We start from the raw sequence: 57,537 nt of genomic DNA, 5'->3' as shown, positions 1-57,537 counted from the left end.
GCGTTGAGAGTTTTATCCGTGGAGTCAACGTGATACTTCCTCCAGTCTTCCCATATTCTTGAGCTGTGTGTTATGAAGAGAGACAGGAAATGTGAGCAGATGAAAATAAAAAGTAAATCATTTTAAAAACACATATCTAGACACACACAAATGCACCAACTCCTAGGTCACCCATGTGAAAAAATATCAGTCCACCAATCAATTAATCTAATCCAGTTAGAGACCAATTCCTGCCTCTCTTTGTAAATGTCCCAGTTGTCGGACTAATAAAGAATCATCTTCTCAATGTAAAGGTCCCTGAACAATTCTCAACAAACAATGCAGTACACTATGCTCAAACAAGGTCTGAAAATCTCAGAACTTTTTGAGTCTACGTCCTGTCGAAGTCCACAGGTCCTGCCACTGCAATGTTCAAAGACATTCAAACACTCTCCAATCTGACAAAAAAAAAAAACTATTTTGTTCGCCTTGAACTGGACATTGTGGTAAATCTGAACACACATTAGGTGTAAGATACCTTAAGAAATAACATTCATATTAATTTTCACAGAATCTTACATTTACGGCCTTTTCCAGAGCTTACAATCAGTAGGTACAGGGACAGTCCCCCCTGAAGCAACTTATGGTTAAATGTCTTTCTCAGGGACACAATGACAGTAAGTGGGATTTGAGCCTGGGTCTTCTAGTTCATTTACATTTACATTTACGTCATTTATCAGACGCCCATATCCAGAGCAACTTACAATCAGTAGTTACAGGGACAGTCCCCCTGGAGCCACTTTAGGGTTAAGTGTCTTGCTCAGGGACACAATGGTAGTAAGTGGGATTTGAACCTGGGTCTTCTGGTTCACAGGCAAGTGTGTTACCCACTAGGCTACTACCACCCACATCTTGAATAGTAGATTCAATAAAGTATAGAATTTAAACAAGAAAAAATAATTACACATCAATACAAAAACAATCACCCTCACACTGCCTTGACCATTTAAACCCATGTCCAGAGACTCACTGTCCCCTTCGTGTCTCTGTCAGCCTTCTTGCAGAGGCTGAGAAAAGCCCATCTCGCACCACATTCTATAGAAGGACCATTGAGAGCATTCTAACAAGCTGCATTACTGTCTGGTTTGGGAACTGCACCGCATTGGACCGCGAGACCCTTCAGCGGACAGTGAGCAAGGCTGAGAAGATCATTGGAGCCTCTCTTCCCTCCGTAACAGACATTTACCACACACAGCGCATCCGGAAAGCCACCAGCATTGTGAACGACTCTACACACCCCTCACATGCACTCTTCGCCCTCCTAACATCCGGAAAAAGGTACGAAGCATTCGGGCCCTCACTGCCAGGCTGGGCAACAGCTTCATCCCACAGGCCATCAGACACCTGGACACTCAGGAACTCTCCACTCCGGGCTGACACACAATCTACCTCAGTTATATTGAGTAATATGGTGGTGGTAGTAGTAATATAGGGTGGTAGTAGCCTAGTGGTTAACACACTCACATATGAACCAGAATACCCAGGTTCAAATCCCACTTACTACCATTGTGTCTCTGAGCAAGACACTTAACCCTGAGTTGCTCCAGGGGGGGACTGTCCCGGTGACTACTGATTGTAAGTCGCTCTGGGTACGGGCGCCTGATAAATGCTGTAAATGTAATATCTATTAATGCACTGGTCCTTTTTTCACAGTAGTATTATTTACTTCCGTACATGTATTATTCATTTCACTATTATTCATTTTTGTTAAATGTTACCCTTTACTCCTTGTGTCCCCTGTTTATGTAGTCCAGTTTGCCCGTGACATAAGGTCACTTTATGGCAGTACGTAACTTTGTTTAAATGTCACATGTAGAACGTTTCGTTCTGTATAACACGTATGTATCCGAAATGACAGTAAAGCTCGACTTCAACGTTGAATTAGCTTAATGCAACGAATCTAAGGACATTATAAAGTGATCCTCAGAGGTGGACGTTTACGAATTATCCAGCTAACTATAATAGCTTCTATGCTAGCGGTGCATAGGGACTAACTGGTCGTCATCATCAAAAGTCGGTTCATGTTCATATATCGTGACTGAAGGAAATAAAGAAAAGGGCGATACAGCCGGTAAATGAAACGGGGCTGACGGCGACAGCAATAACCCAAGATTTATCCACGTTACTTTCTGTAAAAAAAAAATTAATCTTGACAAAGAGACAATAACCTGAAAACATCACGTGAGGTGGTTGACTTATTATGAATATGGTGGCATCTCTCCATTCAAAATGTCATTTAAAAAATCGTTCAGTATTTAGTTCGCTGTTCAGTTCTTTTTCAGCACTTGACTTCTAGCACTGGTCTCATTTTTCTGAGGGCTAGAAAGCTTTCTCCACCTCACCTTGAAATATTTCCTGCAGAGTCATGATTTTACTGGTCTTGTAGCTCAATGGCTTTGACAGCTTGCACTGGAACTTGGTGAATTCACCATTTTCAACAACCTTTAACGTAGGAACAGCTTCTTCCTCTGGATTGTTTCCATTTTTCATTTTGAGCCATGAAACATTTTCATCAGCTGATCCACTACATTTCAGTGTACACTCAGTCGCCGAACAGTCTTTGCTTATTTCAGGAATAGTGGCATCGTCTGAAAACATAAATTACAAAAAAACAAACATGTTCAGATAACAATGAAACAATAAACAAATGTAAACTTGCAAATGTTGCCTAGATTTTGTCAGTTTAGTCAGTTAAAAATAACTACAAATAAAATGAACAGAAATGGTCCAGTTCACTCGTGAAAGGCCTATCGAAATGTCTGACTTTCAGAGAACAGTACACCTCGATCAGTCATAACATTATGACCATTATGTCCTGACCAGTTGAGGCATGGACACCAGACCTAGTATGCAAGTTCTGAGCTGGCGTCTCCATGGATCACACTTGTTTTTTCAGCACATCCCGCAGATGTTCTGTTGGACTGACATCTGATGTGTTTTCTGTTCCTCAAAGCATTCTTGAAACATTTTTTTCCATTGTGGCAAGGCGCATTATTCTGCTGCAATCAGTGAATCCCGTTTCCATGAAGTGGTGAATGTCATGTTCAGCAGCAGCAATGTTTAGGTAGGTGGTACGTCTCAAAGTAACAAACACACAAACGGGGGACCCAAGGATTCCCAGGATCACACTGCCTGCACTGGCTTATCTTGGAGTCTGCACTGCATCCTGGAGCCATGAGCCACTTTTCCCCAAGAAAAGTAAAGGATCATGTAAAAATGTGAATAATCAGGCCAGGACAGGTTCTTCCATGGCACCATGCTCTGGTTCTGATGGTCGATTGCATATTGAAGAAGCTATTATGGTGAACATGGGCCTGCATGGGTTCAGATTTCTTTTTTTAATTTTGTCAGCTTCAAGGAACATCAAATTCATGGACAAAATGTTCACTTTCTGCCTAATGCATTCCACCCAATGCAGACGCAACTAAAACAAGATGTTCTCATCATTATGGCTGATCAGTGTATACATTCCATGGGAAAACATGAACATACAGAAAAAAGGTTTTGTAAATGTGCTGCATTTATCACACCAGTGAATCCAAAATTTCTAATCATTTACGATCAGAATTTGAATTTACTTGGTCAAGTCTTGGTTTGGGCAATAACAATTTTTTTTTACTTTTTTTTTCAACTTTGGAACAGTTCATCAGAACTTTTAATTCAAATGTCTTCTAATGCATCTGGCAACCACATACAATAACCAGGCAGACTCACCTTTAACAATCAGATGGTATTTGTCCACTTTCAGTTGGCCATTTATTTCAACAGAATAATCCCCATCGTCACCAGAACTTAATCTGTAGATTGTCAGACTGCCAGTATTGTCATCCAACGTTGTGCGGCCTTGAAACCACCCGTAATAATCTGTCGGTAAGTCGGGACTATCTTTCTCAGCCACCTTTTTGGTACCCCATTTCCATAAAATGGTATTCGGTGGCGTTGAGAGTTTTATCCGTGGAGTCAACGTGATACTTCCTCCAGTCTTCCCATATTCTTGAGCTGTGTGTTATGAAGAGAGACAGGAAATGTGAGCAGATGAAAATAAAAAGTAAATCATTTTAAAAACACATATCTAGACACACACAAAAGCACCAACTCCTAGGTCACCCATGTGAAAAAATATCACTATATCAATCAATTAATCTAATCCAGTTAAAGACCAATTCCTGCCTCTCTTTGTAAATGTCCCAGTTGTCGGACTAATAAAGAATCATCTTCTCAATGTAAAGGTCCCTGAACAATTCTCAACAAACAATGCAGTACACTATGCTCAAACAAGGTCTGAAAATCTCAGAACTTTTTGAGTCTACGTCCTGTCGAAGTCCACAGGTCCTGCCTCTGAAATGTTCAAAGACATTCAAACACCCTCCAATCTGACTAAAATAAAACTATTTTGTTCGCCTTGAACTGGACATTGTGGTAAATCTGAACACACATTAGGTGTAAGATACCTTAAGAAATAACATTCATATTAATTTTCACAGAATCTTACATTTACGGCCTTTTCCAGAGCTTACAATCAGGTACAGGGACAGTCCCCGCTGAAGCAACTTATGGTTAAGTGTCTTTCTCAGGGACACAATGACAGTAAGTGGGATTTGAGCTTGGTTCTTTTGGTTCATTTACATTTACATTTACGGCATTTATCAGACGCCCTTATCTAGAGCGACTTACAATCAGTAGGTACAGGGACAGTCCCCCTGGAGCCACTTTAGGGTTAAGTGTCTTGCTCAGGGACACAAAGGTAGTAAGTGGGATTTGAACCTGGGTCTTCTGGTTCACAGGCGAGTGTGTTACCCACTAGGCTACTACCACCCACATCTTGAATAGTAGATTCAATAGAGTATAGAATTTAAACAAGAAAAAATAATTACAGATCAATACAAAAAACAATCACCCTCACACTGCCTTGACCATTTAAACCCATGTCCAGAGACTCACTGTCCCCTTCGTGTCTCTGTCAGCCTCCGGAAAGCCACTAGCATTGTGAACGACTCTACACACCCCTCACATGCACACTTCGCCCTCCTACCATCCAGAAAAAGGTACGACGCATTCGGACCCTCACTGCCAGGCTGGGCAACAGCTTCATCCCACAGGCCATCAGACACCTGGACACTCAGGAACTCTCCACTCCGGGCTGACACACACTCTACCTCGGTTATATTGAGTAATATGGTGGTGGTAGTAGTAATATAGGGTGGTAGTAGCCTAGTGGTTAACACACTCACATATGAACCAGAAGACCCAGGTTCAAATCCCACTTACTACCATTGTGTCTCTGAGCAAGACACTTAACCCACTTAAGTGTCTCCAGGGGGGGACTGTCCCGGTAACTACTGATTGTAAGTCGCTCTGGGTACGGGCGTCTGATAAATGCTGTAAATGTAATATCTATTAATGCACTGGTCCATATTTCACAGCAGTATTATTTACTTACATACATGTATTATTCCACCTTATGTAGTCCAGTTTGCCTATGACATAAGGTCACTTTATGGCAGTACGTAACTTTGTTTAAATGTCACATGTAGAACGTTTCATTCTGTATAACACGTATGTATCCAAAATGACAGTAAAGCTCGACTTCAACGTTGAATTAGCTTAATGAAAAGAATCTAAGGAGCTTGTAAAGTGATCCTCAGAGGTGGACGTTTACTAATTATCCAGCTAACTACATTAGCTTCTATGCTAGCGGTGCATAGGGACCAGTGGTGGAATGTAACGAAGTATTTGTACTTCGTTACTGTACTTAAGTACATTTTTACGTATCTGTACTTTACTTGAGTATAAATAATTATGCATACTTTTTATTTTACTCCATTACATTTTGCGGCAATTATCTGTACTTTCTACAATTTATGCCGTTACTCATTACATTTTTCAAAAACAATTTCCTCAACATATTGCATGAAAAAATAGTTGCCTATCGCGTTCTGGCGTTGTTTGCCTTTTCCTACCAGTCAGGCTTTATTAGCTCCAATGATGGCAGAGTGCGCGTCAGTTTGCAGCACGAGCTGCTAGAGCGGATTGATTTCAAGAAGACGAGACACTCAACATGGACCCAGAGCCTGCATCAACTGATCGTGAACACAAGCCCTGCAGCTCCGAATCACAAAGAAATCCTTGGCCGTATTTAAGAAATGTATTTGAGTACAAAGGAGCAAATTTCTTGCGATTTCTTTGCGTCCCATGCCTGCCTCAACATAAAGAATTGTTGGTATTTAAAAACTCCCCTTTGAAAAAACATATAGAGGTAAGCTATGCTATGGTATGCTATACTTTTGGGTATGTTATGACATGTTACGATACTATTATCTAGTGAAATGTATGTTGACATACAGAAATAGTATAAATAGTAATCACACCAGTGTAGCTTCATTATTTTATTAACACGGTGGTAGGATAAAACTGGTTTATTATCTCAGAGAATATAGCTTAATGTCTTTGCTAGTATAATGTCCAGCTCAGTGTTGTGCCAGTTCACACTGAACTAGTTCACATTCATTTTGAACCAAGTTCACAGCTCAAAAAATGAACTAGTTCACGTTCGTTCTTTAGTTTTTTTTTTCTTTTTTAACATTTTCAATACAATGTATCTTAATGGTATATTAGTGGGTAATACCTAGTAAATAACTTATCATCCACATAATTCTAAGGTACACACAGTATTGCAGAGTGCACGCACAATAAGCACACCAAACTTTCCAATACAAAAATACTGTATAATTGCTTGTAATTATTACGAGCAATGACATCAGTACAGGCATAAGTCAGTATATACAAAGCTTCTACAAAATGGCACACCCCAGATGTTGAGACAAACCATTGTGTGAATACTTTTACTTAAAAAATACTTGATGTAGCACTTCTATTTTTACTTGAGTACATATTTAGCAGGTTACTTGTACTTTTACTTAAGTACTAAGCTTCAGTACTTCCTCCACCACTGATAGGGACTAACTGGTTGTCATCATCAAAAAAACGGTTCATGTTCGTATATCGTGACTGAAGGAAATAAACAAAAAGGGCGAAACAGCCGGTAAATGAGACGGGGCTGTGGCTGCGACGCCAAATGGAAGAAATATGCGCCGCGAGCAACAGGGCGGTGGTAACCCCACTTACTACCGTCGTGTCCCGGAGCCAGACACTTAACCCTGAGTGTCTGCAGGGGGGACTGTCCCTGTAACTAATGACTGTCCTTCGCTCTGGATAAGGGCGTCTGATGAACGCTGTAAATGTAAATTCACCGCCGGTCGTTCGTGGATTCCTCGGTCGGACCGACTTCCAGTTACAAGTTTAACACATCGCGACGTGCGTAATTAAATGTAATATCGAACAAAGGCAAAAAGGCCGCGAACTATTTTCCTCACCTGAGCAGTGATGGACGAGCAAAACCGTCAACAGCACGACGACGCCGCCGCCTGTCATTTTTATTCACACGTTTGCCCTTGTGTGCGTTATAAAGCCCGTGTTGGTTCCCCCCTGCTTTCGCCGCTTGGTGAAAGTGAAAGCGAAACTTATATGAAGTGTTCCATATTTTTAGGGGCAGTGGTGGCCTAAGGAAGCGGCCCCGTGAGGTTGCCAGTTCGAATCCCGATCCGCCAAGGTGCCACTGAGGTGCCACTGAGCAAAGCACCGTCGCCACACACTGCTCCCCGGGCGCCTGTCATGGCTGCCCACTACTCACTCAGGGTGATGGGTTAAATGCAGAGGACAAATTTCACTGTGTGCACTGTGTGCTGTGCTGCTGTGTATCACATGTGACAATCACTTCACTTTTATTTTATATGGCTTGCACAGGGACGGTCTCTGCTGATCTGAGATCAGTGTATGAGCGTCGGCAGCAGTAGCCCCATGTCGGTCCTCACTTATCTGGGATCAGTATTGATGGGCGGTGCGTCACAAAAAAAATAGCAATGCAATACTGACATCTACTGGTCAGGATTTGCACCAACAGTGGGGGAGTACGCCCTCATTTATGGACATTCCTTTTTCATGAAAGGTCCACACATCCGATATAAAAATGACAAAACCACCTAAAGTGGAACCTTAAAGGTCCTCTATTATTAAAATGTATACTTTTTGCTTTTATATTGGTCTTAGTGAAAGACCAATACAACATTCCTGGTCGTGTACTGAAGGACTTTGCAGTGGAACTCACTGATGTCTTCACAGACATCTTTAACATCTCACTCTCCCAGGCTGTCGTCCCCACCTGCTACAAAGACACCACAATCATTCCGGTGCCAGAAAAGTCATCTCCTTCCTGCTTTAATGAGTGCTTTGAATGGCTAGTCATGAAGCACATTAAGTCTGTCCTTCCCCCCTCACTGGACCCCTTCCAGTTTGCATATCGACCCAACCGCTCAACCGATGATGCCATCTCCACTGCACTCCACTCAGCACTCACACATCTGGACAAAAAAGACTCATATGTCCGAATGCTGTTCATAGACTTCAGTTCAGCATTTAACACTATAATCCCACAACAGCTCACACAAAAACTGATCCAGCTGGGGCTCAACACCTCACTGTGTAACTGGCTGTTGGACTTCCTCACAGGAAGACCACAAGCGGTACGGGTTGGCAGTAGCACATCCAGCACCATCGTCCTTAACACGGGGGCTCCTCAGGGATGTGTGCTGAGCCCCCTTCTCTTCACTCTGCTGACCCATGACTGCACTCCGTCACGCTGCTCCAACCTCTTCATCAAGTTTGCGGATGCCACGACTGTGGTGGGACTCATTAATAACAGGGATGAGTCCAACTACAGAAGCGAGGTGAGCTGCCTGGCCACGTGGTGCGGAGACAACAGTCTCTCTCTGAATGTGGAGAAGACGAAAGAGATTGTTGTTGACTTCAGGAGAGGAAACACTCAGCATGCTCCTCTGACCATCAACGGTGCATCCGTGGAGAGAGTGAGCAGCACCAAGTTCCTGGGTGTGCACATTACTGAGGATCTCTCCTGGACAAATAACACCACTGCATTGGCCAAGAAAGCACAGCAGCGTCTCTACTTCCTCCGCAAACTTAGAAGAGCAAGAGCACCAGCCCCCATCATGTACACATTCTACCTGGGAACCATCGAGAGCATCCTGTCTAGCTGCATCACTGTGTGGTTTGGAGCCTGCAATGCGTCCTGCCAAAAAACTCTCCAACACATAGTCAGAGCAGCTGAGAGAATCATCGGTGTCCCTCTCCCCTCCCTCCAAGACATCTACAGCACACGCCTCACCAAGAAAGCCCTCGGCATAGCAGCTGATCCCACCCACCCAATGCAAACCTTCTTCAGCCTGCTGCCATCAGGGAGGAGACTGCGGAGTCTCCAGGCCAGGACCAGCAGACTGAAGGACAGCTTCACCCATCAGGCTGTCAGGAAACTCAACCCCCTCCCGGCTCTGCCCCCACTCCCCTCTTCTGCTCCACAAACTTTCTGAACCCTAACACACACAAACTGACCATGCACCAGTCACTCTGTGCAGCTTTGGTCTGCCAACTACCTCACTTGTCACTTTGTCACTTTAAACTTACCTCTGTTGCACTACATGGTTTTGCACTCTCCACCATGTGCCCTTATTTGTATATGGTGTTTTTAAAATTGTATATTGTGTTTTTTTAATTGTATTTATACCTTTGTATTCAATGTTACTGTTTTGTGTTTAATGTTACTTGTATGGGTCTGAGAGTAACGTAATTTCAATTCTCTGCATGTCCTGTACATGTGGCAGAATTGACAATAAAGCTGACTTTGACTTTGACTAGTGTACCCTAATAGTGCATCTGAAGTCTCTTTCTGAAATTCAGCCTTGGTGCAGAAATACAGCCACATTTAGCCAGTCCGACAATGAGATGTCCAGTTTCGGTGTCTGTAGCTTTAAATGCAAACGAGGAGGAGAGAGCTGGGATGTAAATGTAATATAAATGGGACGAGGTGTATTTCAAACATAAAAAAAAAAAAATAAAATTGGGTTTTTCTGGTTCTTCAGAGTGTTGCGTGATGGAACTAAAAAACACATTTGTGCTCATTTTCACATCCAATCATGTTTCGCACGTTTTCAATCCATGACGGTAGTTGAAGTTTTAGGGGAGGTGTGGCAAGTTCTCTGAGCGGACAAAGCATTAGAAACGGGGGTAACCTTTCGCATTATGACGTCATAATGGGACCGTCTGAGATGCAGCTCTTTGAACGGTGAAGCAGAATGACCAAAGCACTCTTAACATCTGTCACCATTTCTAGCCACTGCAGGAACATAGAGAGTTTAGGGGAACTCGTATTAATGTTAAATAATCCCACAAAGTGAAAAATTCATTATAAGGGACCTTTAATTGACATGACAACATTTGCGCAAATTTGTCTATTCAATGTCTGCAGCACATACCATTAAAAACCGGTGCTTAGACAAAAACTACAATTCCCAGCATCCCACAGCGCGACACAGGGACTACATACAAGAAATTACATTCGACACAGATCGAAAAAAACAGTTTAAAATAATATTACTGATCAGGCCTGTTGTAATTTGTAATGAGTGTGCTTCCATGTCCTGTTGGGTTATTAATTTTATTTTTTTGTTACAGATTTACTCGCATGGTTGGTAGTGCGCGCGCCGCTGATTCGCCCCACGTGGTCTTTGCTTTGACGCGCCGCCAGCGTCCATCTCGTCCGAGGATCCGCGCACCGAGACTCTCCGCCACTTTCCCGCTGAGCGCCAGGCGACGGGCAGCAGCTGGGTGGACCGGCCTTTCAACGAGCTTGGGACGAGGCGGGCAGACGCGGAACTTTTTAAACACGTGCCGCCATTTCTCATCATATCTGTACGTAGTTATTTCGTGTCCTGTGATTTTTGAGTTATTGGAACGATAACTGGATGCCTCATTAAGAATCATGGAGGTGATGGTGGGGGAAGCAGGTTTAATGAACCTACTTTAAACTTTCTTGGCCGGAATATTAGTGGTGCATGCATGCATAGTGACTGAGTGAGACCGTGAAGTTCTTAATTGAGTTCGGTGTGTCAGTTGATGTTCTTGTTCTTCACAGCAGGGTCACGTGAGTCACATGAACGAGTTATTAACTCCGTTAATCAGACCCCATCAGTACCTCCACTGTGCGTCCTGTCAGCGAGATACAGATAACAGCCAAAAAGAAGAAGAAAAAAGAAACGGATTGTGTCCTGATCAATAGAGACCAAGGGGTTCAGTTCTGCTTGTGATTCGTGTGGTAGTCAGGGCTCTTCTCTCTCTCTGACGTCCGATTCAAACAACCCTTCGTCCTCTGATAATGAGAAGCCAGTGATTTGGTTGCTGTTCCACCCATGGGTGACAGTTGCGTCACATTAGCATTTGGTGGAGCGTTGCGGTAAAGGTCAGCCGTGCCCATGCACTGGGTGCCAAGAAGGTCAATTTTTACACGCGGTTACTCACATGGCCATCAAGGTACCGTCCAAGGTGATGGGTTCGATGCAGAGGACACGTTTCGTTGTGCTGCTGGGTTCCACTTCACTGGTTGCTTGGTGTCCCTGGAAGCCTTGTATCCGGAATAAGAGGTGAAGTTGAATGTGCTGCTTTTCATGTGCCCAGTGAGCATGGCAGAGCGGGTGCTGGTGGTGGGCAGTGGGGGCAGGGAACACGCCCTGGCCTGGAAACTGGCCCAGTCACCGGACGTCCAGCAGGTTCTTGTGGCTCCTGGAAATGCTGGGACGGCCAGTGGTGAGAAGATCAGTAACTCTGGTAAGAACATATGATTTAACTTCTATTTAGTAACATTTATCACTAGTGAAAACTACACACTAGCAGCATAAGACGTGACTTATTGTCTTTTGAGCACATCTGAACTGATATTGTACGTTTGTTTCATTGCAATACCATTCACGTCCGATCAGAAAAGGAACCTCTGAAGAAATACTAATAATAATCATCATCATCATCATAAAGTGGTCCAGAATCATATATATCATCATTACTGCCACTGTAAGTGTTCTTTATGTCGCAACTTGACCAGTTTCTGTTCTTTATCTCTGCTTGCAGGGGTATCTGTGAGTAATCATTCCATTCTAGCTCAGTACTGCAAGGACCACAATGTTGGGCTAGTTGTGGTAGGACCAGAGGTGCCTCTGGCTGCGGGTGAGCACCCCATTCCGTCCCACTTTCTCTCTTTTTCTCCCACAATAAGACACAGCATTTCCCATATCGATATATATATATATATATATTTTTTTTATTGTGAATGTTTCCGCTGATGCTGTCACTTTTAGACTGTCTGGTCTGAAACCCGACAGTTTATGAACGCACAAAGCAAGATAACAACATTAACAGGATAAGTGTAGACTTATTCACGTCCTTTTAAGTTCTAGAGGCAGTGAAATGTAAATGTTGTGAAACATCATGTCTTTACAATATTCAGCACGATGATTGGTTTCTACTCCTGTGCTCCCTGCGTGGCAGACACGCATGCCACCAGTAATCGTATAATCACCCGGCTCTAGTTAGATTGTAAGGTTCTTGGTGAAGGGAATTCTGGTTCACAGAAATCTCCTGCAGCAATTTTCAACAGGCATTGCAGCGGTCAGCCGATGCCCTGACAACCTGGAGGACCCAATGTTTACATGAGAGATACTTTTTTGTACTTTAAACATAATTCTACAGCACATCACTTGCTAGAGAGTGTAAAAAGCTGTCTGGAAGTATTTCGGAAATCAGATGAATGGGAAAATTATGTAATGAAGCGATGAATGCTTTTTTTTTTTCTTTTTTCTTTTTTTCATTTGGATCAAAAACATCAATATACCTTTATCTCATTTATTTGTTGATTTCTTAGTGTAGTGTGTTTGTTTATGTATATATCTAATATATATATATATATATATATATATATATATATATATATATATATATATATATATATATATATATATCCTTTATATATACATAAGTATATATATAAGTATCCTTTATTTATTCAAAAAAATAATTAAATACATTCACACGTTTGTTTCTTTCTTCCCCTGTAGTATCGAAAATAGTATTCGTATCGGTATAGAGTTTGAAATTTCAGTATTGTGACAAGCCTCGAAAGGAATGCGAAATAACAGACTTTTTGAAAAGCGATGGCACTTTCCTAGTGGAATATGCAGGATCTCCCTCCCCTGCAGGTATTGTGGACGACCTGACTGCAGCAGGGGTCCGTTGTTTCGGTCCTTCGGCGAAGGCGTCTCAATTGGAGGCCAGTAAGAGCTTTTCGAAGAGCTTCATGGAGCGCCATGGTATTCCCACAGCCCGCTGGGCCTCCTTCACAGACCCGCAGCAGGCCTGCAGTTTCATCGTGGGGTAAGGAGGCTGCAGTTAAGAATAATTGTTGAATTGTAATGGAATGTAATGGCTGTGCCTCCGGGTTCAGGGCCAACTTCCCGGCTCTGGTGGTGAAGGCAAGTGGCCTAGCTGCAGGTAAAGGTGTGATTGTTGCTCAGAACAAAGAGGAGGCCTGCAGAGCAGTGGAGGAGATCATGAAGGTACGGATCTCCTGCTGGCCTTGGTCCGTTTGTCAGTGGTGTGTGTGGATGTTGACACCCTGGTCTGTCTCAGGATAAAGCCTTTGGCTCTGCAGGGGAGACAGTGGTGGTGGAGGAGCTGCTGGAGGGCGAGGAAGTGTCTGTAAGTGAAAAATTTTATTCCAAATTGCATTGCTGGTATTGAGGGTTTTTTTTCTTATTCATTTCTATTTATTGCTTGGATGTAGAATAGATATTTCTGTGGGCGTGTAAATGCACAGTCCGGCAGCGAGTGGATAAATAATGAACATTCTGCTGGTGCTGTAATGCACAATGAATCATGTAAATGTGGCTTATGTGACCTTTCCACACTCTGTTAGCTCTCATGCATGATGGTGTTATGCATACATACGCCATGTTTATTATTCAAATGCTCGCGATCTTCACTTCTGTCTGTCTCTCTTTCTTTATGTAGTGTTTGTGTTTTACTGATGGCACCACGGTGGCAGCCATGCCTCCCGCCCAGGACCACAAACGCCTGCAAGATGGAGACCAGGGACCCAACACAGGAGGCATGGGTGCATATTGCCCCACACCACAGGTACACATACACACACACACCCTCAAAAGCAACCACAGGGAGCGTGAGGTTTATACCACAGCCCATAAATAACCCCTGTGTGTGTGTGTTCAGGTGTCTCGTGAGCTGTTAGATCAGATAAAGGACGCTGTTCTGCAGAAGACCGTGGATGGGATGAGAGAGGAGGGCACCCCGTATGTGGGTGAGTGTATGTGCTTCTTTAGGAAGGGTCATGGTGACGTTGCCAGGTAACCGATTCCGTTCTCCCTGCTCAGGTGTGCTGTATGCCGGGCTGATGCTGACTCCTCAGGGGCCTAAAGTGCTGGAGTTCAACTGCCGCTTTGGGGACCCTGAGTGCCAGGTGAGGTCAAGCGGGGTGTACCCTCTGACGACTCGCCTACTGCCCTAGAATAATTTTCAAAGCTTAGATCAGTTTCTTTCTGAAGTTCTTGAGAGCTGTGTCTACAATCAGCTATCACTTCATTTGTCTCAGAACAACGTCCTAGATCCCAACCAGTCTGGCTTCAGAGCAGGTCGTTCTACCGAGACTGCTCTTTCTGAGAAGCTACATGCGGCCAGATCTGCATAACTCTCATCTGTTCTTATTTTCCTCGGCCTCTCTCTGCAGCATTTTATAGTAATCCACAAGCCTCTCCTGTCTATTCTGAAGAGACTTGTATTTTGGGGCTTAGCATGGCAATGTTTTGTTTTCTACCTTGATGAGTGGTGACATGGAAGGGATTCGTGTTTGCTGCACACAAATTCTCCACTGGAATCCCTCAGGGCTCAGTACTTGGTCCTCTCCTATTCTCCAACTACACAAGATCAGTTGGTCAGATCATTTCCTCACATACGTTATCTTACCACTGCTACCTATCACAAAAATGAGTTTGATTTACTTTTCTCACTGTTATTCCAGTCATGATAAGTAGGCGAGACCACTTTAAAAAGGGTTGCTTCTGTCTGTGACAGCTGAGCAAGTCAAGATTCCATCTGTTGCTACTTGAACTTCAGTTCATGAGCAGTGAGAACAAACCACACAACAGGTTTGATATTCTTATGACCAGCTGATTATGGATCATGGCCTGGTGAATCGAAAGGGTCAACCGGTGATGTACAATGCACTCAAGGAATTATAGCATGAGTGCAAAATCGGCTCTAAAATTGCAGTGGTTTAGAGGGAAATGAAATGTACGGCGAAATAAGCGGGTTTAAAACATACAAACAAACAAATCACCTGACGACGGTGGACAAGAATTACATTTAATCAAACATGCGAAGCACTTTTACCAATCACCGAAACAAATTTACAAGCGGTGAGTCATGTGGAAAGGTACTATAGATCTGGTTTGGTCGAGCTAAGGCCAAGAATTACAGCTCTACCCCCTATCATTCTAAAAAAGAAAAAGACCAATATGGAATAATCAAGGCGAATGCAAACATTGAAAAATGAGATCTAATATCACTTCATTTCAATCTAAATGACACATTCAAAAGTGTATGCAACCTCAAATATCAAGGGTTTAAACTACTGATCACTACTGATTAGGGCTGCAACAACACATCGATTAAATCAATAAAAAATGATTGCTAAAAGAGTTGGCAACAAATTTCATAATTGACTTGTTGACTAGCGGAGGTAGAAAGAAGATACAAGGCCATGTAGGCTATAATTCGCCTGCATTTTAACACATGGTTTCATGCTAAAAACACGCGTATTTATGAAAAAAGCGCCACTTTGAATGGCGTTTCTGACGCCATTTGCCTGATTCAGCCAGTGGAACCAGACAACAAGCAGTGGTATGCAGGTTTTTTTTTTTAATACACGTGCCAAAACAGACAACGGGTGACACCTGGTCAGAGCTTTCACACTGTGTTTCACCAAGGGTGATGGTTAAAAGCAGAGGACACATTTCGTTGTGTTTCACAATGACAATCACTTCACTTCTTAACTCTGCATCCCTGCCACATCAACATAATCTGAGCGGCTGTTTTCTGCCTCTAAGAAAATACAGAGCCTGAGCCAGGAGCAGGTGGACATGCTCACATTGATGCATTGCAATGTAGAAAGGGAAAGAGTGTGTGTCATTGTGAGAGTTTGTGAGTGCGTTTGTCTGCAAATGTGTGTGCATCTGCAGTGTAGTGTAGAGAACAAGTTCTGACATGCAAACAAATCCTGTAAATTATATATATTTTTTTATTTATTGTTCTGGCAGCTCAGGAGGCACTTTATTTGTTTTAAAAGTCTATATATTTGGCAGATGTAAAGCATACATGTGTGTTTTTTGTGTTAGTCCATTTTTATTTATTTTATTTATTTTTGTTCTTGAATAAAGAGTCGGAAATTAATGCTTTTCTTTTTTTTAATTCCGATTCTCTGATTAATAATAATAATAAAAAAGAAAAAATTGACAGATTAATCGATTATTAAAATAATCGTTGGTAGCAGCCCTACTGCTGATATTTAGGTTGCCAACACAGCCTTAACCATCACCAGAGGGACAATGTAAAGCAAAGTTGCTCCCCTGACCTCACGCAGGTCCTCCTGCCGCTGCTGAAGAGCGATCTCTATGAGGTTCTGAAGAACACTCTACAGGGCAACTTGGCTGCCAGCGCCCCCGTGTGGTTGGAGGGCAGCGCTGCAGTGACTGTGGTCATGGCCAGTCCAGGCTACCCTGGGGCGTACAAGAAGGGGATCGAGGTCACAGGTACATCAGCAGAGTTTAGAGAGCATGAGCCACTCAGTTAATTTAAAATATGTTCATCTATTTCCATTTTAAGTACATATTTCTGTAATTTGCCTTTTTGTCTCCCTCAGGCCTGTCTCAGGTGCAGGACATGGGACTACAGGTGTTCCATGCTGGCACCGCCCTGAAGGAGGGAGGTGGTGTGGTTAGCAGTGGGGGGCGTGTGCTGACAGTCACTGCTGTGATGCCGGACCTGGAGAGTGCCCTGCATAAAGCCAATCAGGGCGTGGCTGTGGTTGGCTTCCCAGAGGCCGTCTACCGGCGAGACATTGGCCATCGCGCCATTGCTTTTCTCACACGCTCCAGGTGTGTGTTGCACCAAGCTTGAGAAAAGCACACACACACACACACATTATCTGGTGTGCCCATTTATATCCACGTAACGTGGTTTCATAAGAAAGTTCTGTTCTTGTAACTTGGTTTCCTGAGATTCTACTGAGGTACTAAATTGCCTTGATGTCTTTAATTTTGGGGTGGAATTTGTGACTGTCAGTAGTGGCAGAATTCCTGAAACACCAAATTCTTAAAGGAGAATTTTTTTTATTTGTTACATGCTTGATGTGCTTGTTGTCCGCCCAAAAGTTACTGCATTTTTTTTTTTTTTTTTTAGCTCTTTCCATGTAATCCAGGGTCTCACTGTTCATGTAAGATGTAATAAATGTTCTTCCACTTTAAGCCTGACTTATCCGGGGTCTCTTCTTTAGCCTGGCTTCTTCTAACCAAACATTGAACACCACATAGCCAGGACTTATGATTCAGAATACTTGTGTCTTGTGTAGAAGTCTGACCTATAAGGACAGCGGTGTGGACATCGCCGCAGGAAACAGACTGGTGGACATGATCAAACCTCTGGCCCAAGCCACCTCCCGGTCAGGTAGTGTCGTCTTCTCCACCAAAAATGTTCAGATCATGTTTTCCACAGCCAAACAGAATATATATTTTTTTATTAGTAGTAACAATAATGGTGGTGGCCTAGTGGTTAAGGAAGCGGCCCCGTAATCAGAAGGTTGCTCCGCCAAGGTGCCACTGAGCAAAGCACCGTCCCCACACACTGCTCCCCGGGTGCCTATCATGGCTGCCCACTGCTCACTCAGGGTGATGGGTTAAATGCAGAGGACAAATTTCACTGTGTAACACCGTGTGCTGTGCTGCTGTGTATCACAATGACAATCACTTGACTTTATTATTATTATTATTATTATTATTAGAGACTTGTTATCAGCAGCAAAATGTTTCTGCTTGTTCTTGACCACTAGGGTGCAACGCTGAGCTGGGAGGGTTTGCGGGACTCTTTGACCTGAAGGCGGCAGGTTTCGTCGACCCCGTCTTGGTTTCAGGGACAGACGGTGTGGGGACCAAACTGAAGGTACTGTAACATATACAGCGAGCCCACAGTGTACAGTTTAGGGTATTTAATCTGTTGCTGTGTGTATTTTGTAGATTGCACAGGCCTGCGGACAGCATGGAACTCTGGGCCAGGACCTGGTCGCAATGTGCGTTAATGACGTGTTGGCCCAGGGGGCGGAGCCTCTCTTTTTCCTGGATTACTTCTCCTGTGGCAGGCTGGATGTGGGCGTGGCCTCTGCTGTGATTGGTGGGATTGCAGAGGCCTGTAAAATGGCAGGCTGTGCTCTGATGGGTGAGTTACGGGACTGAGTGTGTACAGTGTTCGTACCTCTGCAAGTGAACCTCATTAATTGGGCATTTGCAGGCGGGGAGACTGCGGAGATGCCAGGCGTGTATGCTGAGGGCGAGTATGACCTGGCGGGGTTCTGCGTGGGGGCAGTGGAGCGGGGGTCGCTGCTGCCCAGACTGGGGGACATTGACGAGGGGGACCTGCTGATCGGTGTGGCCTCCTCTGGGGTCCACAGCAACGGCTTCAGCCTGGTCCGCAAGATCCTGGAGCGGTCGGGACTACAGCTCGGCTCTCCAGCTCCTTTTGGGACCCCCGGGCAGACTGTGGGTAAGCGATTGTCATAATTAATTAAGACTGATGCAAAAAATGGTGGAATAATGCACTGCTGCTCTATAGAAGCTGATTCAGTACGACTGTTATGGTACAAATGGCACATGGAAGTTGCCTCTAGTGGGTAATACGAACCAGAAGTCACAGGTTCATTCATTCATGTTCATTTCATTAGGCCAAGCGTTACTGACGCCCACCAAGATCTACAGCCGGCTCCTGCAGCCAATCATGCGCAGCGGAATGGTGAAAGCCTACGCCCACATCACCGGGGGCGGGCTGCTGGAAAACATTCCACGGGTTCTGCCCAAGGAGCTGGCAGTTGACCTGGGTGAGCTGAGATCGATGAAGTGCCAATCAAATGTCTGTACACGTTCCAAGGGCTGAGAGCCCACTTTTGGGTGAAATCTATATCAAATAAAAGCTCTCGATCAGATCTTTCTACTGATCAAAGGATATGAAGAAATTCTTAATAATTTTGAAAAACTTTAAATCAACTCACTTCGATTGTACAGCTTGTATAAACACATAGATGTGCTGATGAACGGTGTGTGCACCGTGTAGATGCCTCCCGCTGGCGCATCCCCCCCGTCTTCTCGTGGCTGCAGGCTGAGGGCGGTCTCAGCGAGGAGGAGATGGGCCGCACATTCAACCTGGGTCTGGGTGCAGTTCTGGTGGTTGGACCTCAGGATGCCCAGAGGGTCCTGCGGCAGCTGCAGGCTGAGGTGGAGGCCTGGATCGTTGGATCAATTTCTCACAAACAGACGGGTGGGTTGGGTTAATTACGTTAAATAACCTTTTTTTAAGTTGTTCATGCACCTTTGTTTGCACTATTTGCAGTTCATTTTAAATGTGTGCGGGTTTTTCTTTTTTTTTTGTTGCCAGGTGCAGAGCCAGTGTCTATCCGGAATCTCTCTGTCAGTCTGCGGGCGGGGCCAGAGGCGTGTCCAGACACCAGCACTCTCCCAAACGGAAACTCCCGGTCAAATCATAATGCTCGCAAGCGCACGAGAGTAGGCGTGCTCATCTCGGGAACAGGTATTAACCAAGCACAGAGTAAAGTCATCCTAGCCATATACAGTCCAGTATACAGAAATACAAAACAAACATACTGCAATACAACAAACTAATAGGACACAGAGTTAGGTATATGTATATGAGGTAGGCATAACAAAGAAAAACACTCTGTATATTTTATATGGGATAAATATAAAGAATTCCTGAGAATGAGGTTGTCCATAAAGCAGCAGAGCCAGTGTTTCATTAATAATTGAACATGAATTTAATAAAGCAGGTCTAATACTGCAATTTCCACCTTGATGTGAAACTGTGCAGAGGTGGTAGTAGCCTGTTGGGTAAGACACGACTATGAACCAGGAGACCCAGGTTCAAATCCCACTTAATACCGTTGTGTCGCTGAGCAAGACACTTAACCCTGAGTGTCTCCGGGGGGGGGGCTGTCCCTGTAACTACTGATTGTAAGTCACTCTGGATAACGGTGTAAATGAACCAGAAGATCCTGAAGTCCCAGGTCTAAACCTCCATGTCACTACTGATAAATGCTGTAAATGTAAACATGGACCAGGTGTGGACATGTGTTTATGTTGCAGGGACTAATCTGCAAGCCTTGATGGAACAAGCGAAGAAGCCATCGAGTGCGGCCGAGGTTGTGGTGGTGATCTCCAACCGGCCCGGGGTGCTGGGCCTGAAAAGAGCTTCTCTGGCTGGTATACAGACACGGGTGAGTGTCAGTGGTACACCGAGTGTGGAGAGTGTTCACCTCCTAGGTGGTGGAATGAAGTTCCACAAGATGCTCGAACAGCTGAGTTACTGAAGATCCAAAAACACAAGCTAAAAACATTCCTTTTGGGAAACATTCTTTATATTTTAAAAAGAAAAAAAAGGTTTGGTTCTGAGTTATTAAGATAATGGTATTTACAGAGCGAACCAAAGGCTTTCAATGAATGGGTGCTAGTAGCATAGTGGGTGACCAACTCACCTGTGAACCAGAAGACCACAAAGTCCCAGGTTCAAATCCCACTTACTACCATTGTGTCCCTGAGCAAGACACTTAACCCTGAGTGTCTCCGGGGGGGGAGGGGCACTGTCCCTGTCCCTGCTGATTGTAAGTCGCTCTGGATAAGGGTGTCTGATAAATCCTGTGTATAGTAAGTGTACAGTACATCATTTGATTATTTTGCGATATCGCCCCCCAGAAAATCTTTTTGTAATCTTTGATAACGCTGTCTGTCAGGTGGTTGACCACAAGCTATACGGCAGCCGAGCCGAGTTTGACGCAACGATAGACCAGGTTCTAGAGGAGTTTGGCGTGGAGGTGGTGTGTCTTGCTGGATTTATGAGGATCCTCACTGGGACATTTGTGAAGAAGTGGAATGGTAAATCTTTTGTATTATATTATTTGAAAATTAATATATTAATAAATCATAGCCAAATTGTGTGTTAGCTTCGTGGCCCTGACACCTCCAAGGTTGGGAGTTTGAATCTTGGCTCGAGCTGTGTGTGTGCAGATTTTGCATGCTCTCCCCCTATTGGCTTCAGGTTCTCCAATTTCCGCCCCCAGGCATGCACATTTGGTGACTAAATTGGTGTATGAGTGAGTGATGCAGATGTCCACTTTGCTTCTATGCGTTTGCAGGGAAACTGCTGAACATCCACCCATCTCTGCTGCCCTCCTTTAAGGGCGTGAACGCGCAGCGGCAGGCGCTGCTGGCGAAGGTGAAGATCACAGGCTGCACCGTGCACTTTGTGGCTGTAAGTAGTGGTGGAGCAACACCTGGTCCAGAATCGTAAATAAAACGTATTGGAAGCCAACATTTGCTACTGCGCGCCTGCAGGAGGAGGTGGACGCCGGAGCCATCGTCGTGCAAGAGGCGGTGCCCGTGCTGGCGGACGACACGGAGGAGAGCCTGGCGGAGCGCATCAAGGGGGCGGAGCACCGCGCCTTCCCAGCAGCCCTTGAGCTCGTGGCAAGTGGAGCCGTGAAGCTCGGTGACGATGGCCAGGTCACCTGGAATGCATCTTAGGGCGTTAAATGAATTGGTTTCTACTGAACCTCTCGCTCCATAACACTTCTCCGGGCCCTGCTGAGATGGTGGGTGTGAACGAAATGCACGATACATTCCAGAATGCTCCTGTAGTGGATGGTACGCATGTTGTGACCAAACACGTTCTAAATAAATAAATAGTGTTGCCTTATGATGAACTGTTATTAAAATTTGCACTTTTCTCCCATGGTCACTGATGTATTGTGTTTCTTAACGATGAATAAAATTGATGAAAGAATTTACAGCCCTGGTATTTTATCAGACCCAGCCTTCTCGTGCAGTAGGAAAATGAATATTTGCATATGAATTCTTGCAGATATTGTAAAGGGTTTGTTTTATATACACAGAATGGTTCCACTTCTCTTACAAAATAAATACAGGAAAAGTCAGTATCTGTAAATCCTAATCCAGTCAGATCATTCCAATTCCTCTTCACTTCACACAAACGTCTTTGAGGTCACGTTCTCCCAAAACGCAGAACCGACAGCCTCTCTCTTCCTGCGCTCCGTGTTAGACATGGCTCCCCCCGCAGGCCAGACTCCGCCATCACCGTTACAATTTCATCTGAGGATGAAGGAGAAAAAAAAAGGAACACTTTGGAAAAATGGACAGTCTCTATGAACGATCAATCTCCTGAGAACAGGTGTGAGAATGTTCATAAAGTCCTCTCAGTGTTTTTGCAGGTTGAAGGAAGCTAAACTTTTTACATTTAATTAACAGCATTTATCAGACACCCGAGCGACTTACAATCAGTAGTGACAGGGACAGTCCCCCCCTGGAGACACTCAGGGTTAAGTTTCTTGCTCAGGGACACAATGGTAGTAAGTGGGATTTGATCCTCGGTCTTCTAGTTCATAGGCGAGTGTCTTACCCAGTAGGCTACTAGCACCCTTAAAGTTGTCAAATGTAAGACCCCGCATCACGGTGGCCAAAGTTTCTCAACAGACATTGTGGGGGCACATATGCCTTCTAAAATACAATATTATCGATATTATTTTTGCTTCCAAAATAATTTTAGCTTTTGTCCATTGGTGGTGGTGGCCTAGCGGTTAAGGAAGCGGCCCCATAATCAGAAGGTTGCTGGTTCGAATCCCGATCCGCCAAGGTGCCACTGAGCAAAAGGACCGTCCCCACACACTGCTCCCCGGGCGCCTGTCATGGCTGCACACTGCTCACTCTGGGTGATGGGTTAAATGCAGAGGACACATTTCACTGTGTGCACAGTGTGCTGTGCTACTGTGTATCACAAGTGACAATCACTTCACTTTGTTAACAGACTCACATTACCTGCACTGCTGCAAGCCACTAGGGGGCGACTGCAATATTTTCAGTTTGATGTATGTTGGTCATTTACAGTGGCGGCTTTTGATGTGGACCGGGACAGAAGAGAAGCAGAGTGTGAATCGGCACTTGTTTCTCTTCGGTTAGGCTATTATATTCTTCCTTGTTTCAAGGTGGCCTTCGTAATGACTGTCATGTTACATACTTCACCCCCATCTTAGCAGAATTTGGGACCCGCTGTCCGCGTTCTTTGTTGGATTAGCGCTCTCTCATTGTCAACCTTGGCAAGGCGTTGGAGCAGGACAGCACAGTTTTTATTTTGCTATTCCCCACTTGCGAGGAGGAAGGGCGCCCTCCATGTGCGAGGTGCAGCTGCTGCTTGCCGCAGAGCGAGTCGAGGCTGCTGCTAAGCCGTTTTTTAAGGATATTTAAGGCCTTAATTTTGGAAAATCGGATTTAAGGCTTTTTAAGGATCCACAGCCCTCGGGAAGCACAATCACAGTTCGCTTTGTCCTGCCTACCCGGTTTGTTTTCTGCCACCGTCACAAGATAAAACAAGCCCTGGTTGGACAGAAGCCGCGCCACCGTCGGGAAGAACCTGTCCATCACCTCCCGGCCCCGCCTTCCGCCTGCCCAGGATGCTTCTATGCCACGCCCACCTACCTGATGCAGACAGGGAGAAATGAATGTGTAACATTAGTATAAGGTTATTGGCGACTGGGAGATTCATTTTATCCTCACAGTACTGTCCAGAAACACTTCATCCAAGATGCAAGTCATTTTTGTTAATGCAACTTTTGATTTTTATGACACAATGACATGATGTATGCAGAGAAAGAGACTGTGTTTTCCTGTTGTTCTCTGAGTAGTAATACAATCGGAACTTACAACGCTACTTCCATACAGCAGCTTCCATGCGGACGGAGTGCAGAAGCCGAAGCTTTTTTCGTCGCGACCCACCTCCTCTATCCAAGCCCAGTTCTATTTATTCCTTATGCCTTCATCTTTATCTTCTGTGTACGGTTTGCGCCGCCATTATGGGGAAACACAAAACACATTCGCAGGTGGAACGAATGCTGGATCTGTATATGTTCGGCCAAAAGCAAAGGCCCGCCCCCTTCCCTGAACCTAAAGTGAAAGTGATTGTCATTGTGAAACACTGCAGAACAGCACACGGTGACACTACGTGTCCCCTCACCCTTGGTGAGCAGTGGGCAGCCATGACGGGCCCGGGGACGGGGCTTTGCTTCGAACCGGCAACCTTCAGATTACAGGTCCGATTCTTTATCCGCTAGGCTACCACTGCCCTGGACCTATAAGATAAACTGCAAGGTCACTGGATGATCCAAATTTTTTATTAATTCACTTATTTATTTATAATGATAAAATGAAATAACACACACTTTTGAATGATTACTGGTCTAGATAATCTGTACATATCAATATGACTATTTGTGTCTTCACCGCGACCTTCACCGCGGTCTTCACTGCGGCCGTTAAAATTTGGGGGTTTAAGCACTTGTGTCTATGTATGTGCATAGACACAAGTGTGTTTGTGGATTCTGTTGTGTATTGTGCTGTTCTGACTGTTGTGTCGCGGATTCACGTTTATGTACAGGCGGGTGCGTGCACACACACACACACACACACACATTCTGGAGCACACAGTGGCGGGTAAACATGCTACTTTCACATACATACACAAGAACTGACAAGAACTGGATGAATATAACTGTTTTTTTTTTTTTAAAGACAACCCAAAACCTACATGCTGCGCGGCATCGTAGTGTATCCTGAGGAAGGGGTGGCAAAGGAGTGCGCCCCCCATTCCAGGACTCCTTTTGAAGAGTTCACCTTCGCTAGAGGTGGGGCGTTATCCTTATTAGTAATTATCTGTTTTTAGAGGGGTGAGGTAAGTAGTTTAAATAGTTGGAATTATCAGAAATGCTTTATACAGTACAGGCCAAAGGTTTGGACACACCTTCTCATTCAATGTGTTTTCTTTATTTTCATGACCATTTACGTTGGTAGATTCTCACTGAAGGCATCAAAACTATGAATGAACACATGTGGAGTTATGTACTTCACAAAAAAGGTGAAATAACTGAAAACATGTTTTATATTCTAGTTTCTTTGCTCTGATTCCTGCTTTGCACACTCTTGGCATTCTCTCGATGAGCTTCAAGAGGTTGTCACCTGAAATGGTTTTCCAACAGTCTTGAAGGAGTTCCCAGAGGTGTTTAGCACTTGTTGGTTTGCCCCTTTGCCTTCACTCTGCGATCCAGCTCACCCCAAAAATCTGGATTGGGTTCAGGTCCGGTGACTGTGGAGGTCAGGTCTCCACTTTTTGTTAAGTACATAACTCCACATGTGTTCATTCATAGTTTTGATGCCTTCAGTGAGAATCTACCAACGTAAATGGTCATGAAGATAAAGAAAACACATTTGAATAAGAAGGTGTGTCCAAACTATTGGCCTGTACTGTATGTCTGAAGGAATCTGCATGTACAATGATTTGTTAATGTTCATGTGAAAAGCTCCCCCTCGTGCAAACCTGAGGTATGGGATGTCCCAATTAAGGGTGGGGCTTAATAACCGGTGGTTACAGCCGGTGGCTGAAGTAGATATTATATATTATTTTTCTCCAATGGCTGTGACCACCCGTGGGAACAATAAACTTTTTTTCCTGAGTTTCACCATTAATAATGGTCTACACAATTATTACCACTTTAACTTTTTCATCTGTATGAATTTGTGTTTCACACTTTTAGATCGTCCCTCCCTAAACTATTTCAGTTACTGTTGGGAAAATAAAAAAAATATTGTTTGGACAGTCCGGACCGCCATCATACTGCAGACATTTCAAATCACACCGTTTTAGAAATGTAGGGAAAAATATGAAATTATTGCATGCTGTGTGATTAACCTCCTCTGATGGCGTGACGACATACGGTGGGTTGAACAGAAGAACGTCCACCTCTCCACTCAGCCTTGGCAGCAGAGACTCCACCTGCCCCGCACAAACACAGAAAGACATTTACATTTGACACTATTTATCCGATGTACTTATCCAGAGCTCCCTACAGTCAGTAGTTACAGGGACAGTCCCCCCCGGAGCAACTCAGGGTTAAGTGTCTTGCTCAGGGTGACAATAGTAGTAAGTGGGGTTTGAACCTGGGTCTTCTGGTTCATAGGCGAGTGTGTTACACACTAGGTGTTAACAGGTTTGGGGTCCTTGAGGAAGTGAGATTCTGTGCTCTGTGTGTGTGTGTGTGTGTGTGTGTGTGTCTCTCACCAGGTCTGTGATGACGGGCTGCAGGCAGACTCGGTTACGCTCAGAAGTTTGTACGGCGCACTCTGCAGCAGCAGGATTCACGTCAGTACAGCTGAAACACACACACACACACACACACACACACACACACACACACACACACACACACACACGGTCCTATTACAAATACAGAATACACATCACAGACAAACAATTAAGTCAAACTGACGCCATTTTCCATGTTTCATGACACTTATACTACGGTAGATACGTTTTGTCCTGCATCCACAGAACTTTGACAATCTGCATCTGCCACAAGGTGCATCTAGGACACATACATACACACACACACACTCACAGATACAGAGATCCAGGGCCGGTCACAGACGCGAGGAAGGCAGACACCACTCCCGAACCACACCCGACCTCTAAACACACGGACGGCCTGCAGACCACACACAGAGATCACGTTCAGAAGGGTCAAAGGTGATGCGCAGGCCTGAAACAAAACCCAAATAAAGTCCCATTTCACCTTCAACTAGTTTCCCCATTTCATGCATGTCCTGTGTAATTCTACAAATTCAAAAAGCAAAGAAAATAGATCTCAGCTAATCCGTATATTACACATAATTGGGATATTTTAGGTCACTATCAGTAACAACAAATGCCTTATAAGATCAACCCCCCCAGTCGGATTTACAGAGCTGATGTGAGGGGTGGTTGGGTCTGATGGGTGCTCGAGAGTGAGAAGACCAGATGACAGGATGACAGGTGTCACCCAATTGGCTACAGCAGCCCACCAACTTCTTTCAGAGCTACGCATGAAACAAATGCCAGTTAGTGGTGGCCACAACCAACGTACGAGGTGGGACCTTTCACGCAGTCCTTCTCTCAATTATGTCAAAGTCCACTTTATTGTCATCTCACCATATAAAAGTACACAGAGAGAGCTTTGGAGAACCACAGCGTGCAAAATAATGGAGACACTTCACAACATAAGTCTCCTGGAACCTGTTTTCAGGGCCTAAGATCTCATCTCACTGTAAGAGAGCCCTCGTCTTCTCATCCCACTGGCTCCGGCACCTTTACCTGAGCTGCTGCAGCCTATCAGCATCCTTCTCCAAAGCATCCATCAGGAGGAAGGTGTCCTCCGCCGGCTCGTAGACCTCGGAGAAGGTGCCGCGCCCGGCGTGGCTGCACAGCGGTGTGGGATACATCTCGCCTTCAGGTCAGAAGGTCAGGTCATCATTTTCCACCGCCTGGGGGAAGAGTGAAAGCCGCCACTCAACTTTTACAATCATGTCTTTGCCGAAGGAAAAGACTGTCTGACTTCTGCAAAACCCCAAAAACCGACCAGATCCTGTTTGAAACTACTGTAAAACACGTTGGCACAGAAGAGCCCACAGTCCTGTTAAAATCACATAAAGCCTGAGGCCGGGCGAACAAAAAAAAACAAAGGAATTACAAGAAAATCAGCGTGGGTGACGTTTACGGCGCCTTTAACGAACTCTGTAAAACTGGAAGGGCCCTGATGTGGCACAGAGTGGGTTGACTCGGCCCGCGGCCAGACACCGAGGAGCCCTTCACAATGCCCCTGCATCTTCTGCCATCAGGCACAGTCAAATGAGAACTTCTCTCGTTCAAGGCAGCCACAGTCAAAGGCCGGCACGGAGCCCAACGTGTAAAATGCGTTTTATTCGCAGTCCAGGGGTGCCTTTCCCAAAGCTCCCGTTACTTTGGGAAAACTTACCTGAACGAACCCAAACTAAGCAATATTCCCCCCAGCTTTCCCTCGCTTTCATCAGTCTCTTAACTCCCGTCTCTGGATTTCTGTAGGGTGAGACCGCTGGTGCCTCCTGACTGTAAAAGGCCCTTTTTTATGGCAATATGTGGTTTTAAAACGACACAAGAACTATTTCCCACCAGCCTTATAAAGAAAATGTACAACTGTTTGTATCACGCATATATTTTATGCATACTTTCATAACGTCAGTTTTCAGTCCAGAGAGTGCAACGACCTTTGCTGTGTGTGTGTGTGTGTGTGTGTGTGTGTGTGTGTGTGTGTGTGTGTGTGTGTTATATACCACCTTGCCACACTGACTGAAGCGTGATGGAGCGTCCACCCCACGGATGCTCCACAAAGTAACCAAAGCGATTAATAATCAAAAGACCGAACACGTGACCCGTATCGATATTCCCTTCGTTTAGTAGAGAGATTCACCTCTCGAGATGACATAGGCGAAGCTTGTTCGGAAACAGCGCGCGTGTTCTTCGACTGGGTTACTTCCGCGTCCGGTCAGAGTCCGATGCATTGTGGGAGTTGGTGTTTCCCTCCCTGGACCGAACTGGAGCCTCGGACTGGTGGTGCGCACTGCAGTTCTTTTAGATGTGCTGAATCTTTAGAAACTGTTCATTAAAAAGATTCGTTCGAATCACCGAATCGTTCAGTGCATGGAGGAGCATGTGGGCCCGACAAACACCTTTGTACAAAACTAAACTCGTTTACAAATCATGATGTTTTAAGCGCCCTGTTCTGTATAATTCACACCAAACACAACTACTACTTAATCTGCTCCAATGAAGGTAATACAAAGTCATTATTCTCATTGTAAAAGAACACTATCCATCTTATCTGCACTCATTTGCATTCTGTTACTCAAATTACCTTGAATTAAACAGTGAAAATCTAAAACTGAGATCCTACTTATTGATAAAGTATTTGATATTTATAACAGTTCCGTCTCCCCTTCTCAGCAGGTTAAGAGTCTGGGTGTCATCCTCAAGGGTACTCTTACTTACAATCTCATATTTACATTAAATTTACGGCATTTATCAGATGCCCTTATCCATTTACATTTACATTTACTGCATTTATCAGACGCCCTTATCCAGAGCGACTTACAATCAGTAGTTACAGGGACAGTCCCCCAGGAGCAACTTGCTCAGGGAGCAAGACACTTAACTTGTAGTAAGTGGGATTTGAACCTGGGTATTCTGGTTCATAGGAAAGTGTGTTACCCACTAGGCTACTACCACCCTATCCAAAGCGACTTACAATTAGTAGTTACGGGACAGTGGGTTAAGTGTCTTGCTCGGGGACACAATGGAAGTAAGTGGGATTTGAACCTGGGTCTTCTGGTTCATTGGCGAGTGTGTTACCCACTAGGCATATCAATAACATTACCCGGTCTGCATAAGATAAGATAAGATAAACCTTTATTAGTCCCACAAGTGGGAAATTGCACTTGTCACGGCAGAAAGTGGACAGAAGCAGAAGGTAAAAGCATCACAAAAAATAACATAAATATGTATCTGTATATATGTACAAATTTACAGTCAACTTCGAAATATCAATCTCCTCCATCCATCAATCCCTCCCTCACTCACCGTACAAGCTCACTCTCGTCGCATCACTGCCAGTCTGACATTTTAGGTTTGTTTATCTCTAAACTAAATCTGTTAAAAAAGGACGGAACAATAATTCAGGAGAGTGTAGTTCACCGAGCAATTCGGTAACTCCATCCCTCAACTGAACTGAGAATCAAACGAATCAAATGAGATAGTGATTCGAATCTGAACATTCTTTCAAAAGATTCGTTCACGAACGACACAACACTCAGACTTGTTGAGACCTGGATTGGTGACAAACCTTTACAAGCTTTAATAATGTTTATGGAGGTCCGTGTGCGTGTCACTGAGGCTCTATTCGTGCGAGTTGGGTGTTTTCATCTTGTAAAATCGCACGCGACGGGATTATGCCTAATTTACGACGCTTCGTGGATGCAGCAAAGCCGACAAGCACGTCCGATCACGAATGCATTTAGGAGATTCAAGTTCAGACTTAATACACCATCCTCATCAAAACATGTGACATGTATTACAACCACAGATCACCTGTAATATTATGTACGCTGATCTGACCACTGATGGATGATGCAAATATTGATAATAGCACTCTAGCGTCTTAGAGTGGGAATAGGAAATATTCTGAATAGGATATTTTGTTCTTCCCTTGTGAAGCAGAAATGGTGAAGGATTTTGGTGACTCTGACAAAAGCTGACTTGTCATGGCTAGATGGCTGGCCTGCAGTGATTAAAGTGTCATTGTGAATCACAGCATGCACAGCACACAGCACAAACTTTGCAAATTCTCCAGAATTGGGCTGAAGCAGAATTTTTTTTTACATTTGTGGAGGCACCACCTTGCAACTTAACAAATCTATTCAATCAAATCAATGTCCCTTATCCAGAGCGACTTACAATCAGTATTTACAGAGACTCAGGGTTAAGTGTCCTGCTCAGGGATTGAGATACAGTCTCAGTTTTTAAATCTAAACTGAAAACACATCTGTTCACTCTGGCCTTCTGTTAATGCTGCTAATGTTGCTGAAGTTAAAATCCCAGACACAGAGTCAATTATTACTGTAAGTCCACTGGTCAAGCATGGACAGAGTTCAATTGGCCTTAGTTAGGCTGTCCTTAGTTAGGGTACCTGGCCACTGTTACACTAACGTACAACCATGACCACGCATTTCTGTACATGTTGTACACGTTGTCTGCCGCTGCTTCTGTTAGTTCTCTCGGAGGCACTGAATCGTGCTCCCAGACCACCTCCAGAGTCCAATGATGAGAACACCAGAGGGTGTGGACATGGACTGCTGGCCCCACTGTGACCCGGGTCACACTGACCCAAAAAATGTGCTCATGATCCTAAGCATTATCAGCATGGACAATCATAAAAAATGGACTTCCTTTATACACATTACTCTTGTCAACCCAGTGTTAACAGTAATTCTGGGTTGATGCCCATTGCACACTCTTGATTTTCTTGTCACATTTGACACACCACAGCACATTGAAATGTGGTGTCTGCATTTGAACAATCCCTTTAGTGAATGGGCAGCCATGAAAGGTGGGGGCAGTGTGTGGGGCCAGTACTTTGCTCAATGGGACCTCAGTGGCACCTTGGCAGTTCGGGATTCGAACCGGCAACCAATCCGCCTCCTTACCCACTAGGTCACCACTGCCCTTGACACCCTTGATCCGTTTGTTTTTTTCCCAAGTGATTTTTCTAGGGAGTTGTTGCCCAGAGAGGGTCTAAGTATGAGGGGTGTCACCTGTAGTGGCTTTAAAGCCCATTGAGACATAGTGTCTGTGGTTTTGAGCTATACAAAAATAAATTGCTGTTGTTGACACAACATGGGTGGTAGTAGCCTAGTGGATAACACACTCACCTATGAACCAGAAGACCCAGGTTCAAATCCCACTTACTACCATTGTGTCCCTGAGCAAGACACTTAACCCTAAGTGTCTCCAGGGGGAGACTGTCCCTGTAACTACTGATTGTAAGTCGCTCTGGATAAAGGCATCTGATAAATGCTGTAAATGTTGACACAGAGGTAGTAAGTGGTTCATAGGCAGGTAGACTGTAAAACCCCCCCTATTGCTGATGGCTTAGGTACATTCAGAGGTCTTGTGGAGTCCATACCTCAATGATAGCGGCCACATTTCATGCAGGAAAATAAAGGACGCTTATCATAGTGGGATTGTAAATGAGCCATTGATGCAGATCTTCCCATTTACCCATCAGGAACGGCATCCAGTGTAATACATTTGCCATGTTGACTGTGTGGACAACCAGAACAAATGATCTGCAGTGGCAACCCTCAATGGGAGCAGCTGAAGGGAGAAAAAGAAGAAAAAGACAATAGTGCTGTCTTGCCACAAGTGCTAAATCAGATCTTAAACCATGGTAATATGGTCATGAAATATTGCCAACTTTTGATTTGAAACTTCCCATTCATTTCCAGACTCCACCCTCCACTAATAGACTCTGCTTCTGATTGGCTCAGATCCTGCATGTTTTCACCAATCATGTGCTAGCCAATCGAAATCAGTTCAAATTTAACTGTCAAAATCGGAAAGTTTCTGTATTTTAAGAGACTAGCTAGGACCTTTCAGGCAGCAAAACAGAGACATACTGATGGAGGGGAAATAATGCTGATCTGTGCGAGCGATTTAGAATGGCTGTAGCAAGCATGTCTAGAATGGTATAAAAATAAAAAGCTTACATCCAGGCCAGACAGGGGAGGGCTGGGTTCCTTTCTGCCACAAGATAAATGTTTTGTTTTATTATGGAAGTCAGAAAAAAAATTGCATTCAGGTTCAGTTCTCAGCATGGCTTGGCTCAAATACCCAAACGATGAGTTTGCTGAGGTGGCCACCCGGTCCTGTAGACATACTTCAGATTAGGCCAGGTGTCCACAAAAGCTCCTCTTATCTGTAGTCTCCACGAGGCGTGAGATCTAGCAGTCCCGAAACGTGTCTGCAGGGCTCCTGCGTGGACAAATAAAGTGATGTAGACAGGCCAGCAGGGTGTGTGATGGTGCAGACACTGCGGAAGGCCTCTGCCTGCCCAGAACGAGCTGTTTTACTCATTAACATCTGTACTGGCTCTGGATTATAGACACGAGAGGGAACCGTAAAAACGAGAGCCTATAAAAACATCATTTTTTTCTTTCTTTCTTTCTTTCTTTCTTTCTTTCTTTCTTTCTTTCTTTCTTTCTTTCTTTCTTTCTTTCTTTCGTTCTATCTGTGATAAGGCAAACTAGCTTGTTTTTAATTTAGACGTTCCTGGAGCGTCACCCCACCCAACACACACACGTAGAGCAGGAAGGAGACAAAATTCAGCAAATGTAACAACAATTCTCCTGTCTGCATTGTGGAAAACAGCATAGGATCATCTTTGAAGACCATATAGGTTTCAGCACAAACGTTCAGGTTCCCGTTTATGGATTAAGCATACCCCTTGACTAAGAGCATTTTTGAATGGAGAATTTTGCCAAAGTTCTTTTTTTTTTTAGTCTAGGCCTAATCTGTGAACAGGACTCCAACCAATAAGGATTTTGCAGCTCATTAAAAAATAATGAGGTTCAACATGAACCTCATAAAGGTATTACGTTAGAAAATAATAAGATAAGTCATCTAGACTTCAAAATGATAAATAGTAAGAAAGCACAATGTATCATTTATGATCCTTTTTTTATACTTGGTCAACACGTTGGCATGGTGGTTAGTGACATGGCCTCGCACCTCCAATTTTGTGAGCCCATTGACCCCGCATGGCCTCCGGCAGCATGGCCTACATATTATTATACTCTAGAATTTATATTATGTAAAAATAAAATGTTACGTTACCTCTTATCTCCTTTATATGTCGGGTTCCCCGGGTTTGACTCCGCTGTCCTCTACTCTTACCCTCTGTAGAGGGCAGTAGTGGCCTGCTGTGCCGGTCCGGGCCATTCCCCCTCTTCTGGCCTTGGTGGAGAGAGACCTTCTGTATATCCGTGTTATTGTTCGTTTTATAAAAAGGTGAAGAAAACGTGCAGTGAGCAGCCAAAGTGTAAAACGTGCTGGACTACAGCAGAAAACGAGTGGGGATCAAGATATAAGCATTGGTCTGTTTGTCTGTGTGCCTCTCTCTCTTATCCCCAGGCAGAGTAAAGATTGTTCTGTTTTTCCTTCCCCAGAACATCTTTGGATGTTCTGTTCCTATTTTGTGTCCAATGCCCGGTCAATGCAGATTAATCAAAAGTTGTAAGAATGAATATACAGTTAATAATAAATTCAAGCTGTCTTCTTTAAGCTTGAATAGATTGGTCATTCTCCACAATGTTGGACATCTTGGACCTGTATAGTTCCAAATCGGAGATTTTCATTGAACGATTTCATTGGTATTCGGTTTTATTTTGGTAATCATATTCATTTTGGGTGCATAATTAGGTATGTATAGATTTACTGGCTTACTAAACCCTTGGATAACCCACGTTTCTATACTCTTTTTTTTCATTTAGCTGAGTGCATGTTCATGCTGTATAGATGTGTTTTCATGTTCCGGTGTAGTCGGATGTGGATTTTGTACTTGTCAAGCTGTTATTTTTCCAATGTGTCCCCAGTCTCTCAGTCAGAACCCAGAACCCAGAGCTCACGGGTGACATCCAGCCATAAACCTCACAGCGTCGCTCTACACAGGAGACACTGGTGTGCGTGTGTGTGTGTGTGTGTGTGACGAGAGGGAAGAAAACTGGAGGTATATGATTTATCGCGAGAAATGAGGAAAAACAGGACTTATTGCTCCCAATCACCACCTCTCCCACCTATCATAACAACAGAGGGCTGTCTGGCCCCGGCAGTTTCAGCGGACAAAATTTGTATTTAGAGCAGATAGCAATAATAATAATAATCTGTTCATCTTATATCTAAAATGGAAAGCATTGCACACAGACATTGTGGGACATTGTACCAGTACACCCACCACACACCATCTTACATTGCGTTTAATGACAGGCCACTGCTCTCCCAGCCTTCGTTAAACTTTTTCTTTCCCAGTTTTAATGACTTATTAAATCTTTTTTGCAGAGCCATAGTCATAACACGGCATATGTGACATGAATATTATTTATTATTGTCCGCCATCGATAATAAAGCAGACACGCACACCAACACAGTGCTTCTTCCTCCTCCACAACATGCCGCACTAGGAGCCAAAACTGCCTCATTATCACTCTGATGAAGTGTGTGTGAGGTCAGGAGTCTCAGGGGCCTGTTCTGCTGACAGAGCCCATCTGCAGGTGTGCGTGTGTGTGTTTGGAGGAGATAGTGATGGATAGTCTGCAGGAACGTGAGCAGAACTGGCCACAGGCGTCCGCAGCGCTCTGATTTATTTCTTGATGTGACGCTGAGGGAGGCGTCTCTGTTCCATGTGCAGTAACTGTGTAAAGAAACCCGTTCTGATTCCTAATCTACAAATGCATTATGTGAACATGCTGTGCATGCACACCCACTGTGACGCCATCTGGAGTGGAAGTGGAGCGATTTAGGACCAGTTAAGTACGCAGTATTCTGGTGTGTAGTCCATTGCAGGAACAGACTGCAACAGCAGAAAGGATCTTCGGTGTTCCCCTGCCCTCCATCCAGGACCTGATCTGGGAAGATCATCACAGATCCCTCACACCCTGGACATTTTGACCTGCTTCCCTCTGGCAGAAGATACAGAATCCTGCAGGACTAGCCGGCACAGGCTCCCCTCGATGTTAGTAAAATTGTCACCTCCCTGCACTGGGTTACTTCTGTAATCTGTATTTTTCCACATATCAGATTTTTACTATATCGTATATTTTTGTTGTGTTGGAGAGACACCACCGACTGGAATTCCTATTTCCTAAATTCCAATTTACTCAACTCATATAAGTGGACCATAAATGTGATTCTGATTCTGTGTGTATGTGTGTGTGTTTCCCCAATGGTCGCTGATGTCCCTCAATGGGAACGGGAGAGGAAACCTGCTCAGTACTCCCTGAGGGCCACGTGACCCCCGATAATGAAAGCAGAGGGAGGCTGGTTTATCTTACAGCCGTCCTGAGGGGCAGAACAGGGACAGGTCAGCCTGGGAGGTAGATCTGTCACCGAAGTCCACCCGCTCTAGAGCAGGAGGATCCGGTAGATTCAGGCTTCAAACATGAACTTTTGGGAAATGGGAGAAATCCTGCCCGCCTGGTTGTGTGCAGGTCTTCTTTACAGCCTAAGATGCAAATACACACAAACACACACTCGCAGGATGACTGAAATTCTGCCTCACCTTCCTAGTACCGGGTCAACCCCCTTTTTAATTCGTTGTGCAGTCACTTGTGCAGTCAACTCATCGGGGGCAGTGGTGGCCTAGCGGATAAGGAAGCGGCCCCGTAATCAGAAGGTTGCCGGTTCAAATCCTGAAGCGCAAAGGTGCCACTGAGCAAAGCACCGTCCCCACACACTGCTCCCCAGGCGCCTGTCATGGCTGCCCACTGCTCACCAAGGGTGATGGGTTAAATGCAGAGGACACATTTCACTATGTGCACTGTGTATCACAATGACAATCACTTCACTTCACATGTTCACGTTTCAGATGATTTGAGCTCTGTGACACGGTGCGTTATCCTGCTGGAGGTAGCCACAGGTTCAAACCCCACTAGCTATAACTGTGTCCCTGAACAAGACACTTAACACCGAGTGTCTCCAGGGGGACTGTCCCTGTAACTACTGATTGTCGCTCTGGATAAGGGCGTCTGGTAAATACCATCTGGCAGTGCTTTTCTCTTTTTTGCACCATTCTGTGTAAGCCCTACTAATTCTTCCCCGTTCTGAGGATCGGTTTGAACTCCAGTTGTCTTCACCACATCTAAATGCCTCAATGGCAATGCCATGCTGCCATGTGATTGGCTTCAGTTGCCCGGTGAGTGTATGTGATTACTCGCCATTTTAGTTGCAAAACTCTGCAGGCAATGAAAACGTTTTTTGAATTCAGCTGGCAGGTCTGAAAATTTGAACATGAATCCCGAATGGACACTAGGCCCTATTTTATATTCACGCACACCAGAGCAGAATTACTAAGAATATTTAATGAACATACATCAGTTCATACAGAAAACTGCTCCGGGCTCCCATGATGCTTAGCAGTCTCATGCTAATAGCAGCCATGAGCCATGAAGCCAACGTGACTGCAGCCCTCTATCTCCCCAAGCATCTGAGACAGTTCTGATTTATTAAAAGCACATTAAGCCTGGCGTCCTGCACTTTCTCCCTCTCCATCTGAAGCCCTTTGAAGTCAGCGCTCCAGGACAGCGGCGTTCTCATTAAAACCTCAGCCTGTGCTCCTCCTGCGAACGAACGTCCCGCTGTAAACAGCGGCCGGGAGAGCGCGGGAGCGAGGGAATGACAGAGTGAGTGGATGATGAAGAGATAAAACCGTGATCTGGACGGGTCTGTCTCGTCTGGGCTCAAGCAACACTCCGCTCTCGGCAGTTTTGTGTGCTGAGATGTGATGACCGACCGTCAGAGATGGGTAGGTCGCGTGACCTTTTTGGCCAGAAAACACTGTAATAAGATGGAATGATGACAGGCGGCTTCATATCGTGAGTCCTCTCAGCCAATCCAAGCTAACTGTGGCACGATTGGCTGATAAACACTTGGATTCTGTACCAGTTTGGTGAAAAATACCAAAATGGCCAAGTATCCCATGCAGGATGACTTAAACTACAGATTACATGCTATTTAATATTTGAATTCACCAATAAAAAACTCTTGCAGCGAATTGAACTGATCACCAGCGATGATGTGTTCTGATTCGCCTCTTTGAATGCTGGACCAATCAGGATCTAGACACAACAACAACAACATTTATTTCTTATATAGCCCAAAATCACATACGGTATGTCTCAATGGGCTTTGACAGGCCCTACAGTTGACACCCCCCACACTTGACCCTTCTGCACACAAGGAAAAACTCCACACAAAAAAAACTCTAGGAGAGAGAAAAAAAGAAAGGAAGAAACGTTGGGAAGGAGTGATAGAGAGAGGGACCCCCTTCCAGGGTAGAGTGAGCCTGCAAATGGTGTCAGTGCAGGGTTGGGGATGATTTAATAATAAGTCCTACAGTTGTAGGGTTGGAGAAGTCCAGGATGTAGTCAGTGTCATGGTCTAGATTACGTGTCCATAATGATGTTTCTGGTACTGGTATTTGATTGGTAGTGAAAATGCAGTTTGATTCAGGTCAGGAGGAATACAAGGTACAGATCCTCTAATGTTGGGCTCTATATGATTGGCTGATGAAAATGATTGAATTTCAGACAAAGATCTGCTGAAAGTGAAAGTCGTTGTTTTTCTCATTGTGACAGCCTCACCGTGACAAACTCCGAAAAGTGACCTCTGCACTTAACACACAATTTTTTTTCTTTATTGACAACCCAATCATACTCATTTATCAAAAACGAAAAGAGAGAAAAACAAAAAAACAACAAGAAAAAATAGTTCCATACACAAATGACCAACATCTAACAGTAGCTCTTTCTTTTAATGAACCAAGATCCATTTCCCTCGATTTCCTTGACCCCATATCCTTCCCTTGTAACAAAATCTCTTTTCAAGATTAAGACTCTTCTTTCCACTTTGGCAGAGCTGTCCCTTCATGGACCAGCGGATTTCTTGCATTCTGCAGGTCATGCTTAATACGGTGAACTATTGCCCATAATGGTGCCCAGGGAGCAGTGTGTTCGGATGGTGGACCTTGATCAAGTCTGCTTCCTTACCCGCTAGCCCACCACTGACCAACATTCTTCATTGTCTAGTTCCAGAATTTGGAATGTTTTTTTGGGGGGGACAACTGGTTGACTCCCTTGCTTTGGGACTTCTGGAACGTCGTCATCTTAGATCCTTATCACGAGTAGTTAATCTGAGCCGGATCTAATGTACGAGTTAAATCGGACGTGCGGCTGCGTACAGAGTAGTGGTTTAACACATGAAATATGCTACTACCGGGTGTCATGCGAGGCACACATGTGGGAGCTACGTGGCCGCCGGTCGTTAAGGTCGTCCTAATTAGAAATGGACCCACAATCGCAATTTAGCGGTGAGGAAGAGGTTAAGAAACCTGGATTTGAAAATACACATGCAGCATAATCGCCTAAATGCAGGGGCCCAGTGGACGGAATTAGCCCAGATATACTGTCTGATTATGCATGCACACACACACACACAAAGTTCTGTGATCTTTGCATTACATGCACAATAACCCAGAAATGCACACACAAGCACACAAATGCTGCTGTGGCTGGGCCGATGCAGCTATGAATTCTGGGAAGTGTAAGGGCCAGATAGGAGATTTAAAGACGTATGGAATGGGAGGGAATCGTTAAAAAAAGTAATGAGGCCACGATGGAATAATGAGAGAGAGAGCAAGACGACCCAGAAAAGGAAGGAAGGGAGGATCCACTCAAACATACACACACCTACATGTGCAAACTCATACATATGAGTGTGTGTGTGTGTGTGTGTGTGTGTGTGTGTGTATATATATATATATATATATATATACGCATGCTCCTTCCCACACACAATGTCACATACAAATACGCACACACAGATACACCCATATATAAAATACAGTCAAATACACAAATGTTCAGAACGTTCACCCCAACAAAAATGTATTATCACGTGCACACATTCATTCAGAAGGAAACACTGTGTTGTGAAGAGTGTGTGTGTTCGCAGGACAGTGTTTTGAAAGAAAAGCCTTTAATGCCCTGCCGTGTTTTTGTGGCTTGTGGTGATGTTGACTCTTTCTCTCTCTCTTTCTCTCTCACACACACACACACACACACACACAGTGTGACCAGAGGGAAAACATGTGTAGCCCAAATGTGGCCCTAGTGATGGCGCTCCATGTAGGAATGGGGCTGTTCCGCAGCAGAGGTGGGCCAGGAGCAGGTGACCATTAACAGCTTTATATCCTCTGCTGGGCCGTTAACCCCGTTTCACTGGGGCCCGGTGGCACCAGATAACCACAACCTCCGCACCAGGACCACAAACTCGCACACTGACGCCCAGAGGCGGAGAGAGGAGCACAGTTCACGCGAGGCAGATTCTGCAATTTCATTATATAAGCCTATATTAGTCTGAGCGTGTGGGTCACATCACATCCACTACTTTTAATTACAGTGATTTTGTGCTCATTTTCATAATTATTATTATTACAGTTCTGTACAGCGATTTGTGATTATAGCCTAAGTGAAAAGCACTATGAAAATGAGTTTTTACTTTAATTTGGTCCTTATTGTTGATTTTTTCCGTCCTGAAAGCAGAGCAAGAGCCATGCCAAATGTAGTGAATTTCTGTCCCATGCTGCTATTTCCTCTCATGCTCGTCCATCTCACCTCATCCATCAGCGCAGAGGAGCTGCAGAACCCATAAACGAAACATAAGACAACATCACGGCCTCTGAAGCACCCAGCCCAGGTCCCACAGATGCGGCACCTTCCAACCGAGCTGCATCATGGGGGATAGGTGGGTCGTTGGTCTGACACAGCAGAGGCTGGAGAACAATGACGTGTTTCATGCACCGCTGAGGAGAACTAGACACCAAACAAGGAGAGCAAGGAGTTACAGCGCCACCTACAGGTGGAGTGGACCATGTGGAGTGAAAGTAATCATTGCTGCAGTGTGTCATTGAGAAACACTGCAGCACAGCACTCGGTGACACATCGAAATGTGTCCTCTGTATTTAACCATCACTCTTGGTGAGCAGTGGGCAGCCATGACAGGCGCCCGGCGAGCAGTGTGTGGGGACGGCGCTTCGCTCAGTGGCACCTTGACGGCTCGGGATTCGAACCGGCAACCTTCTGATCACGGGGCCGCTGCAAGTTTCCTTGAAGACCCCGTATCCCACAGCTAAAAGAGCAAGCATCTGCAGTGAACCCATTGACCTCTGTGCTGGAGGGGAGTCTGAAGTCCTGCGCTGACCTTCTCTCTTCTCTTCGGTTTCCCAGACAACTGTCAGGGCTGAAACGCCAGTGTCTGTGTGTGTGTTACTTCTGGTCGAGGGCACAAAAACAATGTGGAACGTCTTCGCTGCATTAAATCTCGGTAAATATTTCATTATTTGGGAGCACGAGGGGAAACTGTGATCAGTCGTGACTCAGCACTTCTGAGTCAGCTGACCACAGTTGTTGAGGTGCCGACCTGTCTGGGTCCCCAGAATCAGTCTGTCTCTCTGCCAAAGCATCATTCAGCGTATCTGTTTTAATCTATAAAAATAAAGGAATAAAAAGCTGATTTATTTCCATTTCCTTTCTATTTCACCTTTGACACTTTTTGCCTTTTTTTGTTTTTTTGCTCCACCCATCTTTCATTTCATGATGCCGCTCCGTCCATCCCTCCATCCATCTATTCCTGGCCATCGTCCCTTTTCTTGTCTCTTCCAGGGGTTTTTCCGCTTTGTCCTCATCGCTCCTTTAACTGACTTTCCATATTTCTCCACTGGTCTCTTCCGGTGCCGGAAAAATGATATTCGGATGACAGGGAAATGTAAAAAACACATGACCAGCTGCGATGTGGCGGCTCTTGGGTGATGTGACAGAAATCATTTAGATCGGTTTCTAGCTCCATTCTGCCACAGCATTTTACTGAATAATTGTGTCATTTTGTTTCATACATGCCACCTTGATTTCAAAAAAGAAAGGAGCAAATTGGCCACTTACTTCAATTATGCGCACATTCTGTAATAAAACACAAAATGCACAATTACGGATCAAGAGTCATTTACTTGCAGATCGTGGGACAAAAGTTCTGTCTTCTATAATGTTGGCTGGAACAGAACTTCACGCTGAATAGTTTTATTTTATTTAAAAAAAAGCCTAAAATGGTTGTGACGGTCCTGCTCCAATAAGAATATGATGAATTTCTGAAAAATGTGCATCCAAAATGCAGCCAAACCAAAGCAAAGCCATCTGCTTAATCCCTGCATAATGTGCCTGTGTAAAGGAAAAAGCCTACACAAGGCGGCAAACATTACACCCTAATTACACCCAACCACACACACGACCATCACTTCCTATCGAGTCGATCAGGAAAGATGAGTAAGTCGTAGTGAGATCGTAAATGCCGTGAGTGGCCTGTTTTGGTTTAAAGGGCCTCCGAACACACGTGTGAAACCCAAAACCCTGTGGTGGGCCGGTGTGACGTCGGCGCCGAGCATCTGACAATAAACCCGCGGGCGCTGAAGGGTCTGAAATGTGGCGGCACTGAGAAACACACGTGGACCCGAGATCCAGGAGGACGTAGACACTCTGCGTGTGAATATGTAACTCCATCCTCTCTCGCTGCACTGCACATACTCATAAATTTGTTATTTTGCATAATAAAGACCATGCAAAAACATGGAAATGCATTAGAAATGCATTAGAAGAGTGTAATTTTCATCTTCGTCCAATAAATTGTGTGAAAGTACTAGAAATGCCTGCACACACACACACACACACACACACACATACTTGCACACACGTAGGCATTTGCCTGAGTGCCCTGAGACCTCACACTACTCTAACAGGAATCACATGGCGATCTGAACTCCTCTCTTAGTCCCCCAAACAAAATTAAACCCAATACAACTCTGACCCAGATTCGGCTGAGCCGGGAGACGGGCCGTCTCGGGCGATTAACGCTCGACTCACTCATACACGCACAACACTGCGTTGTATTTCTATACAATTGTTAGCGTGTGTACGCGAGGTGTGTGTTAGCTGCACTGTGTTAGCACTAAAAACAAGTTAGCATGCTAGCCAGCTAGCGCCACGTGTCATCTTTTTTTGTAAAAACATGTTTTTTCCTCTTATTGTTATTGAAACACATTTTTTTTGTCTTATTTTTATTGATTTTCATTTAGTTTTAGTTACAGTGAGTTTTTGTCAACAACTGTTGTTTGTAAAATGTGCTTTATGAAAAAATTGACTTGAAATTTTCAATCATTCCCACCTTAGAAGGCAAAGGACTGAGATTTATTGTTAAATGGAACAATACGTGCAATGATGAAAAATCCGCACGCTGGCTTGCTAATGACTGTAATCAGTCATTAGCATGGTTCTTTAGGATCATTCCATTTTTAATGAATGCTTTAAACGCTGTGATTCATTTTAAACATCTAACACAGCTGGGTTTTTTCCCCGGTGTTTCCATAGTTACGCATGGCGGGCCTGCCATTTCTCTCTCACGACAACACAGCAGATTTATCTGCAATAAACCCTGTCTCTGTAATAGATTTGTCTTTTTTAGTCTTAAGAACCCATCTTTATGAATTCTTTGCTAAATGTACGATTGATTAGTCATCAGCTGACAGTCTTTTTTATGAGCCATGTCATCTTACCAAAGCCATTGGCAAGGGCTGTGTCTTAAACACACAAACCCACACACACACATTCACACTCTCCTCCAACCTGCCCTACTTCCCAGATCTTTGAGATTCAGGCAGGCCTGTTTTTTTTGGGGTATTTGGCCATGGCTGGGTTGTTTGTTTTCATTCTCAGCACGTCGACAGGAGCCAAGAAAGGTCCAGCTCTCACCCGTCCACCGTAATTCCCACTTTCTGGAGCCAACGTAAACACTCACCATGGTGACCGTGAATAGTGGAAAGCTCCGCTCGTAGCTCCACTCTGCCGTAATGGCTCTCAGGGTGTGATGTGTCGGGACGACTGCGAGGTTCGTTGGGAACGGGGTGGGCAGGGGAACGCCGGGATCTCTGAAGGGAATGCTGATGTGTGGTCAGTGTGAGGAGGTTCAGAGGTTCTGTCAGGCGAGGATGGTTCCTGGAACAACTGGGGGAAAATGTGTGTTTAGGTGGCTGACGGCAGCGGAGGAGCAGCACCCAAAAGGTCCAGGAGTGTCATGGCTTGGGAAAAGCCCCTTTTCAACAAACTCTTTGTGATCTTGCAAAACTTTCGAATTTTCCCTCTTTAAAACATTGTCACCCCTAGATATACACTCAACCCCTTTCCTGAAACACACCCACAGTTTCCTGTAGTTACGAACCTTCTGTTACTTTTCAAAACGCGGTAGGAATCGTCATAATTCACCCAGACTAACCAGCATCCTGCTGGCCAAGTTGTGACGTGTTAAAATCGAGAAAAAGAAAAGGGGAAAAAAAAGAGAAATGGGGCAGACATTTCAGGTCAGGGATGAGAAGTTTTCCTGGCTTGGCCTGCCACAGCGAGTTTTACGACATCCAGAAAGGTTGGTGATTAAGAGTTTAGAAGTAAAAGGAGAAATATGAACAGATTTGATATCTGTCATTATAAAACACAGTTCCTGGCACTCAGTTGCCTCTCTATGATAAGATTTTATTCAGGATTAAGTATAACCAGAAAGCAAAATTCCAAGAGAAATTTTCATGGGCCTGTCTGGGCGTTGGTTGCAGGAACGGTGTCAGCCGCTGGAACTATTATATTATTAGAATTATTATTTTCCATCTCCGCTAAAACTTCTGTATGTATAAAATACAGTTTTTATTGCACATCCCAACATTATCTGGCCTATACCTGAGGGGTGTGCTCGGTTTTTTTTAAGTGATGCATGATTCTGCATTTGTTTTAGCGATTACAGCCCAATCAATGACAATGACAGCAAATCCTGATCAACTTCTTCCGGTCTCTGATTGGTTGGGTTTGTGGCACATTTGTTTACTGCATCTCCATGACCCCCTCTTTGCGTTCATTGACTTATAATGGGAAATTTACCCCGTCCCTGGTTCAGCATGCTAATTTCTCAACATGTCCCAAATTGTATTTTTGAAGTTTGGGTTAGTGTTCCAAATGTCACCAAATTTTACGTGATATATTGGGCCCCTGCTTGTTAGCGGTGTTGAAATTAGCATTAGCATGCTAACATGTTTCACATGTCCCACAAGTCATGTGCCTGAAGGTTGCTGGTTCGAATCCCTAACCTCTAAGGTGGCACTAAGCAAAGCACTGTCCCCAAACACTGCTCCCCGGGCGCAGCCATGACAGGTGCCCGGGGAGCAGAGTGTGGGGACGGTGCTTTGCTCAGTGGCACCATGGCAGATCGGGATTCGAACCGGCAACCTTCTGATTACGGGGGCGCTTCCTTAACCGCTAGGCCACCACTGCCCCTGGCCACCACTGCACCACATTTCGTTGTGTCACCGTGTGCTGTGCTGCAGTGTATCACAATGACAATCACTTCACTTTCACTTTCAAATGCCGTAAATGTAAAAAGCAACAACGTTTAAACCTTTTCCCTATCATCCTTTAATCCTTTCCAAGACTAAATTGAAGTTTGTTCACAAACTTACCTTTCTAGTTAGAAATTATTTTCTGTCGAAAAGGTTGTCAACTGTTGGAAGTTTCTTTAAAATAATAAAATAAAAAGAAACACTCCATCAGACAACAAAAAAATATGTTCCCACTTTTCCTACTTTGAACCCTATTTGTGGGTGACCTGTAGGACCCATCGTAGCTGGGTGTCTTAACTAGGCTACCAACACCCTATAATTATGAGTCCACTTCCTTAGCTGCTAGGACATCACTGCACCACTGCTCTGTATATAGGATTAGTAGAAGCTTTCTAACCAGAAGACCACAAAGTCCCAGGCTCGAACCCCACTTCTGATAAATGCTGTATAATGTAAATATCTGGTTCATGATATTGCGACACTTCAGCACCTCTAATGTTTGCAATTAACAATTCCCCGAACTATGGACAGCAATTGACCTTGCTCTTTTGGAAGTGGAAGGTGGGATATGGCGGCCATCCACCCACAGCACACATGCACACCACAGCCAGTTCAGGAGCAAAAGGAAAACAAAGCAGCCTTTGAAGCTGAGCACAGCGCTTGATGGCCATGCTGTAACTCTAGATGGTGAGTTTTGCTGCCAGATGCTTCTGTAGGAGTATGACAGGGTGGAAGATAGGAGCCTCTGTCATCATTGCAGATGTGGGATTGAGAGCTGCAGTGGGGAAATATGATCACACCCCACGCCCCTGGGGATGTACAGATAACCCTGGGCACATGGACACTGGAGAACAATTGTAAAAATTTATTTCTGAAGGTGTCAAGGAACAAGGGTGGTAGTAGCCTAGTGGGTAACACACTCGTCTAAGAAACAGAAGACTCAGGTTAACCCTGAGTCTCTCCAGGGGGGGACTGTCCCTGTAACTACTGATTGTAAGTCGCTCTGGATAAGGGTGTCTGGTAAATGCTGTAAGTGTAAATGTAAACGGGAAGGAACGGAAGTGATTGCCATTGTGAAACACTGCAGCACATTACACAGTGACACAAATGCGTCCTCTGCTTTTAACCATCACCGTTGGTGAGCAGTGGGCAGCCATTACAGGTGCCCAGGGAGCAGTGTGTGGGGACGTTGCCTTGCTCAGTGGCACCTCAGGTTACCGGCAACCTTCTGATTGCAAGTCCGTTTCCTTACCCGCTAGGCCATCCACTGCCCCAAGAGACGATGGTTCCACTGGGGCTTGTACCCAGGACCTTCTGTGTGTAAAGCAGAACGTGATAACCACTATGGAACCGAACTGATGCACGACTCACACACAGGGGAATTTAATTAAAAATAAATATGGCACAACATCCTCACACCGACATAAAACACGGTACACAGCAAGGACACATTTGGGGCAGAATTGGGGCAGAATTGCTAGTTCGAATCCCGAACCGCTAAGGTGCCACTAGACATGGCTGCCTACTGCTCACCAAAGATAATGGTTAAAAGCAGAGGACACATTTCGTTGTGTCACCGTGTGCTGTGCTGCAGTGTATCACAATGACAATCGCTTCACTTTCACTTTCAAATGCTGTAAATGTAAAAAGCAACAACGTTTAAACCTTTTCCATTTCATCCTTTAATCCTTTTATACATTTATACACGTAACAACAGGTGCACACAATTAGGAACTCGGAAACACAACACAAGGCCAACACGTCTGGATTGTGGCAGAAGTCTTCTTACACTGAAATTTCCATTAATATAAAAATTTATTCCATGAAATTGTGACTTTTTTGAAAAGTGAATTAGGTGTATGGAAATGTGAAAATGTATAGAATATTAAATTGACTATTTCTCAATATTATGTTATTTACCATACATAAACTGAAATCTCTTGGTTCCACTTGGATGATGGGACAGCAGTGCTTCTGTGCCAGTCCACACAACACAAGTGGATCTAGAGAAAGGTGGATCTGGAGAATTGGATCCACCATTTGATGCTGCTAGACTAGGTGAGTCTACATCTGCATGTGGAAGAAGATGGAACTCAACCACAGGAACTGTATTTATATTCACATTTTTACCGCATTTACCACTTATCCAGAGCGCCTTACACTTAGTAGTTACAGGGACAGTCCCGCTGGAGACACTCAGGGTTAGGTGTCTCGCTCAGGGACACAACGGTAGTAAGTGGGGTTTGAACCTGGTTCAGAGGTGGGCATGTTACACTACTTACACTAGTTACACTACTATCACCCCACGTCCAGTTATGGGAAGCATGGTGGATGTGTGGCAGTCATTCATATTTCTAGATGGGGTGAGGTTAATTTGACATCATGTCCAAACATTCAGTGTTTTATTGTGTTTTTTGTTTTTTTTAACACAAAAAATGCACAGCATTACCAACACAAAGTTAACTGGGAAGGTCAAGATTAAAACTAAGAAGTATAGATGGTATTTCAATGTAAAAAGCAGGAATGAAGCCCCACCTCAGTAGGTTTCTGCATGGAGAGGTGGGTTTATTAAAAAAACTAAACAAGAAGGTGTTACAAAAGGCACGATGCCACATAATATGCAAATAATCATGCAGACTGAGAAATAAAGATAAAGTGAAGCAAGCCAGACAGAACGCATCTATAAAATGGCCGAGAGCAAATCAAGAACATCTGAACTAAATGGGGAGCTGGAGACACAGATACCAATAAAAGGGATTAGAATTTTTTTCTCTGTATGGCACCTAGTTGAACATTTCAGCACATTAAACACGTAGCGCACATTTTTGGGTATGTCATTGTATTTTGTCTACCACAAGATCTTTTGAACAAATATCCAATATCCCTGGTAATAGGGGCAGTGGTGGCCTAGCGGTTAAGGAAGCGGCCTCGTAATCAGAAGGTTGCCGGTTCGAATCCCGATCCGCCAAGGTGCCACTGAGGTGCCACTGAGCAAAGCACCGTCCCCACACACTGCTCCCCGGGCGCTGGTCATGGCTGCCCACTGCTCACTCAGGGTGATGGGTTAAATGCAGAGGACAAATTTCACTGTGTGCACCGTGTGCTGTGCTGCTGTGTATCACATGTGACAATCACTTCACTTCACTTTAATGCTGAACCACTCACAGGTACAACGTCAAAGAACTCAAGAAGCATCAAGTTCATAACAGTCATGCAAACAGGATGAATCTCAAAGCATCTGTGGTCTGAATCTGGAAACTCTGATGGGTGAGGGGGTGGGGTGGGGTGGTGGTAATGAGGTCAGGACAGGAGGACGAGGATGAGTGGGAGACTGTGGGGCTTTTGAGGAGAGATGGATCCTCTCTTGGAACTCCACTGAGCAGGAACGTTGAGACACCAGGGAGCCCGTTTGATCCGCCCCGGCAGTTAAGCCAGCGGAGCCAAACCACAGTCCTGAAATCTCATCAACACACATGAACATGGACACACGCGAAAACATGCACACACACACACACACACACACACACACACACACACACACACACACACACACACACACACAGGGGCACATGCAATCTACACTCGTTCTGACCTTTACATACACATCAAGACACACATTTATGGCTTATACAAACAGAAGCAGGGTACACTCAGAACTTGTAATGAAGAACATGTGAAAGGGGTTTCCCTGTCTGACCTTGTGACCCTCAGCTTCTTCAACAAGTGGCACCTCCACATCTGTTGGAGATGAACAAACAGGGTGACATCCAGCTGACTCAACTGCAACCAAAATAAAACTTCAGCTTGTGCTCTGGTCCACCAGAATCATGCTGCCTCTAGACAGAAGAGTCTTGGGGCAGTGGTGACCTAGGGGTTAAGGACGTGGCCCCGTAATCAGAAGGTTGCCAGTTAGAATCCCGATCTGCCAAGGTGCCACTGAGCAAAGCAGAAGTGTAGTAAAGTTCTAGAGGAAGGAACTGTTAAAAACAAGACACTCATTTATATATCTGAAACCTTACATACATCTCACACCTTGACAGACCTTCAAAACTCGAGAATTCTTGAATGAGAATTGCTGGTGTCTTCCTCTTGTAAGTCGCTTTGGATAAAAGCATCTGCTAAATAAAGTAAAGTAAAGTAAAGTAAAGTAAAACTCCACACAAATCCACTAAAACATTCACATAAACATCTCCCTCCTGTGAAAAAGATCTCTGACACCTTACGTCTCACACACTTCATTCCCACTCAACACCTCCACACACTTCCACAGCTCTCCTGAGCCTTCTACACATTCTACAGTTCCAACAATTGCAGTTCCAAACATCTCCCTGCTCCACCTTCACATTTCCACAGGAGCCTTCTTATAAGTGTTTCTGTGCATGTTCACATAGATCTCCAAATCCCTGGACCTCTCACACCTCAGCTCACCTTAACATGTGACCAGATCCACAAATACCTGTAGGTCTCCAGAATATCAACTTCCAACACTTTTAAACAGGCCTACCCACCTCCACACATTTACACTGAAAACATCCCCACTTGCCATCCATTCATCCTCTACACGTCTCCCCAGAGAGCTCACAAACTTTATACACATCTCACACATGGATATGCATTCATCTTCACTCTTCCATAGACCTTCTACACTCACATGCAACTCCAAACACTTCTAAACATCTCCCACCTCTCAGAAACACCTCGGCATGTCCCCAGAGGGTTTAACACCTCTCCAAGCACCACTGCACACACACACCCTCGAGACTCATCCACATTTTCACACACTTCAGCAGGTCACTGGGGGTGTTGAAACGTGGACGGCGTGGGCGATTCTGCACGGATGCAGTGTAGATCATAATTGATTATTTTAGAAAAACGCTGCTTGGTGGTTTTCTGGTTAAAAAAATCTGAGCACTGTGCCCTTCGGAGTTCAGCCTCGTCCACACGAATGTTTGAAATGAACGTCCTCTGAAGGCCATACATGTTTTTGCTGCACTCTGTGTGGATGCCTTTATTGTTTCAGACGTCCGCGTGAACGAGGCCTTATAACTCTCAACTCACTGACGTAATGTGAGGTAATATAGAAAAAATGATGGAATGCATCGATAATCGGTGCATTGATAATTGTAATCGAATCGAATCTTGGGACCAGTGAAGGGACACCGCCTCTGCACACAGCGTGGTGCATGTAGCTGCCGTCGGGCTTTGAGTCTGACCCCTCTCTACTTCCAGCTCTCAGCCAGCCTCTTCCTGTGTTCCTGTTCGAGTACTTAGGAAGACAGCTTGGAGAAACGGAAGGAAAAACTGGAATCTCGTGCACCAGGTCAAGAGAAGGGAGCAGTCATCCGTCTGATGAATGATCAAGAGCGAGACAGGGAGAGGGAGAGCGGGCTGACCTGCATCTCCCAGAGGAAGAAGAGAGAGACAGGCTGGAAGTACACACACACACACACACACTATTCTGCCCCTCTGGCCTGCGGATACACAAATTAGTCTCTCTTATCTCAGTAGAGCTGCTTCCGAAAGTCTGCACGCACCCCGCCAGGCTCGCGGTAGAGGAACCCGGCTCACCGGACAGATCTCTACAGGTGAGGCGGAACCAGAAAAGTGGGTCAGCTGGCCTGATGCCATCGCAGACAGCTATATTCCTGGTAGCCGGCCATCCAAGCCTGCTGCTCGTCTGTGTGTGAATGTGTGTGTGTGTGTGTGTGTGAGTGCCAGTTGGTAGAAGTGTGCTGCTTTTACATTTGTTATTTGTAATTTGTGAGCTTCTGTCACACACACATTTATATTTACAGCAATGACCAGACGCCCTTATCCTGTAACTACTGACTTACAATCAGTAGTTACAGGAACAGTCCCCCCTGGAGACACTCAGGGTTAAGTGTCTTGCTCAGGGACACAATGGTAGTAAGTGGGGTTTGAACCTGGGTCTTCTGGTTCATAGGCGAGTGTGTTACCCACTAGGCTACTACCACGCTACACACACAGTCCACAGTGACCTTCCGGTTTGGGAGCCGGCCAACGCCCCAACCTGGCTCACACTGCACCAAGTTGCTTGTTTCATTAGGACTGTAGGTTTTTAATAAAAAAAAAACAAAAAAAAACAAATACACAGTATATGGTTGTGTATATGTGTGTGTTTGGCTTGTCTTGCAGATTCACATGCATGTGTGTTTATGAGCGTGTGTCTGTAGAAATGGCCTCCACGTCCTCTTGTAAACCCATCACATTGTGTGTGTGTGAGGGGGCACTGGAACCATTGGCTCAAGTTTCATCCTGATCCAACTGCCTTATTGGTCTAGCAGAACCAGCAATCCAGAAAACCCACACGCACACTCACATACACACATTAATAGACCTGCACATAGAGCATCTGGTGTCCATTCAGGTAAAAAGGATCACAGACATTATATGATTAAAGACTGACGGTTCATTATATGAATAATTGATTGTGTATCAATCTGAACCTGTAGAAGGTTCATAATATTTAATTTCTTCTACTGAAATATAAATGGTGGCTTAAGTGGTCACTGAAAGGCCAAACTGCCATAACAACAACTTTTATTTCTTATGTAGCCCAAAATCACATACAGTATGTCTCAATGGGCTTTTACAGGCCCTACAGTTGACACCCCCACAGTTGACCCTTCTGCACACAAGGAAAAACTCCACACAACTCTAGGAGAGAGAAAAAAAGAAAGGAATAAACCTTGGGAAGGAGTGATACAGAGAGGGACGCCTTCCCAGGGTAGAGTGAGCTTGCAAGTGGTGTCAGTGCAGGGTTTGTGATGGTCCAATAAGAAAAAAAAGAAGTCCAAAATGTAGTCCAGTGTCATGGTGACGTCCACTGACGTCCCCTTGACACACTGCTCTCCGGGCACCTGTCATGGCTGCCCACTGCTCACTAAGGCGATGGTTAAATGTAGAGGACACATTTCGTTGTGTCACTGTGTGCTGTGCTTGCTGTGTATCACATAGAAAAAAAAAACAATCACTTACACAATCCACTTGCTTCACTCTCGATAATTTTACTCGAGTTATTTACTACAGTTGTTAGAGCCCTGTGGCTTCATACCAAATGGTAGAAAAGAGAACCGAGTTTCCATTCAACTTTCTTTCAGACTATGCTGGGTGCAGAGGGAATTATGGAAAATTCATGATGAAAATGAATGTGAAATCAGATGGAATCAGATGTATAAATGCTTTCACTATCATAAATAATATGGTCCATATTATTATATGGTCACTTGCATGGTTGTGAAAGTGTTGTGAAGGCACGTCAGAAGTTCAGCAATGGCAAGTTCAAGGCAGCAGCTTCACCTTGACCCAGATCACAGACACCTGTGCATCTTCAGGCTCACTGCTGAGTCCAGGTTGGCTCCACCTGGTGGTGAGACCTTGTGCTGATTCAAAAGTACAGGAGATCAAGGGTCCTTTAAACCAGTCAATAGATCAAGAGCAGACTCAGTTCTGCAGAAGCACGCACAGAGCAGTTAATGAAGCCAGAGCAGATTGTGGGTGTTGGGCTCCATGCTTTCCACCCGGCAACTCCTAACATCCCAAGAAGGTTGCATCCGCTCAGATAAATTTTGCTTAGCCAACGGCTGCAGATCAGAGGGGTTTAGACGAATGGAAAAGAGCCTTCCTATGGCAACCTCAAAGCATGATGGCAAGAGCTAAAGTCTTAACATTATCAAAGCTGTCTGGTTGCCTTCAAAAGTTATAGCCTCTGCTCACCAAATCCCAGCATCACCAGGATGAAAATAGGGGGTGAGGAAAAGGGGAGGCGCTTTGCACACGTCCACAGACGTCTGTAAAGAAGCAGTAAAAGTCACAGTGAAGCCCCCCCCGTCTCTATAAAACTTGTGTGTGGGGGGGGGGGGCGGTGGGGGGCGGTGGTGGCTGCTCCCCAGGCCTGTTGCGGTGGCGTCACCACAGAAAACGATGGCCGGCATTGCTTGGTGCCGCTTCTCCCACGCGGCGCGGCAGCAAACCACAGTGCTTGAAAGTGAGACAGAAAGTGACGGAAGTGACGGAGTCCTCTCTTCAGCACACCTGGAGGATTATGGGTCATTTTGGAGAAGGCTGATGATGGAGGGGACTGTGAAAGGAAGCTGCAATTCTGGATCTCCGTCCGCCTCTAGGGGGCAGTGTGACACTGTCTGCCCCCCACCGCCAGGGAGGGGCTTTAACCGTCATCTCCCCATTAACGCCGCTCTGCGTATGTGGCACTGTGACAGCTCCATCCAGCTGTTTGTGTTCTTCCTTCCAGCAGTCAGAGGTCGTGGTGTGAGCTGGATGGGAGGCATCAAAGCAGGCAAGTCATAAATCCTCATCCCACTCACTAAGAAACCCCCCCACCCACCGCCCTGCGACCCGGTAAATCCGGTGTTTGTACAGAGTTACGGAGCCAGTATGAATCTCCCGTTCTTCTGTCCACCGCTGGGACCACAGTCTCGATCACACACACGTGATCGATATCATCAATTCCTCTCTGTGATAGAACGGTTGTAATATTAATCTTTTCATCTTTACCCAACACACACACACACACATTCACACATGACCAAGTTGTTACAGGTTTTACGAGGACCTTGTATATGTAATAAGTGTGTAACTCGTGCAGTATGCAGTAGACTAGCTGGTAACACACTCGCCTATGAAGCAGACCACCACAAGGTCGCAGGTTCAAACCCCACTTACTGCCATTGTGTCCCTGAGTGTCTCCAGGAGGACTGTCCCTGTAACTACTGATTATAAGCCACTCTAGATAAACGTGTCTGCTAAATGCTGTAAGAGTAAAGTAACAGTGGTGGCCTAGCGAGTTAGGAAACAGACTCGTAATTGGAAGGTTCTGGGTTCGGATCCTGTAGTGCTTGATCAGGGAACCATCCCCACACTCTGCACCTCTGTCAATGCTGCCCAATGCTCAGTAAGGGTGATGGGTTAAATGCAGAGGACACATTTTGCTGTGTATCACAAAAATGAACCCCAAAACTTCACCTCAGGAGCATCTGCGTCTTTAAATGAAAGTTATACACAGGGTAAAGGTTACGTACTCTGTTGCTAATTCCAAGAATGTCTGGACTGCAGGAATGAAAGAAACACAAATGGCCTTAAGAGGGTCAGAAGAAGGTCACGGGGCACGGATTAAAGAGTCAGTGGGCTGTAGGTGAGGTGAGGAGGTCAAACAAGAAAAAGACCTGTCCCTCCACACCGCCCCTCGCTCGGTCCTTCCCAGAAATGAGGTAAAAGGGACGGTGAGAGGACGTGGACAATGTCAGTGTCAAGATAAGGAGTCTTTTGCAGGCCTGGCCGAGGGACACGGAGTGACGTTGTCACTAACACCAGATAAACTGACACCACATCCTCCTTGTTTCATTTATTCACAAGCCGCATTCTATATTTCGTACTAGAGGCGCTGACCCTTCCAGCATAGGTCAGGATAGAAATGAAGACCTGAACAGGAGACATGCCTGACATGGCCATGTATCAGCCGTGGTGAGAAGTGCACTGAAAAAAAGTGAACACTGGCTAAATTGAAGTAATCTGTAGGTTTATTTCTCATTACAGCAATGCTAAAATGTGTGACAGATGTGTGACAGATTACTTCGGTTTTTTTAAGTTTAACCAGTGTTACCTTTTTTTCAGTGTGGGTAAATGTCGGCTTGCTCTCATTCCAGGAACTTCTCGGAAACCTGTGGCCTTCAGACAAGCAGATCGCTGAGCAATCCCATAATGCCTCCCTGATACTAAAAACAACGTCCAGGCTATAGCTTTTGGCGTCCTGTTGTAATTTAAGTTTTAGTCTAGTTTTAGCGTCAAGCGACCATTTTATTTTTTTAATAAGTCCTTTTAACCAAAGGATTTATTAATAATAACAGAAACAGGCACGTGGGCCTAAACAAAGGGAAACATAAACACAAAAGGAACTAAGAGGAACCCGGAAGGCGTATGTCAATAGACAGGAGGTAGGTAGAAGTCCATATCAATGTCACAGCACCTACTGGGTGCTGGCTACCTGCTCATCAGGTGATTTGGTGACTTGGCCCAATGGCGCGGGGCGCCACATTACTTCAAGTTTAGCCAATTTTTTATTAAAATATTGCTACCTTATAGACTCAAGAATGCTCGACGTCCATTCCAGTGGCCACGTTTTTCACCGTGTATTTTGACGCACATTCCGTTTTCTTTTCCACTTCAGCGTAACGGAAATGTCCAAATGTCGCTTTGTTGTTTTCTCCCAGCCATCTGATAACACACCTCCACTTATCTACAACCCACCACAAGTATGCTGAAATACAAATAATGCACAAAATGAGTTTATGTTGAAATGCCAATATTTGTTTCATTGCAGTAACAGCTGAACTCTTTCTTTTAGAGTTGATCTTGGCCTGTTGGGGCGACTTATAGTTCGAGGCTATGGAAAACGTCGGATTCATGCCGTTCAAGATCAAACTCTGCAAACAATCATTTCAGACAATGATTAATGCACAGAATTTCTTCTTTTGGTAGAGCCTGATGCTCCATTTGCTGAAGTATGATGAGTGATGCAAAATAAAATCTACATCCACATCTTTAAAAGAAACCTTCCTCTGTTCACCTACTTTCATTCTGAATGAAAAAAAATCCCATGGCAATTAACAGAGCTGCTTCACACACACACACACACACACACACACACACACACACACACACACACACACACACACACACACACACACACAGCTGTTCCATTATGGGACGGGGTGATAAGCTCTGAAGAATGCCACAGAGGGTCCCGGTTGGCGGTGCCCTCTTTAATCGCCCCTCTGATGGGTTTCCTAGCCCCTTCGCCGAGGGTCCCATTTCCCCGAGATAACTCCAATTACCCCGCCCCACCGCTTCCCATGCCATGCTCTGTTTACCAGAAATAACTATCTGGATTATTCGTTTGGTTTAGATTCTTAATTGGAGAAGGACCATATGTTTAAATCTGATCAGATTTATTGTGTTGAGGGACTTGAGGGACTCTGGCTGCATGGATAGGAGTGGAAAATAATAATTATTTTAATTCTTTCATCAGTTCCTGTCCCGGGGCGTGTGGGAACTTAAAGTTCACCATTATGGGGGCATTTGAGCAATTTCCTACAGTTTCAACCGAATTATGCAGGAAATCGTTCCATGGATCGGCACTTTCATCCCACACTGGCCTCAACTGGACAGTTTCAAATCAATCAAATGTTAATGAAATGCATAAAGTGTGATTAATTATTTCAAAATCATACCCTTTTTTTCATAAAAGTTGAATCCCATCAGATGTTCAGCAGGAGAACAAGAAGGTTTCAGAAGTGTAGAGATGTCTTGGATTGTGAGGCGACCGGTCAGGTGAGGATGTGAGCAGCGGGCCGACACGCAGGACGTGTTCCCGAAGACGAAACCGGCTTCGGGGCCTCATCCGGTGTTGACAAGCGTCATGCAGTTTGTTATTAAGATGAAAGTGGGCAGACTCACCTGGCGAAACAGCTGTGTGTGTGTGTGTGTGTGTGTGTGTGAGTGAGCGCGCGGGGTGATTATAGAGCTTGCCGCTTTGCTAACGGTAGGATCTGACGATGTGTTTTTTTCCACTCTGAGCGATGAGGAGTGGGGAAGCGAGAAGAAGGAACAGAACGGAGAACAGGTGTCACCTTCTTAAGTGCATGTGTGTTGCTTGCATGTATGGAAATGTACAGTGGAGGGCGGGGCTTTACAGAGCTTGCCATTTTCATAATACATTTTTTAGTTTCTGCATGTAAAATATGATTCCGCAGTCATATTTTAAATCCCCGTAATTGGGAATCGCAATTCATGCTCAAGTTTGGCACAAACATCATATAAAACAGGTGTCAGACCCTCGTGCAGCTTCAAATTTACTCTGGCCACAATCTTCAAGAAAATAATACCGGTGGGACCGCGAATGACTCCCAGCAGGGTCACTTGGACAGATTTCGATTTAGGGTCGTAGTTGGGGCCGCGAAGCCTCCCTGGGGAAACCGGCGAGAAACCGCTGAGTCGGCGACCCCGCTTCCCCGGTGCGCGTGTAGACGTGTGAGAGTGATTGCGCTCATTACTGCGCCTGTGTGCCATGTTTATGTTGGAAAGAACGCGGGGGCGAAGCCGACACGTGCGCACACACACTCTGTGTGAGGATGTGTGTGTATGTGTGCACGGCCTATAGTGTAAGTGGGGTGATGACTTCGTTTGGGGGATTTAGAAAATGACACCGCGAGATGAATAAGAGACGTCCTTTCATCCCTGCAGGACACTTCTGACGTCAAACACAAGGCTTAAGGAGAGTTAAGAAATGCACCTGAGGAACGGAAGGAAGAAAGAACAGCCCAGCTGGTTTCTGCAAGTCCAGCTGTTACGCTGTACGCAACACACAGAAATGCATCCCCTCCTACACATGTGGAACATTCGTTACTCCCTCCACAAGCCTGCATTCCCTTAGTCAACCTAACGCACACATGGACACACAGACATAAAAAAAAAAAATGCATCTATGTCTAAAAACACCCAGAAGACGAGAT

General features: G+C 44.9%; 2 protein-coding genes across 4 annotated transcripts; one reads left to right on the top strand and one right to left on the bottom strand.

The window, feature by feature from the left end:
* The first annotated feature begins 10,672 nt into the window (after window positions 1–10,672).
* gart (phosphoribosylglycinamide formyltransferase) lies at window positions 10,673–22,119 on the top strand. Its single transcript, XM_028980595.1, has 22 exons — window positions 10,673–10,857; window positions 11,620–11,769; window positions 12,067–12,162; window positions 13,191–13,365; window positions 13,436–13,547; window positions 13,621–13,689; window positions 14,002–14,127; window positions 14,221–14,308; window positions 14,382–14,467; window positions 16,646–16,814; window positions 16,925–17,159; window positions 17,633–17,727; window positions 18,110–18,219; window positions 18,294–18,492; window positions 18,565–18,816; window positions 18,995–19,147; window positions 19,381–19,584; window positions 19,702–19,854; window positions 20,427–20,557; window positions 21,071–21,212; window positions 21,473–21,588; window positions 21,672–22,119. The coding sequence occupies exons 2-22, from the start codon at window positions 11,625–11,627 to the stop codon at window positions 21,858–21,860; spliced, it is 3,045 nt and encodes a 1,014-aa protein (XP_028836428.1). The 5' UTR covers window positions 10,673–10,857; window positions 11,620–11,624; the 3' UTR covers window positions 21,861–22,119.
* A 77-nt stretch (window positions 22,120–22,196) lies between these two features.
* On the bottom strand, window positions 22,197–28,780 carry hemk2 (HemK methyltransferase 2, ETF1 glutamine and histone H4 lysine). 3 transcript variants are annotated; one of them, XM_028980598.1, is made up of 7 exons: window positions 28,524–28,780; window positions 27,526–27,695; window positions 26,795–26,881; window positions 26,458–26,548; window positions 26,089–26,172; window positions 23,684–23,825; window positions 22,197–22,445 (listed from the first exon to the last, which is right to left on the bottom strand). In XM_028980598.1, the coding sequence occupies exons 2-7, from the start codon at window positions 27,651–27,653 to the stop codon at window positions 22,339–22,341; spliced, it is 639 nt and encodes a 212-aa protein (XP_028836431.1). In that variant the 5' UTR covers window positions 27,654–27,695; window positions 28,524–28,780; the 3' UTR covers window positions 22,197–22,338. The 3 variants fall into 3 exon arrangements, with proteins under 3 accessions (XP_028836431.1, XP_028836429.1, XP_028836432.1); XM_028980596.1 differs by having other exon boundaries at window positions 28,658–28,741; XM_028980599.1 differs by lacking the exon at window positions 26,795–26,881 and having other exon boundaries at window positions 28,658–28,741.
* Between the last annotated feature and the right edge of the window lie 28,757 nt (window positions 28,781–57,537).

Source organism: Denticeps clupeoides, chromosome 5 (assembly GCF_900700375.1).
Source record: "Denticeps clupeoides chromosome 5, fDenClu1.1, whole genome shotgun sequence".
Taxonomy (NCBI): Eukaryota; Metazoa; Chordata; class Actinopteri; order Clupeiformes; family Denticipitidae; genus Denticeps; species Denticeps clupeoides.
Note: the sequence above shows the minus strand (reverse complement) of the source record. Positions and strands in the feature narration are given on the sequence as shown.

What these genes read in the sequence shown, in the direction of transcription:
- hemk2 (XM_028980598.1), bottom strand. Translation starts at nt 27,653, where the DNA reads ATGTATCCCACACCGCTGTGCAGCCACGCCGGGCGCGGCACCTTCTCC. An exon ending in AGCCCGTCATCACAGACCTG is followed by an intron (nt 26,173 to 26,457) that starts GTGAGAGACACA and finishes TGTGCGGGGCAG; the next exon opens with GTGGAGTCTCTGCTGCCAAG. An exon ending in TCGTCACGCCATCAGAGGAG is followed by an intron (nt 23,826 to 26,088) that starts GTTAATCACACA and finishes TGTCTGCATCAG; the next exon opens with GTAGGTGGGCGTGGCATAGA.
- gart (XM_028980595.1), top strand. Translation starts at nt 11,625, where the DNA reads ATGGCAGAGCGGGTGCTGGTGGTGGGCAGTGGGGGCAGGGAACACGCC. An exon ending in GGCAGGCTGTGCTCTGATGG is followed by an intron (nt 18,493 to 18,564) that starts GTGAGTTACGGG and finishes GGGCATTTGCAG; the next exon opens with GCGGGGAGACTGCGGAGATG. An exon ending in GGAGCTGGCAGTTGACCTGG is followed by an intron (nt 19,148 to 19,380) that starts GTGAGCTGAGAT and finishes TGCACCGTGTAG; the next exon opens with ATGCCTCCCGCTGGCGCATC.